Source organism: Agelaius tricolor, unplaced genomic scaffold (assembly GCF_023055355.1).
Source record: "Agelaius tricolor isolate 1412-34295 unplaced genomic scaffold, bAgeTri1.0.p SCAF_41, whole genome shotgun sequence".
Classification (NCBI taxonomy): Eukaryota; Metazoa; Chordata; class Aves; order Passeriformes; family Icteridae; genus Agelaius; species Agelaius tricolor.
In genome coordinates this window covers 2,913,757-2,983,737 of record NW_027269301.1, presented here as the reverse complement: position 1 = coordinate 2,983,737, position 69,981 = coordinate 2,913,757, and the positions used below count along the sequence as shown (strand labels likewise).

Sequence of the window (69,981 nt, the reverse complement as noted above, 5' to 3'; positions counted from 1 at the left end):
CTGCAAAGACTCAGAGTTGTCTGCTAACATTGGTTTAATTTTCATATATTAGAATTATAAATTATAAATTTATTTTATAATTATAAATCATTCCAGTCTTATGAACAGCACTGCTGTAGTAGCACACCATCCTTAGCCAGTATAAAATATTCCACCTTTTGTTCTAAAGAAATCAAGGGCTGAAACAAGACCCAGCTGCTGGAGATGGTGCAGCTCAGCACAGCTCTGCTGATGGGAAAAGAGCAGCAGGAGTTTCTGTTTCTCTGATAGCTGAGCTCTGAAGCCCAGGCATTGTTCCCTTCCCAGAAGGAATGCAGGACAAGCCTGAATCACCTTGAGTGGCTGAGAACAAAAGCCAGGCAGCACAGGGAGTGCTGGCAGAGCCAGTCCACTTGAGACTCAGGAGTGAGGACCTAAAAATGTCCCAGCTCCCAGTTTACGTCAGTGCTGGCACTCTTACATCTGCCATTACATAAGATCAGTGCATCCCCAGGATGTGCCTTTGTCTCACCATCAGAGCTTTAAAGCTGCCTCAGTTTAAGGCTGTACCTTCCCTCCTCTTCTGTTTCGATTTGGATTTCAGAGGCCAAAAAAATAATCTTTTTCCAGCTCTTTCCCTGGAAAATAAATGATCTTTTTCAAAATAAATGATCTTTTTCAATTTATTTTCCAGCTCTTTCCCTGGAAAATAAATAATCTTTTTCAGAATAAATATTATTTTTCAAAATAATCTTTTCCCAGCCCTTTCCCTGGATGCAAAACCCAGCCCAGCACCACCAGGTTGGCTTTCAGGCCACCCCTGCACATTTTGCTGAGTAACCCAGGCAAGCTCTAGCTGGGGAGGAGAAGGACATGCTCAGGAATGAAGCATCTGGTGCTTCTTTGGGTCTAAACTGTGCTGCAGGACCAACATCTGCTGGGTCAGCTCCTGGGCTGTTGTTTCTGACATTTCAGTCACCACATTTAAGCTGAGAACGGGGCTAAATCACTTATTAACAGCCAGTTTGCAATCAGGTTGAAGGCCCATGGTGGAAATGTCCACTTCAAGCCTTTCTTGTGCTGTTTCAGGATTATTTGAGCTCTGGTCCTATCAGAACCCAGGACATTGCTCTGGCTGCCCTGGGTGATTCCAGACCCTGGCAGGGGCTCAGAGACCTTGGCACGGAGTCACAAACACCTGTGTCTTTGATTTCAGCCCATGGAAACAATTCCCAACTTTGTGTGAAGAGTTACAAGCCACAAGAGTTTGAGTAGAATGATAGTGACTTTGTCACAGGGTGAAAATGCAGAATTTTGGGGATTTAGAATGGGGGTTCAGGAGGCAAGATGGAGGAATCTGGGCATGTCCTGTCCTTCTTCTTCTTGTTCTTGTCCTCCATCTTCTGCTGTGATGGTGCCACTTTTGGATTGGTTTAGAGCAGAGACAGACTGTCTAACACAGGTGATGGGTACTGGAAAATTATTGTAAATAAAGCACAGGTAGTTCTTAGTATAAAAAGCCAACACCACCCCAAGGGCAGGGACTGTGCCACAACCTGACCTGCTGGACAGACCTCAGCAGGTCAGAGAAGGAATGGAATAGATGAGAGACAATAAACAACTTTGGGAACGAGAGCCAAGGAATTCTGTCTCCTTCTTTGGTCTCGGGGCTGGGAAAAAGAGAATTTCTGACACCTCGGGGTCACCCCAGAGACACCGTCATGGTCCCGCTGCATTCCCTGGGAAGGATGGAAGGGAGCTGGGGCAGGCAGGGCTGGCACTGGGAGCTGGCACCGGGCGGCACTGGGAGCTGGCACTGGGTGGCACTGGGAGCTGGCACTTGGTGGTTCTGGGAGCTGGCACTTGATGGCACTGGGAGCTGGCACCTGATGGCACTGGGAGCTGGCACTGGGTGGCACTGGGAGCTGGCACTTGGTGGCACTGGGAGCTGGCACTTGGTGGTTCTGGGAGCTGGCACTTGATGGCACTGGGAGCTGGCACCTGATGGCACTGGGAGCTGGCACTGGGTGGCACTGGGAGCTGGCACTTGGTGGTTCTGGGAGCTGGCACTTGATGGCACTGGGAGCTGGCACTTGGTGGCACCGGGAGCTGGCACTTGGTGGCACTGGGAGCTGGCACTTGGTGGTTCTGGGAGCTGGCACTTGATGGCACCAGGAGCTGGCACTTGTTGGCACTGGCAGCTGGCACCAGACGGCACTGGGAGCTGGCACTTGGTGGCACTGGGAGCTGGCACCAGACGGCACTGGGAGCTGGCACTTGGTGGCACTGGGAGCTGGTACTTGGTGGCACCGGGAGCTGGCACTTGGTGGCACCGGGAGCTGGCACCAGGTGGCACTGGGAGCTGGCACCTGGTGGCACCGGGAGCTGATACCTGGTGGCACCGGGAGCTGGCACCGGGTGGCACCGGGAGCTGGCACCGGGTGGCACCGGGAGCTGGCACTTGGTGGCACCGGGAGCTGGCACTTGGTGGCACCAGAGCCCGTCCGGACGGAGGGCGGGCAGCGGGGAGCGCTCGCTCGGGTGAGTCAGCAGCGCTGCTGTGCTGATGCTGCTCCTGGCTCCGGAGCGGTTCCCTCTGTTCCAGCCCGCCCCGAGCTGCCCAGCCTGGCTCTGCCATTCCTCGGGAAATGTCAGCGCTGTCTATTCCCGAGGGAAACGTCTCTGCTTCCTGCAGCCCCTGAAATCTCCGCGGGGTTTCAGAATGGGGAATTTTCACAGCATCAGTGGGAGCAGAACAACTTCTGCCTTTTGCAGTGCCAAAAGCACAGCGAGCCCTCCTCGGGAGGGCAGGGATGGTGTCTGCCCTCCCCTGACTGCAGGCATTGATCCCTCAATCAGCCCTCGGCAGGAGCAGGCAGGTTTATCTGAATCCCACACATCCTGCAGGAGCTCATCCATACCCATGAGCCCAGTCGTGACTGTGTGAGCAAGCTGCTATTAAAGCAGCAATGAAATTATAGTTTTATTGTGGTAAAGTATCACTCTCGGATTTAGGTTAAAAAAATACATCTCCAGCTTCTCAGAAGGAAGATGAAGTCTCAGATGCATTTTGTGATCAAAACCTCAATTAAAAAAGGATGAGGTTTGGAGCAGTGAGTGCAGCTGTGACACTGGGATTGTTCTGAGAGCAGCACTTTGTGTCTGCACAGAGAGGAGCTGCAAGGTGTGCTGAGAAATGTCTCTAAAATAGCTGCAAACACTGTCTACCAAGTTTAGAACAAACAAATTCCCCAGGATTTTAATGATACTTCTGTCACAAATGGCTGTTTTTATATAAAGAGAACAAGCCCTCAAGGAGGCTGGGAAAGCTTTGGATCCCCAGAGCATCCCATGGAAAGCTTTGGATCACCAACCCTCACAGCACCAGTGGACACAGCCCAGCTGCCACTGCAGTTGTGAAGGCATAACACACACTTTCAAAATAATTTCTGTCCTAATCCTCTAAAAGCTGCTTCTCAGGAGTTTTAGGAGCCAGCATCTTTCACACATAGATGAGTTTAAGGGACTTAAAACCGCAAAGGAAGCTCAGCAGCCCCATGATCTCTGTGTAAGTGCCACATCCAGCAGGTTCTGCAGAAGTGTTTGGTGAGTGTGAGGCTCTAACAGGGAGATGCTGCAGGTGCTGAAATCCCTGACTGGCTCCTTTTTGTGCCCAGCAGCTCCTTGCAACTCCCCAAAGCACAGGATCAGGGGCAGTTCCTTGTAACTCCCCAAAGCACAGGATCAGGGACAGTTCCCTGTAACTCCCCAAAGCACAGGATCAGGGACAGTTCCCTTTGACTCCCCAAAGCACAGGATCAGGGGCAGTTCCCTTTAACTCCCCAAAGCACAGGATCAGGGGCAGTTCCCTTTGACTCCCCAAAGCACAGAATGAGGGACAGTTCCCTTTGACTCCCCAAAGCACAGGATCAGGGGCAGTTCCCTTTAACTCCCCAAAGCACAGGATGAGGGGCAGTTCCCTTTGACTCCCCAAAGCACAGAATGAGGGACAGTTCCCTTTGACTCCCCAAAGCACAGGATCAGGGGCAGTTCCCTTTGACTCCCCAAAGCACAGGATGAGGGGCAGTTCCCTTTAGCTCCCCAAAGCACAGGATGAGGGGCAGTTCCCTTTAGCTCCCCAAAGCACAGGATGAGGGGCAGTTCCCTTTGACTCCCCAAAGCACAGGATCAGGGGCAGTTCCCTTTACCTCCCCAAAGCACAGGATCAGGGGCAGTTCCCTGTAACTCCCCAAAGCACAGGATCAGGGGCAGTTCCCTTTGACTCCCCAAAGCACAGGATCAGGGGCAGTTCCCTTTGACTCCCCAAAGCACAGGATCAGGGACAGTTCCCTGTAACTCCCCAAAGCACAGGGTGAGGGACAGTTCCCTTTACCTCCCCAAAGCACAGGATCAGGGGCAGTTCCCTGTAACTCCCCAAAGCACAGGATCAGGGGCAGTTCCCTTTAACTCCCCAAAGCACAGGATCAGGGGCAGTTCCCTTTGACTCCCCAAAGCACAGGATCAGGGGCAGTTCCCTTTGACTCCCCAAAGCACAGGATCAGGGACAGTTCCCTTTACCTCCCCAAAGCACAGGATCAGGGGCAGTTCCCTTTAGCTCCCCAAAGCACAGGATCAAGGACAGACCCCTGGGCTGGGTGCTGGCAGAGCTGGGGATGTGCTGGGGGAGGTTTCCCACCCTTCTTGGGCTAATTTTTGTTTCCCATCAAGGTGCAGACCGATTGTCTGTCTGAGTGTGCCAGCAGCTGCGATTGTCATTAACTGCAGAGCGTTAACGAGGCAGCAGAGCCCTCACTGCAGCAGAGACTGCAGCAAGTGCTGGGCACACCCAGTTAAAGATGCAGCACATCCATCCTGCTGCCCTTCAGCTTTGCTCCATCCCCTTGCTGCAATGCTGGCACCAAACCCAGAGCTTAACTCTTTGCAGAACAAACTGCCTCAAAAAAACCAAAAAAAAAGAGCAGGAAAATGTGGGGTCAGAGCCAGAAAGTCCAGGTAGGAGTGATCTGTGTTTGCTGCAATTGCCCCTTTCCTCCTAACAAAGTTCCAGTGGATATTTCTGTGCATGTGGGCATGGAAAGGATATTTTTGTTTGTTCCTTTTCTCTCCTTGCTGCAGGAGCAGGGTTTGAAGTGCCTGCCTGGGAATCCAAGCTCCTGGATCCTCCCTGCAAAGCTCCACTACAAGGCAGGGATGACACTGCAGTTTTGCAGTTTTCCCAAGCCCAGCTGGTTTATCTGGTAAACTGAGGCACAGGCTCCACACTAACTCTCTCACAGGCTCTGATTTTGGTGAAAAATTCACTATTTGTAAATCCAACTCTGCTTCAGAAAAGATTTTTGGCCAGGAGGATGAAGCAAAAGTGGAACTTTGCTGAAGTTAATCAGAGAAACATCTCCTAAGGGAATGTCTTTGACTTTTCCTTTCACAACTGACCTGAATTTCTTTCCAGGATAAGAATCTGTGTCAGATAACCAAATAAATCCATCTGTTCCACACAAATATTTCACTTGGATTGCTGCTTTTCCCTGGATACACCTCAGTGCCAGGATCTGAGTACCTGGACAGGATATTCTGCAGTTCCCTACATTTGATGTGTCACTGGTGTGCAGGAGAGCTGCCCCAGAGCACAAATGAGAGCAGTTCCCGAGGTCAGAACTGGCTGGAATCTGGGAAGAGCCAGAGCAGCATTCTCCTGAGTCCCCTGTGAAGGGCAGCCCAGATCTGGGTGTGCTGAGGAAGCTCTGGGGTTTTATTGATGCCTCTGCAGCAGGGCCAGGAGGATGCACTGCAGAGACAGCCCAGGGCCCTGCCAGCCCTGCTGCTCCCAGCTGAGGCTGCACCAGGGGGAGAGCAGGGGGAAAGCAGGGCAGGGTGAGGGCAGGGTGAGGGCAGGGTGAGGGCAGGGTGAGACACCCCCAGCCAGAGGGGAAGGAGCCCAACAAATGCCCTGGGACGGGGCAGGAGTGACCCTGAGCCCCCTGGGATGGGGCAGGAGTGACCCTGAGCCCCCTGGGATGAGGCAGGAGTGACCCTGAGCCCCCTGGAATGAGGCAGGAGTGACCCTGAGCCCCCTGGGACCCTGAGCCCCCTGGAATGAGGCAGGAGTGACCCTGAGCCCCCTGGAATGAGGCAGGAGTGACCCTGAGCCCCCTGGGACCCTGAACCCCCCAGCCCGAGGCAGGAGTGACCCTGAGCCCCCTGGGATGGGGCAGGAGTGACCCTGAGCCCCCTGGCACGAGGCTCAGGAGCCTGGTGCAGCAAACTGGGGGAGTGTGAGCTCTGCTGTGCCCACAGCAGCTCCTGGGTTTGGGTTGGGGTTTTGGCTCCCTGGGTGAGCCTGGAGTCACTGCTGAGTCAGGGGGCGCTGGGGCTGCTGCAGGAATGTCCCAGCCAGGCCAGAGGAGCCATGGAAATGTTCCCAGGTTCTTCCATCCTGTCCCACCCAGCTGAGAAGCACCTGCAGAGCTGGCCAAGCCCTGCACGCAGGAGCTGCTGGAGAGAAGGAGCTGGAGCTGCTGAAGAGAGTCCAGAGGAGGCTCCAGGATGATCAGAGGGATGGGACAGCTCTGCTGGAAGGAAAGGCTGTGAGAGTTTGGAATGTTCACCTGGAGAGAAGCTTTGGGGTGAGCTCATTGTGGCCTTCCAGTACCCGAAGGAGCAAACAAAAAACATTCCCAAAGAAATGTCGTGGCATGATGTAATTTGATTTAAAATGGGAACTGGATAAGGGCAGGATCCTGAGGTGGCTGGAACAGGAATGTGGAGCACACAGGACAAGGACAAACAGAGTGTGGTAGGGAAAGAGTGAATCTGCACTGCATTCAATAAATAATCTTTGCTGGGAGTCTTTTGGAGAGGAATAAAAGATTTAAAGAATAGTGGGGAGGAAAAAAGCAGGAAGAGGAGGAAAAGCAGGGAAAGGCCAGCAGAACAGAGTGGTTTGGGGCAGTGCCACACAGGATCCATGGGGGCAGTTTGGCTGCTGATCTGTGTCATGTTCTGCTGTCACTGCTGATCTCCAGACAGCTCAGGCACTGGCACTGTGCAGCTGTGCCAAGCCAGGCTGGGCAGAAATGGTCTCAGGAAAGATAAAAGGCAAAATCCATCCTGAATCTCCCCTTACACAACATCCTGGGGCTAAAATAGAAGGAAAAATAGCAGGATTTGGTGCTTGGTAACAAAACTTTAAATTGTAGAGGAGGATTCTTATATTGCAAGAAATTCCTCCCTGTGAGGGTGGGGAGGGGCTGGGATGGAATTCCCAAGGAGCTGTGGCTGCCCCTGGATCCCTGAAGTGCCCAAGGCCAGGCTGGAGCCCCCTGGGGACCCAGCAAATACCACACCATATTTTTGCCTGAAGCCCCCTTTAATTTCAAATTTATAACAATTTGGAGGAAGGGGTTAACATTTTCACAGGAGGCTCCTCCCTTCCTTAGCTTTCCAAACTGGGACAATTGACCAATTATGTCAAAGCTGTGTTGTGGCTGTCTGTAAGGGATCTCGGGTTTTTTCACATACTGTAGTAGTATAGAATAGAATTAGGATGGTTTAGTATAACATAGTACAGCTTAATAAAGCAATTGTTCAGCCTCCTGAAGTCATGGAGTTGAACCTTTCATTCCCTGGCTGGGGGTCGCCTTGCTGTGATAATTTCCGTGCCAAATCCCAGCCTGCAGCCACATCTGCTGAGCCTGCAGGAGCAGGTGCCCTTGTAATGTGATCTGCAGGCTTTTAAAGCTGCATTGATCAGCTGCAGGGCCTGCTCCTATTGATTGATTGATTGATTGGGGCCTGCAGCTGCACACTCCATCAATGGACCAAAAATGGGCAGGGAGCAGCAGCAGTGATCTGATCCCCAAAGCCCTGCTGGTGGATTGGCTTCCTTAAATGGAACTTTAAATGGGGCTCCAAATGACTGGACTGCAGGCAATTATCTTCTAGCCAACTTCCAGCTTCATTCTATACATTATTTATCCTCTGGAGGCACGCTGGGCTTTAGTTCTAATCCAGGAAAACATAATGGGAGCTACACAACAGCTCTGAAAAGCAAAGCAAGGTCAGGGCTCTGGGCAAGCCTGAAACGCTCCAATGAAAGCATTTGGAAGAAAATGTATCATCAAATAGCTGGAATATGGGTGTGCGTGTAAAAAAACAAAATCTGAATTATCTAAAAAAAAATCTCAGTAATTCTGGATTTGACTCCCAGCTTTTGGGAGGCAAGGATTAACTAGAGCAGCCTCAGTTGATGTTTTGCTCTCTGGGCAGGAAGGGACTGTGTGAGGGAAGAGAAGTGGAGCCAGCACAGCTGATGGGTTTTGTCCAGTGTGGAGCTGCCACTGCACAGCACCAAACGTGCCGCCCTCCCCAGAGAGTGACAGGAGCCTGGGCAGGGCTGGGGGCTCTGCCCCTTTGAGGACAGCACCAAAACTGTTCCCTAACAGCACCCCCCAAAATCCAACCCAGCCTTATCCTGCTCCTTCCAGTCCTGCCACCATTCCTGCTGGTGCAAAGGGGGCAGATCAGCCTCAGGAAATCCAGGGTGAGCCCAGCAGGATCCTCTGCTCACCCTGCCTGGGGCTGAAATCAGGAACATCCATCACATCTCACATCTGCCCATCCCTGGCCTCTGGCAATAATGGATTGCTGACCCTTTGAGCCTCTTCCTTCTGGGTAACCACAAAAGGGGGATGTGCCTTTGTTCATAATTCATTCCCCCCGTGGCCAAGGCTGAGGTCAGCAAATGGCATTTGCTAATGGTCCCTCCATCCCCCCATTCCTCATGGGCAGGTAATTTAATAGAGCTGATGTCTATATCCTTTAATAAATTGAATTAAAAAGGTTGCAGCAGCTGCACGTGGAATAGAATCTCCAGCTGTTCAGCAGTAATTTATTTCTTTATTCCTGGCTGTTCCAGGCAGGTGCAGATCTGGGGCAGTGGATGGGAGTGTGGATGTGCCAGCCTGGTCAGAGAGAGAAGCCAGATAAACTTTCCCAGGAGCTGTTCTGGGGAGTTTTGAGAAGGCTGAGAGAAAGAATTGAAACCATCTTGCAGCTGGTGTTGTGAACAGTTGTTTTCTCATAAGATGTTTACCCAAGGGTGTTTGCTTCATTAGCCAGTGGTGTTGGGGTGTTGATTAAATGACCAATCAGGTGCACCTGGATCAGAAGGGTGGATAAAGGAATGGGTTTCTGATAAACTCAGATAAATCTGCTGGAGCCAGAGTCTGTGTGTGCCTCACTGCTGTTCCTGACTCAGAGCCCACCTGCCTTGCACCACAACCAGGAATAAATCCAGGGAAATCACAGACCTGGGCTCTGTGTGGGTGCAGCTGGGCGGATTTTTGTCCTCTCTCATTTTTATTGCAGTCATTGTTTATGTTCCATGAGAACTGGGGATTTCTGGGGTAACAGTGGGGCTGAATTCAGGTCCCTACCCTGCTGTGGAAGTGCTCAGGAAATCACCTTCAGACATCTCTGGTGCTGCTCCTAAAGCTGTTCCTGCCTGGGTTTTCTGGAGCAGGTGAAGATTTGCTCCTGTGTCAAAGCTGTAACGTTGTCCAGGGAGGGCCAGGTCCACAGAAATAAACCCCAGTGACACCAACCTTGGGACCAACCTTGCTCTGACACCTCAAAACTGCCAGAGATTTTATTTCAAAATAAAATAGCCCTGAGCAAGGCACAGGTAGTGACAGACAATGTCATGTCCATAACAGACATGCCCTTAAATGTTAATAAATTTCACATTTTCTTTAACATTCTGATAGCCAGCCCTGACTCTGTATTTCAGCCCATGCTCCCTCCTTCACAGTGCAGTAATTCATCAATTAACTCATTAATAAACTCACCATTGATAACCTGTACCACAAAACACCCCAAGAGAATATAAAGAATATAATATTAAAATATAAAGAGTATATTATAAAAATATATATTTATATAAATATAAAATATAAATTCCAGCCTTTTCCTAAAAGGCTGGGACAAACACAGCCTGTTCCACCTCCTGCTCCCCATGCAGGGCACTGGGAGTGCTCAGGGCTTTAACTGGGCCCCACCTGCAGCTGCCAGCCCAAAGCCCAGCTTGGTCAGTCCATGGGGGGGTTTTAGTGCCCAGCCCAGTCCCACGTGCAGCCCTGGCTGCAGCAGGGCTCAGGAGGCAAATCTGCATCCCAATGATCCTGAGCATGCACAGGCAATTTTGTGCCTGGATGTGTAAATTCCTCCTGTAGCAGGTGGTGCAGGTCTGGGGTAAGAGGAGCTGTCCCTGCACAGGCTGGCCCAGGACAGGGCACACACAGCAATTCCCTTTTGGAGAGACACAGCTCCATTCTGCAGAGGATCAACATCACAGCATCCACACAAGGCACTGAGGGAAGTGTCCCCATTTGGGGTTCATTTTGCAGGCTCTAATTTTGGAGCAGCTCAGGAGGAGCCAGTGGGTGTCTGGGGTGTTTTAATGAGCAAATGCAACAGGAACATCCTTGGGAACCATTGCCAGGGCCACTGAAATAATCTGAACTCCATATTTAGCTGGGACAATCCAAATCTCCTTTGAAGCTGATTCATGGTTCTGATGCTTCTTGAGATCTGCAGATGAAAAGCTCCAGAACAAGACATTATTATTGCTATTATCATATATAGAAATATATTATTATTATTATTATACATTCATGTTATATATATCCATAATGTATAATATGCCATATAGAATGTATAATATATATAACATAGAACATATATATACTATATACTATATACTATATAATATACAATATACAATATACTATATATTATATGATATATTATATATAATATACAATATATGATATATGATATATGATATATTATATATGATATATTATATATTATATATTATATTGTGTATTGTATCTAGTATATATTATATATTTTTATTATATTCTATATAATGTTACTATTATAGATGAATATATGAATATATATTCATATATAATTATATATATGAATATTATCATATATTATTGTTATTATCATCTATAGAAACACCCACTGAAATGAAATCACTGGGAAAACCTCAATGCTTCCTCTCCTCTCCTCTTCATTTTCCTCCATCCTTTAGTTCTGTTTCCTTGATGAACTCTTACATTTCAGGAGCCTGGGTTTTACTGCTCCTTAGTGTGGTAGGAGTGAGCTGCTCACAGAGGAAGCTCTGAGGGATCAGTTCCAAATGTTCCTGAGGAGCTTGTCAGCCCTGGAGACTTTGCTGAGCAGCGTGGGAGGAGGGAGAGAAGGGAGGACCTGCACTTTCCCACTCCTTGGGAGTTGGATCCATCCCCCTCAGGCTGCTCAGATGAAATTCTGCTGTACCTGGTGTCACACAGACAGTTCTGTCTGCAGAAACAGCTCGATGGAAATTACAGGGCTGGAGAAAAGGGATTTCCTAATTCCAAGCCCCCAGTGAGGCTCTGAACTCCACTGCTCACCCTCCACCCCCACATCCCCCAGCTGAGCATGCCTGCATGGGTGTGAAATAGGGAGCAATGACTATGCCAGCAGATTCCAAGGAAAAAGGAAAAGGTTTTTCCTGCACCTCATCAGCAGCTCACAAAAATCCAGGATTTCAGGGCTCAGGAACAAATGTTCAAGTTCAGTCCTTGTAGAAAATTCTGGAAGTTGTGTTCCCAGAGGAATCAGGAGTTGGGCTGAGAGAGATTTGGAGCCAAGGACAATGGGTGACATTTGGATTTGTGGCCACCAAAGTGAAATAAAAGCCAAAATAAAGAGTAACAGATGCCAGGAGCAGGGATGGGGATTTTTCATGTGCAGTCCTGGTGCCCTGCTGCTCCCATGGATTTTTTCATTCTGTAGGGAGATTTCAGGCCAGGATTTGTTAACGAGGCAGATTCATTGTGGGACTACCCACAAGTGGCCTTGGCTGGTCCTGAAATTGAAGATGAACTGGATTTTAATGGTTTGCCAAATGGTAAAATGTTTCTTTTTGCATCTATTTCACCATTTTAAGCATTTAACAATTATTTACCGTGTGATCATAATGGAAAAAAACCCATAAAAGCTAAAGGTGTTACATACAGAATTTTCTTAACACTACAGAGTTTAACTGGGGTTACAGAAAGAGGATAAAAACATCAATATCTAAACTTCAGTTCATTGTATAAATCTACAAGTGCTCTGGAAAAAAATATGTATTATCACTTAATTAAAAACTGTCATAGGGAAACAGGGCAACTGAGCAATAATGCTCACCATTATGGCATTTTAAAATAAAATATGGGAAGGCAAAAGAGATTCTAAAGCAAAATTTAGGATTTTTCTTCTTTTTAATATTATATATAAACATTCTGAAGAAATGAAAGTAGGATTAGAGGATAGAGCTGGAGGCAATGGATGATGCACAGAATCCCAGGCTGGTTTGGGTTTGAAGGGACCTTAAATCCCACCTCGTTTCAGCCCCTGCCAAGGGCAGGAACCTTCCCCTGGGCCAGGCTGCTCCACCCAGCCTGGCCCTGCTGCATCTTCCCCTTCCCATTTCCCCAAAGCTGCACATTGGACAATTTCTGAGAGTTTTACTGAGCTCTTCTGTGGGAATCCCGGAGGAAAAAGAGGTTAAAGGAGTAGCTTGTACAGCAGGCAGTGCAAAGCAGCAGCAAAGAGCTTTTATTGCTGCCAATTCCTGCAAGAAATGGAAAAAAAAAAATCACATTTTCCCCAATCCAGCCCTTCTTCCAAGAAGTGCCAGAGATGGAAAATCGTTGCTGACTCACTCAGCCCCGGGAGGGCTCCTTCAAAGAAGAAAATTGCTGCAGCATTCTCTGTGTGCATCAAAGATTATTGCTGCTCTTGGAGGAAGATCCATGAGCACATGAGAAAGGATTCAGCAGCATCTCATGGCAGCTGCAGCCGTGGATCTTTATTTTAAAGCAATTTAAAATAAAGATTCCCTTTGACTGGGGCTGGGAGAGGGGAGGGAAGCGAGAGAGGAAGAGAGAAAAGAGAAACAAAAGTCAGGTTGTGGGAGCAGCGTGAGCTGTCTCCATCACTGCCACTGCGGGAAAGGCTCGGGCGGAGGAGCTGGGCAGTGACTCAGCATCTTCCTCCTCAGCATCCTCCTCATCCTCAGCATCCTCCTCCTCCTCAGCATCTTCCTCCTCAGCATCCTCCTCCTCCTCAGCATCCTCCTCCTGCAGCAATCCCTGTGGGACAGACCCCGGCCATGCCAGACCCCTCCCTGCAGCTGCTCCCCCCTGCCCCAAACCCTCCCTGACCAAACCAGCACCCTCCAAAGCCCCCCTGGCCTTGGCTGGTCCTGAAATTGAGGATTCTGGATTTTAAAATCCACAAACTGGATTTTAATGGTTTGTCAAATGGTAAAATGTTTCTTTTTGCATCTATTTCACCATTTTAAGCATTTTACAATTATTTACCGTATGATCATAATGGAAGAAAACCCATAAAAACAACCCCTACCCCCCTAAACTCCCTTCCCAGGGCCTGGCTCTAGGAGGAGCATCAGCAGAGCTGGGATGGTCCCCCCTTCCTGCAGGGACAGAGCTGGGATGGTCCCATCTTCCTGCAGGGACAGAGCTGGGATGTTCCCCCCTTCCTGCAGGGACAGAGCTGGGATGGTCCCATCTTCCTGCAGTGGCACAGCTGGGATGTTCCCCCCTTCCTGCAGGGACAGAGCTGGGATGGTCCCATCTTCCTGCAGGGATAGAACTGGGATGTTCCCCCCTTCCTGCAGTGACAGAGCTGGGATGGTCCCATCTTCCTGCAGGGACAGACCTGGGATGGTCCCCCCTTCCTGCAGGGACAGAGCTGGGATGTTCCCCCCTTCCTGCAGGGCCAGCATCAGCAGAGCTGGGACGTTCCCAGCTCCCCCTGCAATCCAGGCAGACCACCACCCTCCCTGGGATCTGCAGGAATTGCTGTTCACTCCTACTCTGCCATTTCACCTCCCACTCACCAAGAGCAGCTGATCCCTCTTGCCCTACACCCCTCCAAACTCTCACAGAACTGTAATTGATTTAATAATTGTGATGGGACCAAAAAAAGGGGGGAAGGGGGACAAACTGCCAGACCCACAGAGCTGAGGCTGCTCTCCTGCAGCAGCTGCACGGGAAGGTGCACAAGGGACAAACACCTGGGTTTGTTTTGTCAGGGGGCTGAGGGCAGGTGGGGAACCCCATCCCACAGTGGGGAACCCAATCCCACAATGGGGGACCCAATCCCACAGTGGGGAGCCCCATCCCACAGTGGGGAGCCCCATCCCACAATGGGGAACCCCATCCCACAGTGGGGAACCCAATCCCACAGTGGGGAGCCCAATCCCACAGCGGGGAACTGGGCTCTTCCCACCCCTGCAGGACTGGGCCTGGTTCCTGCAGCCTGGACGTGGTGCCCACAGGCTCTGCCATGTGCCAGGGCTTGGGAATGGTGGCAGGAGTGAGGGAGAAGAGCCCCAAGGCTGGTACAAACCTTGGGGTTTCCATCTGTTCCCATCCTACCTCTCTATTCCTTATTGAACACCTTCCTCCTGACTGTGGTTGATTTGGGGTGTAAATGGACATTTTCCCCCTTCTCATCCAATTTTACCTGGCCTCATTAAAAACCAAACCACCTTCCCTGGGACAAATCTGTTCTGCTCCCATGGACATCCCAATTCTCTGCTGCAGCATTTTTGGCTCGTTGGGGTGAGTTTTATGTGGTGTAAAACACAAACTGCAGCTCTCAGGGTGACGCCTGGAGGTGCTAAAAGCCCGTTTAACCCTCTGGAAGTTGGGGCACAGCAGGAATTGCTGATGGAAAAGTGAAACGGGCTCTTTGCAGCCCTTGCCTGGCTTGCAGCAGTTCTGCTGCTGGCCAAAGGTGGCCTGGAGCTCCTCCTTTCTGCGGGACTCTCCTCCTCTCTCCTCCTCTCTCCTCCCAGGCTGGTGCAGCGTTGAACCTTTGCCAGGAGCTGGACCTGCTGCAGAAGCAGCAGCAGCTTTGCAGAGGGAGGAGGGAGCAGGCAGGTGGAGTAAACGCTCGCGCTGGGCTCCTCTTGACAGCAGGGCTCACACAGCCCCTTCTCCTCCTCCTCAGAGCATTCACCAATCCCTGGGTCCCACCCCTGCGTTTGGACAAAGCACAGGGCACTGCCAAGGGCTCCTGCAAGGGAGCTTCCCCTCCTCTGCCCCTGGAAAAGGCCAAACCCCTCTCTGCCACATCCCATTCCTCCCCAAGGACTCAGAGACATTGCTCGGCTCCAGGTTTGCCCTGGGGCTGTCTCTGATGCTCTCCTGACACTCCGCACCTCCTGCAGGAGCTTTTCCCCTCCAGAAGTCCAGCACAAGGAGTTTCTGCTCTCTCTGCCCTCCCTTATCCCCCAAACCGCAACTGCCAGGGGGTGAATTCCCAGAAGGAGGCGCTGGAGGAGCCCCAGATTCCCCAAGTTTTTCCCCAGGACCTGCAAATCCAGGATTAACCCTTGCTGCATCCTTTTCCTTCCCTCCCCCAGCACCTCCCAGTTCGGTGCAGGCTGCTCCAGGGGCAAGGAGCTCCCGAGGGCTGATTTGGGTCAGGAGAGAGGGATTGGCAGCTCCAGATTTGGACACTCTTGTCCAGCCCCAATGAAATCTGCAGGAGGTTTTTGGTTGGGCTTTTTTCTCCTCCTCTGAGCTCAGTGGCTGCCTCCTGCTTTATTCAGCAGCTGCATTTCTGTCAGGAATAACTCCTCCCTTCCCCTTGGCTCAGCCCCAGCTCTTCCACACACACCTGGAGGAAACAGCCCCAAAAGACACCTGCACCTGCCTCTGGCTGGGCCTTTGCTCCCTCCTGGCTGTGCAGGAGCTGCCCAAACACCTCCGCCTTCTGCAGCCAAATCTGCAGACTCAGAGCCTCCACCCAGCTTTGTGGCCTTCAAACAAACATTCAGGTGTTCCCTAAATGAAAGGTGATTTTAGTGACAGGAGCAGCCCAGGTTGTGCCACCTGTGTGCTCAGATCCCTGGGAAGAAGCTCTGCCACACTCCCAAACCAATAAATCCAACAGAAAGAGCAACACAGCCTCACAGAGATGTGTCAGGAGAATGGAAACATTTCCTCTTTTCTCTCTTCACCTGCACACTGAAAAGTGAAGGGGAGATGGAAAACAAGTTGCTTGTAACCAAATTAAAATCAAACAAATCAACCCCCAGAAAGTATTCAAGAAATTGCTTTCCATGTTGTGCTACTGTCATAAAAAGCAAAGCCTCTTTTCCTGAAATCTAAAAATTTAGCTTGAAATCATAAGAAGCAATTTTGAAATCTTTTTCCCAGTACTTCAAAATTGCAGCCTGTACAAAATCTTCCCTGACACCCCCTAAAGGGCATTTCCCCTCAGGATGCCAAACCTCTGTCCCAACTGGCCATGGATGCCATCTCCATGCTCATTGTTACTGCCACACACTGCAGGGCCTTGTCAGTCATGTGGAGACTGGGGGGGCACAAATTCTGATAGAGAGCCTGCAGTGGAGTTAGGGAAGGAGAAGCTGGGAAGGGGAAATGTTCACCAGAAAACAGAGACACCAGAGCTGCTGCCTCGGGTTTCTGTGGTTGGGATGACCCTGAGGTGTCAGAAAGTCTCTTTTTCTCAGCCCCACAACTGAAGAAGAAGTCAAGATTGGTCAGTTCTGCTTTTCAAGGTTGTTTATTTTCTCTCATCTATTCCATTCCTTCTCTGACCTGCTGAGATCTGTCCAGCAGGTCGGGTTGGGGCACAGTCCCTGCCCTGGGGGTGCTGTTGGCTTTTTATACTAAGAACTACCTGTGCTTTATTTACAATAACTTCCCAATACCCATCACCTGTGTTAGACAGTCTGTCTCTGCTCTAAACCAGTCCAAAAGTGGCACCAACACAGCAGAGGATGGAGGAGAAGGAGAAGAAGGAGAAGAAGGAGAAGAAGGAGAAGAAGGAGAAGAAGGACAGGACACACCCAGATTCCTCCATCTTGCCTCCTGAACCCCCATTCTAAATCCCCAAAATTCTACTTTTTCACCCTGTGACAAAGTCACTATCATTCTACTCAAACTCTTGTGGCTTGTAACTCTTCACACAAAGTTGGGAATTGTTTCCATGGGCTAAAATCCAAGGCACAGGTGTTTGTGACTCCGTGCCAAGGTCTCTGAGGCCCTGCCAGGGTCTGGAATCACCCAGGGCAGCCAGAGCAATGTCCTGGGTTCTGCCACTGCTGCTTTGCAGAGCAGCTGTGAACGTGTGTGAGGAGCGACTGACTCGCCCAAAGTTCTCCTTCAATCTGCTCACAGCCATTTCTGGGGCGTCTGTGAACTCATATCTGCTTTTTTCAGGGTATGAGAGGCCTCCTGAGCCTCTGAACACCAAGGAAACATTTCCCAAACCACACAGGATTTTCCTCTAACACACAGCCAGCTCATGACCCTCCCCAGCCCTTCTGTAGTGTCACAGAGAGATGCAAACCTCTCCTTCTCAACAACTCAAAAATCTTCAGGTGTTTTATCCTTTATCAACTGAAGATTTCCAGGAATTCCAGTCCATGGCACAGAACTGGGAGAGAGGACCTTGGCTGGATATATAATGCACATGTAGCAACTCAGACCGTGGCACAAACCCTCCTGGTTTGAAGGTTCAGTGAATTCCTCGCTTGAAAACCCTTTGCTGTCATCTCTTCTCTCCTGGTTCTTTCTTGCTCCCGTTGCTTTATCACTTTGGTACCTTTATCCCCCCAAAAGAGCTTTGTTCCAGGGCCACTGGAACACTGCAGTGCAGTGCTGTGGGTCAGGGAACTCTCTCAGCTTTCCCAAAGGTCATTGCAGCTGCACCAGGCACAAACCAAGGAGAATCCACCCCAAAACCTCCCCTGCAAACCAACAATGCTGCCCAGCTGCTTTATTGTGTAGTGGAAGGTGAAACAGGACCTTCCCTGCTTCCCTCAGCCTTTGAAATGTCCTTTTACAAACAGCCTCTCGTGGATCCCAGGGGAGAAGTAGGAAAATGGGAAATAAAGGAGAAATCTGCCTCATCCTTCCCAATCCCCTGCCTGTTCTCTGCAGCCCCAGCTCAGGTGCCTTGTCCTGGACAAATGGCCAGGTTGTTCTCCTGGAAAAGCAGAATTCAAGGTTCTGGAGAAGCAGAGTTAAAGGTTGTTCTGGAAAAGCAGAGTTAAAGGCTGTTCTCCTGGAAAAGCAGCAGCAAAGGTTGCTCTGGAAGGTCAAAGGTTCTTCTGGAAAGGCAGCATCAAAGGCTGTTCTCCTGGAAAAGCAGAGTTAAAGGTTGCTCTGGAAAAGCAGAGTCAAAGGCTGTTCTTCTGGAAAAGCAGAGTTAAAGGTTGTTCTGGAAAAGCAGAATTAAAGATTTTCTGGAAAAGCAGAGTTAGAGGCTGCTCTCCTGGGAAAGCAGAGTTAAAGGTTGTTCTGGAAAAGCAGAGTCAAAGGTTGTTCTCCCAGAAAAGAAGAGTTAAAGGTTGTTCTGGAAAAGCAGAGTCAAAGGCTATTCTCCTGGAAAAGCAGAATTAAAGGTTGTTCTGGAAAAGCAGAGTCAAAGGCTGTTCTGAAAAAGCAGAATTAAAGATTTTCTGGAAAAGCAGAATTAAAGATTTTCTGGAATAGCAGAGTTAGAGGCTTTTTCTCCTGGAAAAACAGAGTTAAATGTTGTTCTCCTGGAAGAGCAGAATTAAAGGCTGTTCTGGAAAAGCAGAGTCAAAGGCTGTTCTGGAAAAGCAGAGTTAAAGGTTGTTCTTCTGGAAAAGGAGAGTTAAAGGTTGCTCTGGAAAAGCAGAGTCAAAGGCTGTTCTTCTGGAAAAGCAGAATTAAAGATTTTCTGGAAAAGCAGAGTTAGAGGCTGTTCTCCTGGAAAAGCAGAGTCAAAGGTTGTTCTCCCAGAAAAGCAGAGTTAAAGCCATTTCCAAGCAGTTCTGATAGCCCTGTTCAGGAATCAGCAGAGCCTTGAAGATTTAGCTCTGATTTTTTTGCTGTGGAGGCCTCAAAACTGCAACCCTTGCACTGCTGGGGGAATTTCACCCCAGTGCCATGGGCCAGCCTGGGAAATGTCCCACAATTAATGTCCCACTTCCCTGTTAGTTAATTACTGGCACCAATTTTAATAATACATTTATTTTCTATAAAAGCCAAATTGATGCTGTACTTTCTACCAAGCTGAAGATTTTTAAAGGGTCTGAAATTGTCACAATGCAAATGCTGGAATACTAAAATATACTGAATATCCTTAAATTCTTGTCCAGAAAAACAGGCTCTGAACTCCTTTTGGCATCAATTAAGTCCAGAGAAAACACCTTGGGAATGAGATTGGACAGAAGAAAAGATTGTGGGAAGAATAATAAATGTATATTTAACAAACCAGAAAAAATATTATTATGATGATGAAACCAACTGAAAGGATTGGTAAAGATTTATTCATGTGAGCATGATTTAAGGATCCAAATGAAATGTCTGAAACAGAAGGTTTAATACTCAAGATTTTACCATTTATGGTTTTATCGAGGGCTATAGAAAGGACTAAGAGATAGAGATGTTAAAGGGGGAAAAAAAGGAAAACCCAGCTGCAGTTTAAATGGAAATGAAGTATTTGTCAAAAAAATTGCAAAGAGAAAAATATACAAAAATATTTCCCTCAAAAAAAAAAAAAATTGCAAAATTTAAAACCAGCAACTCCTTATCTTCACTTATCAGTAGTGCCAATAAAAACCCTGATTCTCCCAGTAACCTCTCATCCAGGCTGGGTAATTTATAATTTAATCTCTGCCTCAGAGTGGTGCAAAGCCCTTTTCTTTCCAGGAGGAGAAGTGCCAGGGATGAAATAGCTGGAATGGAGATGAGTATTTGCAGACCTCTGCAAACCTTCCAATTAAGTGATGCTATTAAAATAAACAGAGTGATGGGGGTGGTTCCTCTTCCATCCCACAGAAATCCTGGGCTCCCATCCCTGAGCACAGCACAGGAGGGTGCAGCCTGCAGGGAGGGCTGGGGTGGCAGGTGAGCTGCTTTGGCTGCAGAATTCAGGGATTTTTATTCACAGACTGCAGAGCTGAGCACATTCAGCTGCCTTGGGCACTGCAGCACAGCTCTCCCACCTTTATTTCTCCCTGGAATCTGTGTTTTATGGGCAGCAGCTCGTGCCAGACTGGGAAATAAAGGGATTTTTACATCTTCCCAAGAAATGCTTTTGACTTGTGCCTGTGGGGATATGATTCACTCACTCCAGGGTGCCTTTGTGAACACCCTACATGGATTTTATTGCTGCCTCTGCAGCAAGAGGAAAAAATATCCAAAGACTGAAATAACTGAATTATAGGGAAAGAATTCCTGAGCTGTTCATCCCCTTTCTGTGACCAAAGGAAGAACATCCTAGAATTCTCTGCTTCAGCTCCATGCAGATAAAACCACAACTCTGAAATCTCTCTGCTTTTTAATTGTCCATGCAGCCCACAAATAAATGCTCTTTTGGACCTGTGTTTTATCTTCATTTTCATTCATCCTGGACATTTTTGGGAAGGAAATGGAGTCATTATGAGCCTTCATGTGCTCTCAGCTGTGTTGTAAATGCAGTTTTCTCTCTTCACCCTGTCACCAACAGGACTTACTTTAGCTGGCACAGCAAAAATGGGAAAATAGGGAAATATTTCACTGTTTCAGTCTGGATATTGCTGCTGCTATGAGGATCCAACTCCCAAAACATGAAGGAGATGAAATTTCTCCTGTTGAACCAGTTGTAGTTGTTCAAGCACATGTTCCTTCAGCAGCCAGCCCTCAACCAACACCACAAAAACAGAATTATTGTTAAAGACCACTTATATCTTTGCAGGGTTCCCAGAGCAGCTTTTTAGGGCCCAACAAAGCTCAGCTCAGCTGAGATCATCGGGCAGCCTTAAGTGGGGACTGCAGTGAGGCCTAAAGTCGGGACCAGCTTAAACCCAGCTCCTGGTGCTGCCCTGGGGCTGTTTCCTCACATGGGCAGAAATGCAATTAAAGCAATGAGACTGCAAATTTATAAACTGTCTCCTTCCAAATGGGATGGGAGGTTTTTGTCAGGAGTTTGATTTGTCTGGAGAAGCTGCCCCATCCCTGGCAGTGCCCAAGGCCGGGCTTGGCCTGCAGGAAGGGCCCATGGCAGGGGGTGGAATAAAGATCTTTTTTAAGGTCCCTTCCACCCAAAGCACTCCAGGATTTGGCCAAAAACCCTCTCAGTTGGTGCTTAATTGCTGGAAGCAAAAGCAGAACATCAATTTAATTGATTCTGGGAGATAAGAACCAGCCCTGGGAGCTGCCATCAGATGTTGAGGCCTAATTTGGAGGCCTGATCCAACAAGTAAACAAAGCTAATTAATGAATCTTCTAATTAAGTGTTCCCTGATAGAGCTCAGATGAAAGGATTGGCTGCCTGCTTCCTCCAGCTCCTGTAATCAAGAGACAGAACAAACTCAAAGTGAGCAAATTGCTGCTACTGTGTGCAGAAATTGCTGTAAATAATAATAAAATAATGAAAGCTGCCCAGGCATTTGCTATATCTGGCACCAACAAAGCAAATAGTGGTTCAAAGGAGATAAATTAAACACTTATTTGCATTTCTTCTGAGTCTCCCAGAGACTGTAGTTCAGTCCTTGCAGACAAAATTCTGCTTTGGTTTGGAAATTCCTGTGAGTGTTGCCTTGTATTAAAAGGACTGCTTGGAATACAGGAAGAGGAGTTCCTAAAATGTGAGATTTTGTTCCAATTCATCAAGATAGATCAGAGCAATTTCTTTTGCCTGTTTTGATTCAACTCATCCAGGCACTTTGATATAATTTTAGATAAATACATGAGACCTGACATCAAAGCTATTGATCATATTTAGCTGTGGGAGTGCCTGATTCCCCACTCCCTCAGAGCTGGGCTTTTATGAGGTAGAAATAATATTTAAAAAAAGAAAACCAATGTTTTTGCTTTTTTTTTTTTTTTACTCAGGACTGCTTGATCTCTGTGTAAATCCCAGCTAAGCAGGCTCAGCTCCTTCTGTGATTCTGCAATAAAAGGAGCAGCAATGAAGACTCTACCTGAAATGCCCCTGTTGCAGTTTCTGATGGGAAATTCTTTGTTTAAAAAAGGATAAAAAGGCAAACCCCCCCAGAGTTCACTGGGGGCATTCAGGTAATTTCCTGGTGCTCAGTGAGGCCCAGCCCAGGGCTCAGGTCTGAGCTGTTCCTTGAGGAAATGCCAGCTGCAGGTGGGGATGTGTTATTTATGGATGCAGCAGAGGAAAAGGAATGAACAGGGATGCTCTGCTGGAGAGTTGCTGCTTTTCCTTGGGCAGCAGTGGGATTTAGAATCATGGAATGGGTTGGGTTGGGAGGGACCTCAAAATTCATGCAGTGCCATCCCCTACCATGAGCAGGGACACCTCCTCTTGGGTTTTGTGTTGCTGAAATGGCTCCTGTGATATTAAAGAGTCTTTTATCCCAGCCCCACGACCAAAGAAGTTGAGATTCTTGGGTTCTGTTTTTCAAGGTTGTTTATTTTCTCTCATCTATTCTATTCTTTCTCTGACCTGCTGAGGTCTGTCCAGCAGGTCGGGTTGGGGCACAGTCCCTGCCCTGGGGGTGCTGTTGGCTTTTTATACTAAGAACTACCTGTGCTTTATTTACAATAACTTCCCAATACCCATCACCTGTGTTAGACAGTCTGTCTCTGCTCTAAACCAATCCAAAAGTGTCAAGAAGAAGAAGAAGAAGAAGAAGGAAAAGGACAGGACACACCCAGATTCCTCCATCTTGCCTCTTGAACCCCCATTCTAAATCCCCAAAATTCTACTTTTTCACCCTGTGACAAATTCACTGTCATTCTACTCAAACTCTTGTGGCTTGTAAACCTTCACACAAAGTTGGGAATTGTTTCCATGGGCTAAAATCAAAGGCACAGGTGTTTGTGTCTCTGTGCCAAGGTCTCTGAGGCCCTGCCAGGGTGTGGAATCACCCAGGGCACCCAGAGCAATGTCCTGGGTCCCAACATCCTCCCACTGTCCCAGGCTGCTCCAACCTGACCTTGGACACTTGCAGGGATGGGGCACAGCTGCCTTTCTATTTCTGCATCATCCCTCAGTATAATTTGCATTATTATTTCAGGGAATGTTTTCAAGAGGTGAAGCTGGGTTTGGGATTCTCTGCCTGAAGTGTTGGTGACCTGGGGACACTCACAAGCAGTAAGGGAACATCTTCAGCTGCTGAGCTGCTGCAGGTGAGACAAGTGGCACAGGCCACTCCATCCTGGCTGGAACCAGCCCTGCTTGATCCCCTTCCTATGCTCACAATATTGATTTTTCTAACACACATCCAGGGCCTTCATTATCCTCTGCATTAAGGCAGAAAGCAGCAAAAGGGACACAAAGGGAATGGTGGAATCTGGCAGCACTGCCCTGTGCCTGGAAATTGGGGTTTGGGGAGCAGAATGCCTTCGGGAGTGCCTTCTTTTCCTTGGAGTACCAAAGCTCCATCCTCACCCTGAGTCCTATGGAGGTTCCACACTGCAGGGCTGGCTGCAGACACCCATCCTCCTCCCCATGCTCCTGGCACACAGCAAAGGATTTTCCACTCAAAAAGATGTGAGAAGGAATATTAACTGCCCCCATTTACAAGGCTTGTTTTGCTGGGATCTGAGGCACAGTGGTTTTTACAAGCTGAGGTACATTCCTTTATTAATACATGGCATAAGAAATGATAGCATTAATAATTAAATCTTGTGCTCAGGTTGCTGTAGGGCAGATTAGCATAAATCCATTGGCATGAAACAAGGTATTTCAGTTTGCAGGAGCTGAGAAAATATCCCAGAAAATATCAGCTCCCTGAATCCCTGACCAACATGCTGGGAATCCTCCTCTCTACAGTGTCTCTATTCCTCATTTCTCACCCTTTCAAGCCCAATCTCTGCTAAAGATTAAATAGATTAGCACAGAAGACTCTACCTCTGCATGTTCTGAATAATGAATGGCTGCTCTGACATGCATGAAAGCAGCCAGGTCTCAATTTAAAAACAAATGGTGAATAAAAATCCAGGCAGAAGCAGAGTGTGCAGTGCTGGCTGCTGAGAGCAGCTGCACTGATCTTCAGGAGGACTCTGCAGATTTGCAGAATAAAGTCTCCCAGCAGCTCTGCTGGGATATAAGAGACACTTCAGCCTTGATGAGCTCTTGGTGCAGTTCATTCCACCCAGAATGAGCAGGGACTGCAGCTCTGTACCTCTGAGAGGCCGTTGCCCTTCACAGCTCAATGATTCTCGTGTTTAAATTCCCTGAAACTTATGGAGAAGCTGTCACACAACAGGTGATGTTCTGTGTGAGGTCACTGGAAAATAGCAGGAAATACATTAAATCCACCCTGCTCTACCTTTCCTAAAAGGCTGCTATTAAATAAACATTTATTTGTGCCAGAAATACCCAATTAGCACTGCAATTACTGACAGCCACATTAATTCATACACGTTCATAAGTCCTTCCCCTTTCTTTGGGAAGCACCTCAGCCTTTTGTGGTATCTGTCTAATAGATGTCCCCCAGTCTTTACTGACTTTTATTCCTTCCTTGAGAAAACTTTTTTTGTGATATATTTTCCCTTCTGACTCCAAGAGATGGATTCTCATTGTCTTTTTGAGCCTCCCATGCAATCTGTGCTCAATACATCTCTAATTTACCTCTGATAAATCTCTACTACATAAATGCTGCTTTGTTTTAATCAACCAGTGGTAATAGCCTGGCCCAGAGGTAGCTGCAATGCAGCTGCCCAATCTAATCTCTGTATTAGCCAGATTAGACAAGGATAAATATCCTGTCCCTGTGATCCATGTCTCAGACAGACTCGGCTCCAGGGAATCTCAAGGAAGAAGGTCTCAGCGTGTTCTGCCAGGACTGAGAACCACCTGTGTCTGCTGCTGCTGCTTTCATGTAATGAAAGGACAAATAACACTGCCAGGCTTCCCCTGAAGTGCCCAAGGCCAGGTTGGAGAGGGCTTGGAGCAACCTGGGACAGTGGGAGGTGCCCATGCCCATGGCAGAGTGGGACTGGATGGGCTTTAAGGTCCCTTCCAACCCAAACAATTCCATGATGCTGTTATTAGGGACCTGATTATTATGGACCACTTATAACAAAGGATGTAGGGAGGATGCAGGGGCTCAGAAAGCACTCATGCCTTGTGCTAACTAAAAACTGAAGGGAAAAAAATATCTACTAATATACTGTTTACATGTCTGGAGGTTCTGAGCTGCAGCCAGGGCTGGGTGTCCCCCAGCCTCACCGAGGCAACCTCAGCCACAGCCTGGGGCTTTCAGTACATTCCTGAAGCTTCTGCCAGGGCAGCTGTGGAGAGGCAGAGCAGGGTGTTAAACACAGCCTGGGGGGTGCAGATAGACCTGAGGGCAGCTGGATCTGAAAGGGCAGAGGTGGGCCCGAAGGGGGGGCGGGAGATGCCCCAGGAGGGCCCGAGGCTGTGCCCAAGGAGGGCTGAGACAGGGCTGAGCTGGGGCTGAGCCGATGAGGCGGGGCCGAGCCAGAGCAGGCCGGTCACAGCCCCCGCACCCGCGGGGATGCCCGGAGCTGTCCAGACATCCGTTCCCTGCGGTGACGCCCGGAGCTGTCCAGACATCCCTTCCCTGCCTTGATGCCCGGAGCTGTCCAGACATCCCTTCCCTGCGTTCATGCCCGGAGCTGTCCAGACATCCCTTCCCTGCCGTCACGCCCGGAGCTGTCCAGACATCCCTTCCCTGCGTTCATGCCCGGAGCTGTCCAGGCATCCCTTTGATGCGTTCATGCCCGGAGCTGTCCAGACATCCCTTCACTGTGGTCATGCCCGGATCTGTCCAGACAACCCTTCCCTGCGGTGATGCCCGGAGCTGTCCAGACATCCCTTCACTGCGTTCATGCCCGCAGCTGTCCAGGCATCACCGGGGCGAGGTCCGGCCCGTGCCGCTCAGGCATCGCAGCAGTGAGGGAGGGAATGAATGGCTGGATCACTCCGGGCATCCCCTCCCCGCGGCGGAGCCTGGACCAGTCCGGGCGTCGCCACCCCTGGCGATGTCGCCGCGCCCCGCCCCGTCCCCGCTCCGCCCGCCCTCCCCGCGCATAAATACCGGGCTGCGGGCGGTGCCCGCCGCAGAGCCGTCGCCGGAGCCCCCGCAGCCATGAGCTCGTACGGCTACGACCCGTTCTTCCCGTCCTACAAGCGGCGCTACGCGGACAGCCCGCGCATCCATGTGTCGGTGCGCAGCGGCGGCGGCTTCGGCTCGGCGCGCTCCGCGTACTCCAGCCTGTCCGCGCCCGTGTCCTCCGTGTCCGTGCGCCGCAGCTACGCCACCTCCAGCGCCTCCAGCTCGCTGCTGCACTCCGTGGACAGCCTGGACCTGAGCCAGGTGGCCGCCATCAGCAACGACCTCAAGTCCATCCGCAGCCAGGAGCGAGCGCAGCTGCAGGACCTCAACGACCGCTTCGCCTGCTTCATCGAGCGCGTCCACGAGCTGGAGCAGCAGAACAAGGTGCTGGAGGCCGAGCTGCTGGTGCTGCGGCAGAAGCACGCCGAGCCCTCCCGCTTCCGAGCGCTGTACGAGCAGGAGATCCGCGAGCTGCGCCTGGCCGCGGAGGAGGCGACGAGCGAGAAGCAGGCGCTGCAGGGCGAGCGGGAGAGCCTGGAGGAGACGCTGCGCGGGCTGCAGGCGCGCTACGAGGAGGAGGTGCTGAGCCGCGAGGACGCCGAGGCGCGGCTGCTCGAGGTGCGCAAGGGCGCGGACGAGGCGGCGCTGGCGCGGGCGGAGCTGGAGAAGCGCGTGGACAGCCTGCTGGACGAGCTGGCCTTCCTCAAGAAGGTGCACGAGGAGGAGCTGGCCGAGCTGCAGGCGCAGATCCAGTACGCGCACCTGTCCGTGGAGATGGACGTGTCGGCCAAGCCCGACCTGTCGGCCGCGCTGCGCGACATCCGCGCGCAGTACGAGAAGCTGGCGGCGCGCAACATGCAGAACGCCGAGGAGTGGTTCCGCAGCCGCTTCACCGTGCTCAGCGAGAGCGCCGCCAAGAACACGGACGCCGTGCGAGCCGCCAAGGACGAGGTGTCCGAGAGCCGCCGCCTGCTCAAAGCCAAGACCCTGGAGATCGAGGCCACCCGCGGCATGAACGAGGCCCTGGAGAAGCAGCTGCAGGAGCTGGAAGAGAAGCAGAGCGCGGATATCTCCGCCCTGCAGGTGAGGGGTGGGGGCTGGAAGGGTCCCGCAGGGGAGGGGATGATGGGGTGTGCAGAGTTCTGCAGGTCGGGAGAAGTTGGGGTTTAAAGGGTCCTGAGGATGCGGGGATGATGGGGTTTGAGGGGTTCTGCAGGTGAGGGGATGATGGGGTTTGAGGGGCTCTGCAGGTGAAGGGATAATGGGGTTTGAAGGACTCTGCAGGTGACAGGATGGTGGGGTTTGAGGGGATCTGCAGGTCAGGAGAAGCTGGGGTTTGAAGGGCTCTGCAGGTGAGGGATGGTGGGGTTTGAAGGGTTCTGAAGATGTGGGGATGATGGGGTTTGTAGGGTTCTGAAGATGTGGGGATGCTGGGGTTTGAAGGGTTCTGCAGGTGAGGGATGGTGGGGTTAGCAGGGCTCTGCAGGCAACAGGGGTCAGTTTTTACAGGGTTCTGCTGGTGAGGGGTTTCAGGGTTTTCTGGGCTCTGCAGGTGAAGGGATGGACATTGGGGTGTGAAGGGATGGATGTCGGGGTTTGAAGGGTTCTGCAGGTGAGGGGGTTCAGGGTTTGCTGGGCTCTGCAGGTGAGGGGAGTTGGGGTCTGCAGAGTCTCCCAGATGAGGGGATCAGGCTGGGGGGGTTGTCTGGGGCATCACTCCTGGTTCATGCTGTGCCTGTGCTGCAGATAAGGCATCCTGCAATCACAGTGCAGAATGGCACAGAGCTCTAAAGCAGCATGCAGTGTGGAAATACAGACCCAAATCAGGATCTGAATGACCAAAATCATACCAGGGACACTGCTTATCTAAAATGTGAGGTGTTACAAAATCAGAATGCAAAATTCCCCTGATAAAGCCCAGTATCCATGTGTCCATGTTCTGATTCAGCCTAAAATATCATGGAATATCCCAACTTGGAAAGGACCCACAAGGATCATCAATGGATATCCCTAAGCTAAAATTAGAAAAAGCTCATAGAGGCCAAAATCAAAATGAAACAATACACAGATTTCACGGATGCTTTAGCACTTGGGTACCAGAAAATTTGGCTCTGTGTTAAATAGGACTGGAATAATGTGGAGTAGAAAACCTGCCAGGAAGGTGTTAAATGATGCTTTTTGGCTGAGGCTGGAGTGGGAGCTGTGCAGTTTCTGTCTGCTAGAGCAAGATTAAATTAAAAGGATTGGAGAAATTCCTTGTGATTATTGCTAGACTTGAGAGACCAGAATTTTATGCTGTCAATATTGTTCCATCCAACAGGATACAATCAACAAATTGGAGAATGAGCTGAGAACCACAAAGAGTGAGATGGCTCGGTACTTGAAGGAATATCAGGACCTGCTCAATGTGAAAATGGCCCTGGACATCGAAATTGCAGCTTATAGGTATGGTGGGGGATGTTCTAATGAGCCAGAGCTCAGAGCTGTTCCCATTCTCTTCAGGAGAATTCAGGGTATTTGTCATTCCCCCAGCAGAAATTTTCAGAGATCTGTGGCAGAGTTTAATCAGTTCCTCTCTATGTACACACAGAATTTTTAGTTTGGCAATAATTTATCTCAGTTGTCCATCCTGACAGATAAAATTACCTGTTCTGTACTCGGGGAAGAGATTTTATATCAATGGAACTCCTCAATACCATTGGCTCATTCTCAAAATGGCAAATCCCTCAAATACCCTCAAGAATAGGGATTTTTTCTAACTTGTAAATCTACAAATTAAATATTTTCCAGTAGAATTGCTGCTAAATAACTGTGATATTTTGTCTCCGATACCGAGCGATTTTGATGCTGGAACAGAATTTCTGTGGAAGCCACAAGGGGGAATACTGAGAGAGCAGCTCCAAGCCTTGTCTGACAGCTCAGCAGCAAATGGCTACAGCTGCAGGGTGGCAAAACACACCTCTAGTTTCACTTGCCAGAGGGCACCTGGTTCTAGAGAGGTTTTAAGGAAAGGTATTTTAAAGAAAGGCATTAATTCCCCCACAATGTGCACGTCTGGAGAAATTATTCCAAGAGAATAGGGAGGCATTGGCACAATGTGCACAACCAGCCCTGCATTAATAAGCACATGTGCAGTCTGCAGGGCTCCTGCTGCAGCACAACCAACTCATTTGCCCTCGCTTTTATTTCTCCCTGCCAGGAAACTGCTGGAGGGGGAGGAGACCCGGCTGAGCTTCACCAGCGTGGGCAGCATCACCAGTGGCTACAGCCAGAGTGCCCCCACCTTTGGCAGGTCTGCCTACAGCGGCCTCCAGGCCAGCTCCTACCTGATGAGCGCCCGCTCCTTCCCCACCTACTACTCCAGCCACGTGCAGGAGGAGCAGATTGAAATCGAGGAAACCATCGAGGCTGCTAAAGCAGGAGAGGCCAAGGCAGCTCCTGCAGAAGAGGGTGAGGAGGAGGAGAAAGAAGAAGGAGAGGAAGAAGCAGGAGAAGAGGCTGAAGAAGAGGAGGAAGGTACTTAGAGTTACTTTTAAATCCCTTTTATTCATGCTGCACCCTGTTCCTATGGGATAAACCCCAGAAATCCCAATGATTAAATCTAATGATTAAAGCTCTTTCCCTTCCTCCTCCTGTGAGCCAAAGGATGGTGGGGTTAAGCACATGGAATTTAAAAGTGAATATTGAATGGGAGATAAGGTCAAATGTTCAAATCAGGCAGATTATAGGTTTCCAAAACCTCCTATGATAATGCTCAGGTGTTACAGACATCCTCAGAAAGAAGGACCAAGGACATCCTGAGCTAAATATGAATTCCCAGAGAGCAGCCCGAGATAATGGGAACATCAGCTGATGTGTGGGGCTGGAATCACTGGGTTCAGTGCATGGCACCATCACTGCTCTGCCAGGCATTGGTGGCCATTGAACTGTGAGGGGTTCATTACTGTAAAGTTTGATTATAGTGAAATTACAGCTAATTAAAGAACCAATTGGAGAGCAGTGAAAGATAATTCAGGTCTTTGGATAAGGCTCTAAGCACTGAGTCCAGAACTGATATTTTTCAAGGCCATGATTTGTTTTTATGAAGTGTTTCAGTCCCCCTGAAATCCAGGAGAAGCTGCTTGTGCAGTTCTGCTGTAGCTGCCAAAATGGGTGGGGTTGAAGGGGATTCCCACTGAACTGGCATCAGGAATTGTACCTGGATGTGAAATATCTTTGTGTCCTTCACAGGTGCTAAGGAGGAATCAGAAGAAGCCAAAGAGGGCGAGGAAGAGGAAGGAGAAGGGGAAGAAACAGCAGCAGAAGAAGGGGAGGAGTCCCAGGAAGCTGCTGAGGAAGCTGCTGAGGAGGAGAAGGAAGAGAAGGAAGAGAAGGAAGCAGCAGGAAAGGAAGAGAGCGAAGGCAAGAAGAAGGCTTGATCTGAGGGCAGCTTTCCATCAGAACAACGACTGACTGAGCTCCAGCTGCAGTCTCACCTATTTAATTCAGTGACCACTGAGTTCCAGTTCATGATTATGATGTTTCTCCCTGTGCAGAGTCTGAGTTTGCTTGCAGAGCACCCAAGGCTTGCTCCCCGAGTGCCGCATGGTTCCACGTATGAGTTCAGGGCTTCTGTCCTTCCTGGGTGACCCAGAACCTTAACATTTCAAATGGGAGGGAAAGAAGTGCTGGGAATGAAAGGTTACCTTTAACTTGCATTTAAATTAATTCTGGAAACGGTGGGTGGGGGAAATGATGGAGGCTTCATTAAGTATGTGCAATAAAGCTGTCAATAAAGTTCAGAAATGCTTACACGGATTCCTCGTGCATCTCCTGTGTCACTGATGCCCTTAAAAGGTTGATAAGGGCTTTATCCCACTCTTCTTGTGAATGAGAAGTGGGAAAAATCTCTTGGGGGTGTAAAATTTCACACATTTTATAGCAATACCCTGGGGTGTGGTGGTGGCTGGGATGGGTCTCACTGGCTGAGGGTGCAACAAGCGCGAGCTCCCTTCTGAAAAAGGGGAATTTTACCAAACCAACACAGAGGGGAAAAGCAAATGTGGCTGTTAAATTGTGGCAGGAGGTTGTTCAGTGTCTGCAGGTCAGTGAGGAGGGAGAAGAACAATTTCAGGGTGTAGGTGAGGCCTGGAGCAAAGCCTATCTTCAAAAATCACATTAAAATCAGAACAAGATGAGCAGTGAGAAGGGTGGATGGTGCAGGAGGAGGAGCTGCCTCTCCCCCAGGTGCTGTCTGAACTCAGCCCTGGCTGAAGGCCCTGTCTCATCTTCTTCTGAGAACTTCCCAGGGCCTTTTAAAGTTTTGACTGAGCTAAAAAAAGGCACAAAAAAGGAGCATCTCAAGAGCAGCACAGCCTGGCAGTTCCACAAGCCATGTCCTGTGCTCTGAGCCTGTCAATGTTCAATTGCCTAGAGCTGATAGAGAAAATTAAACCTTGTAAAGGACAAGCACTGGGCCGATGCTGCAAATGAAACCAGTTTAAATAAACTAAACCCATGGAAATTTGAGTTAAAATAGGCATTAATGGCTGCACTAAACTTTGCAGATAAATTTGTCTGGATGAGGTTTTGCACAGGATTTTGGGGTAACTTGATTTTATGCACTGGTATTGTGGTATCAGTTGGTTTGCATTGGTTCTCCTCAATGGCTTTGTTCAGAGAGAAAGGAAATCTCTTTTTTATACAAGTCGTAGGGGAGTACCAAAAGCATCTCCCTTTTCCATGTTTAAAGGGTGATGAAAAAGATTATGATGGATGAAGCAAGCTCTTAAGATTCTTATTTTCTTCCACATTCCCAAGACAAACAGCAAGAGAAAGAAAAAGAAGGTTGGTCAAACCATTCAGAAAAGCAGTAATTCCAGTAACTCATCCAGTATCTCTGGTTCCAGTATCATTTCCAGGTTTTTTTCCCTACTTTCCTAGGAGTTTGATGCTTTTGAGAACCAGAAGTAAAATAATTTTCACTTTCTTCAGCAGCACCACTTAAATATTTCTTTTTACATTTCCCTCCTCTTTTCATGGAGATTTTTCTCCCTGTGTTTATGCAGAGCATTTGTTACAAAGCAGATTTTATTTTCCCTCTGCAGGACAGGGGTGAGGAGGAGTGGGGGAACCTGCAGAGCTCTTCAGAGAGAGCTTTCAGAGCTGTGAGGGTACGGAGGGAGCTGTTCCTGGGGGTGTGACTGCCCCAGCTCCCCCAGCAGACTGTTGGGGCTGCTGCTCAGAGATAAGAAATGGGAGCAGCTTCTCAGAAATGGCAGCTGCTTCTGGGAACTGCCCGAGTGCAGGAAGGGACACCTGGCCCTCAGCTGGGGGAGAGGGGCTGCTCCTGAGGAGGAAAATCCCGTTCCAGCCCTGGTCAGAGCCCACCAGGAGCACCAAAGGCAGAGCAGAGCTGGACAGCTCGGCTGGAGAGAGCACAGACCAGGGCTGGAGGGACAGAGCAGGGGGGAATGGCTTCAAACTGACAGGGAGGAGGTTTAGATGGGACATTGGGAAGGAATTCCTTATTCAGAGGGTCCTGAGGGGCTGGGATGGAATTCCCAGAGAAGCTGGGGCTGCCCCTGGATCCCTGGCAGTGCCCAAGGCCAGGTTGGACAGGGCTTGGAGCAGCCTGGGACAGTGGGAGGTGCCCCTGCCCATGGGCAGGTGGGACTGGATGGGCTTTAGGGCCCCTTCCACCCCAAACCATTCCATATTTATCAAATCCTGCCTTTCTCCAAGCACTCTGAGCTCCTTTAACTCTTCCAACCCCAAATTTTCATCCCCTTTCACGATGTTTTTTTTTGCTGACAAACTCCTCCTTCCCTCAGCCCTTTGCATCCCTCTTGGTTTTGGGAAGTGAAGCTCCCTGTGCAGCCAGGGCTGTTTCAGAGCAGCACCCACAGAAGCCAGCAGCTCTCCCCTCTCTCCTGCAGCGTTCCCAGGCTGGTCCCTGCTCCCTGGGTTATTTTTAATGCGTTGCAGCTCCGCAGGGCTGAGTCAGCCCCAGCAGGAGCTGCAGCAGGGCTGACTCTGCAGGGGCCACCAGGCTGGGCCCCCACTCCTGCCCTGCAGCCCAGCCTGGAGGGGGGAGCCTGGGCTGGGCTCCCGTGCCCCAGCAGCTCCCAGGGCTGGGGATGGATCCTGCTGCCAGCACTTTCCTTACCTTGGAGAACCCAGGCGCTGCCTTTGACGCAATGCAGTAAAAGCTGGCACTGGGAGGCTCAGGAGAAACTTTCACCCCAGTTGCAGCTGCAAGTGAAGCCAGAAGCATCCTGAGGGTCTTTCCTGCTCTTTGGGTGTGGATCAGGCTGAGATCTCATGGCAGGGAATGCCCAGGGAGGTGCTGGATGCTTTCCCTGAGATGCACACACACCCCCTCACACACATCCCCCTCTCCCCTCACACCTGTACAGAACATCCACAGCCCAGAAATTCACCTTCAATAACTCAACAATTAACAGTCCAGCATTTCCTGCCACCCCAGATTAGTTAAGGATACTTTAATCCTGAAAAAGCAGCAATAAAGCCCAAGTGTGTATCAGGAGAGCACAAACCCTGAGGGCTGGAGAAAATTCTGGTGTCTGACTCAGCTCCCTGGCAAATGCATCCTGTTTGTGTTTTGTAATGCTTCTCAGTTTGTTCCCACCTGGAATTTTGTTCTGGGATGCTGAAAAATAACTCTGGCATCTCCACAACCCAGCACAGGAAAAAGATCCTGATTTAGAGCCCTCCAGCTCTTGAGGCCACGGTGGTCTAAATATCCCACCTTAAAAAAGATGCAGAAATCTTCACTGTAAATTCCTTTAATTATTATTTTTCCCTGCATGGATTTTTCCCTATTGTTTAATGAACTTCTCTGTCTGAAAATAATTATTCCCATCACTGGTTCTGTGCAGTCTGGAGGAGTAATTGGTGCAGAACAGGCAAATAACATCCTATTTATGCCTCTCTGCCTGGGAATGGTGCTCTCCTTTGAAACTGTTTGATTGCAGATGTCAGTAGACAAAACCTCTTGGCACTATTAAATATTAATCAGTTCTTACAGTTTTATAAACATTTAGAAATGTGTTAACCACTTGCTTGTTCCTCTTAGGACTTGCTGGGAACATCTGCAGTGGGGAATGGGCTAAACACACAAATCCAGTGTGTTGGATCAGGGGGAAAAATACACTTGTGGGTAATAACTGAAAGCTGTGAGATGTTTTGGGTGGGAAAGAGGTGAATTGAGGATGTTGTGAAAGACATCATGCCAAGGGTCTGCCTCCCCAAACCACCCAGGGGATGGATGTACCCTGGCTTAGCCCAGCCCTCATCCCAGGAGCAATCCTGGACTGCCCGAGTGCAAACGGGACCAAACCCACACAAATCATTATTTTGGGGTCCCTGGAGCTGTGTCCTGCCAGGACTGGGGAGGAAGAAGCTGGAAAGGAATCCCAGCATGGGAAGCAGCCTGGCTGGGATCCCACCTGCACGGGTTCAATGCTCCCCAGTCTCCTGCTGACACCAACACTGAATCCCCGTGCAGGGTGACCCCACTGTGAGGGATGGGCTTTGCAGTTCTGGGCATTGTAGTGGCTTCCAGAACTTATTTGGAAGCACATACACATAATTCCATGTTAAATATTGGTCCCTGGTTTAATTCTGGTGTTCTCTTGAAAATTGTGTTTAAATCTAAGGGGAAAACACCTTCAATTTGCACAAACCTTTGGGCACTTTGTGTTTTGACACAATTTGATGTAGATACCAAAAAACAGGGCAGTGCTGAACTCCTTATCCCTAAAGGTAAAGTTATTTTTCTGTCACACCCACACAGGACTACAGAGAAGCTGCTGTTTAATTTGTTAATTCTGCTTTAATTAAACATCACTCAGCAGCCAAGCTGCTGAGCACAGATTCCCATTATTGATAGCAGCAGGAGAAACATCCATTGGTTTGCTCCACAAAGACACACAGATTTATTTGGAAGCCTTATCTGCTGTGGGCTCTCCACCACTTCTCCAGTGAAGAATGTGCTGAACACTTTCAATTAAAAACTCCTTGATCTTCAATTATTGATGGGGTGAAGGCACATGGAAATTCTAGATTTTGATCAGACCCTCAGTCAGGCAACAGATTTCAGGGTAGTCCACGGCCTGAATCCAGGCATGAAAATTATTTGCATTTCTTTGGGAGTTATGGGAGGTGGGGCAGCAGCTGCAATCTTCATTTTCCTTTTAAAATGGGAAATAAACACAAAATGAATCCTATAATGACCAATTAATTCCCACATTGGAGTTGGGGCTTTATCTTCTTCCCTTTTTTTCCTTTGTCTCCATTTATTTTTCCAGGTAGAGCAATTTTTGATTGGCTTTGTTCTTAACCAAAGAACAAATTAACCCCCTTGGGTTAATTTTTTATTTTAGAATTTTGTGTTTAGAGGCAAATTGAACTTTTAATCATTGGACCCAGACAGTTAATAAGGAGCTTTCCATAAAATTAAAGCAAGAGGGGGTAAAATAAACAGAACCAAGCCTGTTCTGAGGACCTCATGGTGGCTTGGTTGAGTTCCCTTAATGGGTTTTTGCTCAGTTGAGTGACAAACTGGTGCCACAGAGGATGCCACACCCAGTCTCTCTCCCCAGGAAAGTCATGGAATTATTTGGAAATTGGCTCTCTATGTGTGGATGTTGGGGTGTAAGGAAGATAACAACGCTTGCAGCAGATTTTAACATTTTTTGGCTCAGCGCAAGCAGGATTGAGGGCTTAGAGTCTTCCCCTTCCTAAAAAAACCCAACTGCAACCCCTCTAAGCACCTCAAGGCCAGGCAGAGGTGTTCAATGGATTCCTCTTTCCTCTAGAAAATTGGGGATATAGCTCTTATTTTCTTAATCCAGCCTTGTTGTTGTTAGAGGAAGTTTGTCCATCATATCTAATTCCCAAGCCACAGAACATCCTGAGCTGGGTGGGACCCCCAAGGACCACCAAAGTCCAACTCCTGGACAAATGAGAACACTAAGGAAAAGAACCTCAACCAATCATCAACCCATGCAGCTGCATTCCCATTCAGGAGAGAGCATCCAGCTAAGAAAGGGGTTTAAATTGGGAAAAACTCATCAGAACAAGTCATGTTTTCATATTGACCTTTATTGAGCAAGAACTGCTGTGACTGTTTTACATCAAACAACAAAAGGTTGCGTACTGTGCATGTCAACAAGGTTCTCCCAGGAGCAAAAGTCCACCCTAATTGCACCAGTGAGGTAAACATAATTAGTTATAAGTAGCTTTTATTTTTTTTTAAGGCTAGGAGAGTTCTGGTTCTCATGAATACTCTATTACTGTTTTCAGTTTGGTTTTGGCTCAGTTGGTTCTTTGCATAATACATCTGAACTCGCCCCTCAGATATGTCCCTCCAACAGCTCAGGAAATTCAGAAAAGCTTCCTCTGCACATTTCATCTCATGCACTAGTAGTAGTAGTATTTTTTTGTAGATCCCCAAGCTCTGTGGAGGGAGTACATCTTGAGCCTGCATGCATTCCCCCCCCCTTCCCTATATTGCACGAAAAAGTAAAATACTGTGTGTCTGGAGCCTCCGTGAGAGAACCCGATCTGCTTTGAAGCCGTCACCCACATGCATTTTGCAGCTGTCTATGGCTTAACCTTTTGCACCGACCCAAGCTCTTGAATTGGTTTGAATTTTAGCTATGGTTGCTTTTATTCGCTCTCTTTAATCTCCTTTACTACAGCATGTGAAGTGACTTTTTCCACTTTCTTGGTGGACACCAACTTCTCCTCAAAGCTTTCTTCGTGCTCCTCCACCTTCTGAGTGACGGTCACCGACTTCGTGATGAACGTGGTGCTGCCGTCCCCGCCCTCCCCTGTGATTTTCTCTGCTTTTTTGGTTACTACGATTTTCTCAGCCTTGTCATCCACAGGGCTCACGTCGAGGCCGTTAGTGACCACTCCCTTGTCTTCCTCCTCCTTCTCTTTGGATTCCTCCTCCTTTTTCTCCTCCACCTCCCCGTTGACCGCGATGTCCTCTTTCCTGGATTCCTTCTCGGCCTCGGCGCTCACTTTCGTTACCTTGGTGACGGTGATGGTCTCTTCCACCACAGCCTTGGCATCCTTGCCTGGGGAGGGAGGCTTCTCCGGGGACCGGGGCTTCTCAGGACTCACGGCCTTCTCGGGGGTGCGCGGCTTCTCGGGGCTGGCCGGCTTCTCGGGGGAGCGCGGCTTCTCCGGCGGCGCCAGCTTCTCCAGGGCCACGGCCTTCTCTGGGGTGGCAGCTTTCTCTGGGGTCACGGCCTTTTCTGGGGTGGCAGCCTTCTCGGGGGTCACAGCCTTTTCTGGGGTCACAGCCTTCTCGGGGGTGGCCGGCTTCTCCGGGGTCACGGCCTTCTCGGGGGTGGCAGGTTTCTCTGGGGAGGTCACCTTTGGGGTGGCAGGTTTCTCTGGAGATGCTGCTTTCTCCTCTTCCTTGGCCACCTTCTCTGCTTTCTCCACCTTCTGTTCCTTTGCTGCTTCTGTGGCTTTTTCTTTGGGGGCAGCCTTGGCCGGCTCTGTTACAGGGGATTTGGGGGGGGACTTTACGGGAGGTGTTTTGACCTTCTCTGCCTTTGCTGGTACCTCTTCAGCTTTGCCCTTGGCCTCAGGTTTTTCCTCCTCTTCCTCAGCTTCCTCCCCTTCTTCCTTTTCCTCAATTTCTTCTTTTTCAGAGCCACCTTCTTCTGCAGCATCAGATTTTGCAGCTTCTTCTTCCTCCTCTGCTTCCTCTTCCTCCTTCTCTTCCTCCTCAGCTTCTTGTTCTGCAGAAGCCTTCTCAGAAACTTCTTCCTCTGCAGCTTCTTCTGCTTTTTCTTCCTCCTGTTCCTCTTGCTGTGCCTTGGCTGCCATTTCCTCTGCGATGGCTGCCAGGGCATCTTCCATTTCAGACTTTTCATCCTCCACCTTCGTCTCCTCAATGATTTCTTCTACAAACTTGTGCTGGACCTTCAGCTTTGGTGGTTCGATTTTTGTTTTCTGGATTTTGGTGGATGCTATTGTGACAGATGGTTGTCTGTGTGTGAATATGGGACCAGTAATGCTTCCAGAGAAGGCACTGAATCTTGTCTCCTCACCCTCCAGCAGCTTCCTAAGGGAATCAGGAGGAGAGTAAAAAAGAAAATGAGCATAAAAAACCCAAAATAAGGGACAGCTATGGGAATAATTGTGTCTGTCCCATCCTTGGAAGTGTCCAAGGCCAGGCTGGACAGGGTTTGGAGCAGCCTGGGATAGTGGAAGGTGTCCCTGCTTTGGGATGGGCTTTAAGGCCCCTTCCATCCCATCCCATCCCAGGATTCTATAACACTTCCCTGCTGTACTATTCCCCTGCCAGCAGGATGGGACCGGTTTTCTGTGGAATGTGCTGGAACTGTCCAGGGCCATCCACTGCTCACAGCCCCAGCCCAGCTTTCCTTGAATCCGCTCTTTTTGCAAACTCACATTCAGCAGTTTTTAGCTTGGTTTTGCTTATGGCTAGTGTGACACCTTCAGTGATCAGTTAAAATTCATCTTTACTGTCAGAAAGCTTCATTATGGTGTAAATCAGCAGGGATTAGGACAAACTAGGTAATTGAATAGGATTCATTATGACTTAGGCAAACAGAGCTTGACACAGCCAACAGACCCAAATCAAATATTGTGTCTGAGACAGTCATAGCTGATTAGAGCACGTGTTCTAATTTAATAATTTGGGCATCCACCTTTTCTTTGTGGGAATATGAGAACTGGAGGCTTCAGCTGACTTTGGCAGCAGCCAGCTACAGCCCCTGGCGTGTCCGTGTGTCTGAGCAACCTCAGAAATTTCAACAGATCTGGAGATGGGGGTGGGTTTTTGTTGTTTTTACTTTTCTTCTATTCAAATGCTTTTCATCTAAGCCTGTGACCCAGAAAAATCAGGAGCTCTCCAGTGAGAGTTCTGAAGTGATACAGAGGAGACTAAAAAAACCTGCCAGGTGATGGCAACAGCAAGCAATGTTCAGCTCGAGATTAAAGCAGATGCCTCTGAAGGAAAGTTGAGCAAGAAAAGTAAAAGTGTTTGTGACAGACAGATCAGCACTCACTGCCTCAAACCATGATCAAGCAAATTCGCTGTCTCTCCCAGGCAATAAAAGGGAGCTCTGGTGACAAGCCCTGCATGCCTGGCATCTGCAAAGCAGACGGGAATTAAAAATAACCTCGTCTTTCGCTGCATCTGCTGCTCGTGCAGCCAAGGACAGAATGCGGCACGGGAGCCGCCACTGAGTCACGCTGTGCCGTGCCCGGGGGCTCGCTGGCAGCTCTGCCGCTGATGAGCCGCTCCCTAATGACCTTCCGGGCTCTCACCGGGCTGCCTAATGGCTGCAGGGATGCAGCCAAGCTCGCCTTTCACCCGTGTTCACTGCATGCAGATATTGCTGAGCTGGGGTAAAGCTTCCTGAGCCAGCAGCATCCGCAGTGCTATTAATATTCCAGACATGTCTGCAAAGATCCCACTGTACCTGTATGCAGCAATTTCGATGTCCAGGGCCATCTTGACATTGAGGAGGTCCTGGTACTCCCGCAAGTGACGAGCCATTTCCCACTTCGTTCCTCTGAGCTCGTTCTCCAGCTGGTGAATCGTGTCCTGCAAGGGAGACGCACAAAACCCCTGTGACACAGACAGAGCCGCACGCGGGGACAGAGCGGGCAGAACTTCTCTGAGGGGACTTTTAGAAACTCTTCCCGCCGCTCGGGGAGGCAGGGCTGGCATCAGGGCTGGACCCACCCGCTCCCACCGCCCTCCGCATCCCTGCATCCCGCGCTGCGGAGCCGGCACAGGGCGCGTCCCGCATCCCTCCCGCCACAGAGGGCACCTCCCGCATTTCCCCTTCCCAGATCGGGCACCTCCCGCATTTCCCCTTCCCAGATCGGGCACCTCCCGCATTTCCTCCTCCCGGATCACCGGGGGCACCTCCCGCACCCTTCGCCCCCCTCCGCCCCCGGCGGGCTCGGGACAGCCCCGCGCCGCCGCCCCGGTACCTGGTAGGTGGTGAGGTCGTTATTGTGGCGCTCCTCGATGTCGCTGAGCTGCCTCTCCAGCGACTCCTTGGTGCCGCGCACCGACTCGAGCTCGATGCTCTTGGACTGGAGCTGCCGGCGGTACTCGGCGATCTCCTCCTTGGCGGAGCGGATCGCCTCCTTGTTCTGCTCGGCCGCCTCGGTGAGCTTGGCGTAGCGGCACTTGAACCACTCCTCGGCCTGGTGCATGTTGTGGTCGGACTGGCACTCGAGCTGGGCGCGGATCTCCTTCAGCGCCGTCGTCAGGTCCGTCTTCAGGTAGTCCTTCCTCTCCACGGTGGCGTGGGACGCCTGCAGTTGCGCCAGCAGCTCGGCCACCTCCTCCTCGTGGTTGCCCCTGAGGAAGGCCACCTCGTCCTGCAGCGACTGCACCTTCTTGTCCAGCTCGGCGCGCATCAGCGAGGCCTCCTCCATCTCCTTGCGCAGGGCGCGGATCGTCGCCTCCGTCTCGTCGCGCAGCCGCGCCTCATCCTCGAAGCGCTCCCGCAGGCGCTGGATGTCCTCCTCGATGTGCTCCGAGTCCAGCTGGATCTGAGCCTTCTCGTGGCTCACCTGCTCCAGCGCCCCGCGCAGCTCCCGCAGCTCCTGCTCGTAGGCGTCGCTGAGCTGCGCCCGCCCGGCGTGCTTCTGCCGCAGCGCCGCCAGCTCCGCCTCGATCTCCTTGTTCTGCTGCTCCAGGTAATGCACCTTCTCGATGTAGCCGGCGAAGCGGTCGTTGAGCCCCTGCAGCTGCTCCTTCTCGTTGGAGCGGCTCAGCTTGAGCTCGGCCGCGCCGTTGAGCAGCGAGGACTGGCTCACGTCCAGGCTCTCGGCCGAGCTCAGCACCGTGGAGCCGTAGGCGGCCCGCGGGCCGCCCAGGTTGGGGCGCTTGTAGGAGGAGGACACGGTGCTGCCCGAGCCCCGCGACCACGACTGCGAGCGGAAGCCGCTGGACGGGGAGGCGCTGGCGCGGCTGTAGGTGGCCCGGGTCTCGGTCACCCGGCGGTACGAGGGGTTGCCCAGGGGCTCCATGGTGTAGCTCATGGTGGGGCGCTGGGGGCGGCGGTGCGGGGCTGCTCCGGCCGCCGCCGCCCCTTTTATAGCCCGGCCGGGCGGCTGCGGGGCGGCCCCGCACACGTGTGCGGGGGGCGGCTCCCCCCGGCCCGCCCCGCGCCCCGCCCCGGCTCCCCCTTCCTTCCCTCCTTCCTTCCTTCCCTTGCGTCCCTCGCCTCGTCCCGGCCGCCCGTGCCCGGCCCCTGCCCCTCCCCGCTGCCCCTGCTGCCCCCCTCCCCATTGCCCACCCACTCCCCCCTTGTCTCTGCTGCCCCACTCCCTCCTTTCTTCCTCCCGCTACCCCCTTCCCTTCCCCGTGTTCCTTCCCTCCTGCCCGGCTTCCTTCTCCCCCCTTCCCTAGGCCAGCACCCTCTTTCTTTCCTTCCTTCCATTCTTTCCTTCCTTTCTTTTTTCCTCCCTTACTTTCCATTCTTCCCTTTCTTTGTCCCTTCCCTTCCTTTTGTTTTTTGGTTGGTTGGTTTATTTTCCCCCTACTCTTGCTTTCCTGCCTTTCATTTCTTTCCCCTATTTCTTCCATTCCCTGTCACTCTTCTCCTTCTTTTCCTCTTTTTTCTCTCCGGCAGCCGCTGTTCCCGCAGCGCCCACGGCAGAGCGGAGCGCGGTGCCGGCCCCGGGCCGCTGCCGGGGGCTGCAGAGCGGGGTAGGGCCGGGGGCTGGGAACGGGAACGGGAACGGGGAACGGGAGGGGATGCGGGATCAGCGCCTCCATCACCACGGACAGCTCCCGCCCCGCGGGCTGGGGGTCGGGGCCGGCCCGCAGCGGGGCTGGGGGGCGTCAGGGGGCACCGGGAGCCGCAGAGGGTGGGGAGGGTCCTTCCCCCCGTCCCCCTGTCCCCAGGCGGGGCTGGCGTGTGAAGGTCGCAGCGGGCGGGGGAGGCGCTCGCCGGGGCTCTGCGGCACCGAGCGCTCCCCGCACCGGCTCCGGGGGCTCTGCGGGAGGGGCGGGGGAAGCCTGGAGCACTCAGCAAGAGTTTGGGAGACCCCCGGCATCCCAAATCCTTGCTCTTGGTTCTTCTCGTCCTCCCTTCCTTCCTTCCTCTCTTCCCTTCTCTTTTCCTCCCACCCATCTAACTCTGATCTAACGCTTGGTGCAGTGCTCAGAATGAATAATAAATTGTTTGAAACCTTGTTAGAAATTACGTTTCTGGGGGAAAACAGACTTTGTATGGGCTGCATGACAGTGCCTGGCTGCCATCCAGGCTCCAAACCCTCCTGGAGGGATTACAGCTGCGGAGGAAACATTAGGAAACTGCAAAGAGAAAAAAACATAAAACAACCAAAACCCCCCCGCAAAAACCCCAAAAGTGCTGGTGCTAGAAAAACCCTGCCACAGGTCGTGTGGAAGAGCAGAGGGGGGAGAGTTAACTCCTCACTCAGAAGGTGCAGAAAAGGCTCTGTCTGTGTTCACAGCCGGAATTTTGGAGCAGACGATCTCGTGAAAGGCAAAACCCTCCCGACAAAGCGGTTCCTGGTGGGATGGTGTGGCTGGGCAGAGCCGGGCAGCGCTCAGGGACAGGGTTAAACTTTGCCGAGCACACGGAGCCTCGCAGCCCGGGCAGCTCATTAACATGACGCTGTCATAGGACTGCAGCACTGCAGTCAGGCACAGCCCGGGCTTAGCCCGGGACTGCTCCCAACACGGGCAGCTCCAGCCCTGCCTCACCCCCGGGCTCTGCTCATCCCCACGGCACAAGGGCTTTGTGCTAATGAAGCAATCACGGATTCAAAACCTGCTTCATTAATTTGGCTGAAAGTTTCTGCCATAGGCACAAACCCCTTTGGATTTCTTTGGGAGCCAAAATAAAATTACTGCCTGTCAGGGCATTGCATTTTGTTTCTTTTTAGGGTGAAAGATAAGTGATGATCTGGTTTATTAATGGGTTTTTTCCCCCTGATAATAGAGACTGGGAGGGGGGAAAAGATCATGGTTTAACCCATAAGGAAAACTCACTGCATAAGGAAACACAGAGTTAACAGAGGTGCTGGGGAGCTTTTATTATCCTTTTAATCTCCTGAAAACAAGGACTGGCAGATGGAACTTTGTAATAAAACTCCCTCTCATTAAATACCTCGGTGTTTGAAATCCATTTACCCTGTATGCAAAATAAATTGTTGCTTTATAATCAGGCAGGGCTAGGTTTGATTTATTTATTTAATAGTGATACCAAGCAATGCAAACTTTTATGGAACACAATACATCTCATGTATATATGGATTGCTTTAAAAATCAGGATATTTAGAAGGGGAAAAGTTGGCATTCACGGAGGTGTTTAGTGCAGAAATTCTGAAATAAAATTCATTGTTTTAATTGAAAACAGAGCCTTGCAATGTGAATTTCTGCTCTCTAATCAGATGCAGGGGGACAGGGCTCCTGCTACATTATCCTGAAGGTGGTTTGAAGGTTAAAGTGAGTCAGGGAAATCAGTCTGAGATGTTCCCTCTTTTCTGATGAGTAATTAATCCCTTTTCCCTTTCTGTCTGGAGATATTGAAATGCAGGCTGATATTTCTGCTGAAGGAGAATTGTTTTTGCCTCAAAGTTGACCAAAGAAGAGCTTCTACTTTGGAGCAAAGCTGATGTCTCAGGATTGAGGCAGGAGGAGGGAAGGAAGGGGCACTCCCATGCAAAGGGAAAGCAGCAGCATCGATTTTAATCTTGATTGTCCACTTCTGACAAACCTGCAGTGAGGGGAGGGGGAGACTGAGTCCTGCAGCTTCCTTAAAAATAAGAGAAAAGGAAAGAAAATACAGAAAGTGGAGTAGCACAACAGCCTGGCTGCTGCCAGGGAAAGATCAAAATACATCCAATGATAATGAATTAATTTGAATATATTAAGAAAGTATTGAATCAGATGGGTAGAATAAAAGGGGGGGTTGGGTGGGGTTTTTTATCTTGGAGAGAGGCAGCAGAATGAAGGCACTGCACAGGTAATGCAACGTGGTTGGAACTATTACAGATTATTTGTCAGCTTAAAGGGGGTTTGTCTTGATAAGTTTTTAATATAAAGCCTGGTTTAAGTTTAAGCAATTCGAGCCTAAATAAATCTTAATGATAATCATGCAAGGAGGGCAAACAGCGACATCAGATGGAATTTTGTTGGAGAGGAAAAGGAGTCAGGAAATCAGGATTTGGTCCATTTTGATGTTCCCCACCATGCAGGGATGTAACTCGGTGGGACTGGCCAAGCTGCAGGATTTACACCCATTTGGGGTGTAAAATTACACCCATTTACACCCCTGGAGCCCCTGCTGTGCTGTGGGGTCACCCCAAACTCACCATAAATAACATCAGGACATCAGCAGGAAATTGGTCTCATTCCAGCTGAGCCAGGAGAGCAAGGACAGACATTTGAGCCCAGCTGAGGATGTGTCCTGGGATATTTAAACAGCCACAGCCAGGGAGGAAAAAATGGGATTTATGGCCTAAGGGCCTCGTCCTGGACTGCTGGATGCTCCTTGAGAAGGGATCTCACCCCTAAGGGAGCCCAGGAGTGCCCAGCACGGGGCAGGACAGCCCAGGGCTGGGCAGGGCTGCTGTCCTGCTCCCTGGGAAGCTGATTTTTAACAGGATTCATTTTTTCCTTGTCATTTGTTCAGGATTTGGAGATTTGAAGGATCAGGTTGGGGTGAGCTGGTTGATCATGGATTATCCTGTTCACAGAAGATCTTCAGCATCCTCAGGGACTTGAAGCAAAGAGGGAAGGGGGTGGAGGGGAGAGAATAAGCTGTGAGCATTTTGGGGTGGGAATGGATGACATTTAAAGTTCCTTTTGGGGTGGGAATGGATGATCTTTCAGGTTCTTTTTGGGGTGGGAATGGATGATCTTTAAGGTTCTTTTTAGGGTGGGAATGGATGATCTTTAAGGTTCTTTTTGGGGTGGGAATGGATGACCTTTAAGGTTCTTTTTGGGGTGGGAATGGATGATCTTTAAGGTTCTTTTTGGGGTGGGAATGGGTGATCTTTAAGGTTCCTTTTGGGGTGGGAATGGATGATCTTTAAGGTTCTTTTTGGGGTGGGAATGGATGATCTTTCAGGTTCTTTTTGGGGTGGGAATGGGTGATCTTTCAGGTTCTTTCCAACTCAAACCATCCCAGGATTCCGTTTCCCCTCTGGGGCTGAGGTGGGATGTCACTTTTTGGTATCACAGCACAAACACAAAGGTCCTGCTGGGCAGTGCCTGTGCTCTGAAAAATTGATGTGTTTGTTTTGTTTCTGCTGGAAACTGGACTCTCAGCAGAGCTGTAACGCAGCAGCGTTCTCCTAATGCACTTTTCATCATTCCCTCTGAGCCACCTGAGGCACCTCAGGACCTCAAATCAAGCCCTGCCAGACACTTGGTTATTTTCTTCATGCAGAAACGTTCTGTGTTGCATTTGAAGGTGAAATATTCCTGAGAGCCCAGCCCTGAGGCAGAATTTTCATTCCACTGACCAGTGAAGGAAAATTTCATGGATATTCCTACAAATCATTGCTGAGCTCATTGCTGCTTTCACCTTCCTTGATTTATCTGCTGCAAGAGCCCTTCATGGAATGATGGAATGGTTTGGCTTGGAAGAGACCTTAAATCCCACCCCATCCCCTTCAGGGCAGGGACACCTTCCACTGGCCCAGGTGGCTCCAAGCCCCATCCAGCCTGGCCTTGTGGAACATTCACCCCAAAATTTCCTGCAGTGTCAGCACCAAGAATCATTCACAGCTCCAGACACCCTTCAGTCATTTACTCACTTCAAAAAATGAAACTTTTACCAGACCACCCACACTTTTCTGGGGTGTTTTCCCTGCATTTTGAAAGCCCTGCATTGCACATTGATTTTATAACTCCTGGAGTGGCATAGTTCTCTTTCCTTACCACCTCCTGTTCTGCTTCCATGGGCCACTTCTTTAATCTGCAGGAATTCACAGAGGAGCAGGATGCTGAATTATTCCATGAAGGGCTTAGCCTGGAGTCTGCTGATTAATAATAGAAAGAAGAGAAAGATATCCAAGCAGATTCCTGCAGCTTTGTGTGGTGTTCTTTGGGATAACAGGGAGGGGGTGACAGGGACAGGGAGATCTTGTGCTTCCAGCTCCCTGATATTCATGGCTTTGATTTTCCACCAATAAATTCCAGCAACTTTTGGAATCCTTGGCCAGTAAAAGCTCTGCCTGTGCTCCTTAACTGGGTGTTGAACTCCTTTCCACTGCTTCTTTTAACTGTCCTTTAACCAATTAATTATAGAACTGTGATGAACTTATGTGAATCATGGGATCACTGAGTCCTGGAAGGGTTTGGGTGGGAAGGGACATTAAAGGTCCTCTAATCCCACCCCTGCCAGGGCAGGGAACCTTCCCCTACCCCAGCCTGGGGCTCCAGCCTGGCCTTGGGCACTGCAGGGACCCTGGGGCAGCCACAGCTGCTCTGGGGATTCCATCCCAGGGAAGGATTTCTTCCCAACATCCCATCTAAAACTGCCCTCCTGCAGTTTAAAGAGCAAATTCAGCACACAAATGACCTGTGCCCCTTCTTAGTGACATTTCTGGAGCGATGGCCACGTTCCCTGGACAGATATTGGAAAACTTGGCTCTTACCAGAGGATTCCTTTGTAGATCCTGGTGTCAGAGGAGCCAAAACCTGACAGGGAGAAGTGAGGGTGCCTGCACAGCCTTTTCCAGGCAGGAGGAGTTTGGGGGTGAAGGGTGAGGCTGCAGAGGCAGAACAAGCTCCCATTTATTTCAGGAAAAGGATGAACTCCAAAGAATCCTCTGAGCCTCAGTTTCCTTTCTTCTGCACCACCCCCTGCAGGATCCAGGCACAAACCCCTGGCAAGGATCAGCTCTGAACCCCACAAAACTGGGGTTTGGCTGGGGTTTGGCTGGGATTGGGCTGGGAATTGGCTGGGATTAGGGTAGGGTTTGGCTGGGATTAGGGTGGGGTTTGGCTGGGATTTGGGTGGGATTAGGATGGGATTTGGCTGGGATTTGGCTGGGGTTTGGGTGGGATTTGTCTGGGGTTTGGGTGGAATAAGGCTGGGATTTGGCTGGGGTTTGGGTGGAATTAGGCTGGGGTTAGGCTGGGGTTTGGCTGGGATTAGGGTGGAATTAGGATGGGAGTAGGATGGGATTTGGGTGGATTAGGTTGGGATTAGGCTGGGATTTGGGTGGGATTTGGGTGGGATTAGGCTGGGATTAGGCTGGGATTAGGCTGGGGTTTGGCTGGGGTTTGGGTGGGGTTAGGCTGGGGTTTGGCTGGGGTTTGGCTGGGGTTTGGGTGGGATTAGTCTGGGATTTGTGTGGGATTAGGCTGGGGTTAGGCTGGGATTAGGCTGGGGTTTGGCTGGGGTTTGGGTGGGATTTGGCTGGGATTAGGCTGGGATTTGGGTGGGATTAGGCTGGGGTTAGGCTGGGGTTTGTCTGGGGTTAGGCTGGGATTAGGCTGGGGTTAGGCTGGGATTAGGCTGGGATTTGGCTGGGGTTAGGCTGGGATTAGGCTGGGATTAGGCTGGGGTTAGGCTGGCCTGGATGAGAGGCAGAGGAAGCCCCGTGGGTTTGGGTTTTAACCCTTGCTGCCCCAGGCTCTGCCAGGGTTGTGCCTCTCTGCTCCCTTTCCCACATGTGGTGTTTGATGTCTGCCACCCAGAAAAGCACAAATCCAGGTCAGGGCAGCGATCTTCTGGTGAGAAAATGACCCAAAATAGCTCTTCCTACCTCGTTGGGAAAGGGCTTTTTTTGTAGCCTTCCCTTTCTAAAAATATCACTCTGAGAAGTGCCACAATTGTGCTTTTTCTGACCATTTTTCCTGGAGCTCTGTGTCCCCCATGACAGCTCTGCCATAGGGCAAAGCTATTTTGAGGGTGTTGCTTCCCAAGAAATAAAGGAGATAAATTACAGCAGGTTGGAAATCAGAGGCAGCCACAACAGCAGCTACCTGTGACATTTATTGTCACACACTTGAGTCATGCCAGCAATAATTATGGGAATTACTGGGGGGAAAGTCTGATTTTTCAGCCCAGTGGCAGCACCTGGATGAGGAAATCCCACCAGCCTGGGCTGGGATCACTTTGTCCAAATTACCTCCTCTACAGAGTGCTTTGCTCACAATATTCTCAATATCCTGAAACCTCTGGACCTGGTGGATTTTAATTTACACCAAACAGCAAAACTGTTGGTGGGGTAAATGGAGCTCAGAGCTTTGGGTCATGTCCAGTCTTGGAGGCCAGGGAGCTCTTGGGCAAATTGAATTTAAAACCAGAATGAAAATCAAATTTAAACACAAAATTTAAATCAAATATATACCTAAAATTTAAATCAAATTTAAACCTAAAATTTAAATCAAATTTAAACCCAAAATTTACATCAAATTTAAAAATCAAATTTGAAACAAAATTTAAAATAAGTGATGCTCCCCTAATTTCAGGAAGATGCCTCCAAATGCTTTGTCTGGGACTGGACCCTGGAGCTGTAGATGTGGATGGGATTTGGGATGAAATCTTTGCCTGGGAGGGGCTGGGCTGGAATTCCCAGAGGAGCTGGAATTCCTGGCAGTGGCCCAGGCCAGGCTGGAGCACCTGGGACAGGGGAGGTGTCCCTGCCATGGGTTAAATGCCCTTTAATAAAATAAAATGTCCCTCCCACCCAACCACTGCAGCATTTCCCATCTCCAGCATTTCTGGGGTGCCCAGCCCAGCCCTGCAGCAGCTCCTGGAGCTGGAGGAATGAGAGGTGCCCTGGGAGCTCCTGGAGCTGGGTGGGAGCTGCCCTGGGCTCTGGGGGCTCAGCCCCTCCAGGGGGAACTGTCAAATCTGATTTGATTCCCTGGGATAATTTTAAAATTCGTTTCTCAAAGACTTTTCTGGATGCAATTCATTGCCATGCAGCCCCTTCATGAGAGGCAAGGTCAGTGTGAGGCTTGGCATGAAAGAGGGAGGGAGGCAGGAAGCTGCACCCAGCTGGCACCTCCTGGCCCTGTGGCACTGCTGGCACCACTGCAGCTCCCCTGGAATTCGCAATATTGGGATCTTTCCTGCCCCCAGAGCTCCTTCCCACATCCCTTTCCATGGGGGTGTAAGGAATTCTGTGTGGTGAACGTGCTGCTGGAGGATCCATCAGGCCAAGAGAAGGCTCCAGTGAATATCAGGGAATTTCATTCCAGCGAATGCAGAATTGCATTTGCTGCTGCTGGTGGATTCAGAAAAGCACATTTTGATGGCCTTTCCTACGTCCCAAAGGGCAAACAAGCTCCTGGTTTATGACAAACGTGGAGTCTCTGAGGTAATCCAGGGGGATCTGTCCCTGTCCCTGTCCCCGTCCCCGTCCCTGTCCCTGTCCCTGTCCCCGTCCCGGTCCCTGTCCCTGTCCCTGTCCCCTTCCCTGTCCCTGTCCCCATCCCTGTCCCTGTCCCTGTCCCTGTCCCCGTCCCTGTCCCCTTCCCTGTCCCTTCCCTGTCCCCGTCCCTGTCCCTGTCCCTGTCCCCTTCCCTGTCCCCATCCCTGTCCCTGTCCCTGTCCCTGTCCCTGTCCCTGTCCCCTTCCCTGTCCCTGTCCCCATCCCTGTCCCTGTCTCTGTCCCTGTCCCTGTCCCCATCCCCGTCCCTGTCCCCGTCCCTGTCCCTGTCCCTGTCCCCATCCCCGTCCCTGTCCCCGTCCCTGTCCCTGTCCCTGTCCCTGTCCCTGTCCCCCCTCCAGCAGCAGCAGCTCGGTGACATTTCCCTTCCCTTTTCTTCCTTTTATTGCCTTGTTTCGACCAGAGGCAGAAGAAAAGCACTTCAGTATGGATGGTGCCAGTCTGAGAGAAAGGAAACATTTCTCCTGCCAGTCTCATTAGGATCTGGGTTAATTGCTCTCCTGCTGGAGCTTTAATTGATCTGTGAGGAGGCTGCAGCTCGGTGACAGCCCCACACAACCACAGTGGCTCCTGATTTTTCTTTTTAATTAGCACTAAGGAAGAGTCCACCTTGCTGCTGAGCCCTCTGAGGATCAGCTCTCATGGAGATGCTGCAGACATAAATATCATTTATTTTCCTGATGCTCCTCTTGAGCAGAGCCAGGGAGGTTTTTCCAGGTGAGAAAGTTTCACAACAAAATTAAGAAAGAAGGGCCCATTCAAGCAGTGCTGCTCGGAGGGTTCACCTTGTGCTTTATTGTGGAAAAAAAAGGGAGAATTTAATAATATTAATTATCACTTTGGCCCAAGAGCTCAGAGGAGCCTGGGCAATCTTTGTACAAAAATCTGAGCTGGTTTTGGCTGGAATTTCACTTTAATTTCTCCAGTCTGGTTCTCTTAACATCTGAAGAATATTCTTAGCAGAAGTAACTGTAAGCTGATTAGGCGGGAAGCAATAAATCCAAATCAAATCGAATCATGCAGAGACTCCCAGCAAGAAAATCAATAAAATCAGTGATGTATTTTTAAACTCATGTTATTAGAAAAAAACACATGCAGCTTCTTCAAGTCTTGATTAAGCCAGAGCTGGGAGTTTTCCTTTTTGTCTCAGGGTCCTCAACTGGGGTAAAAATCAGAATTTTAAATTTAAATTTAAAAGAAATGGTGTGAATTTGCACCAAGGTGAAGCTGGAACAGACAGAAGAAACCCAGGACAGCTTGGGAAAGCCTCCCTCCTAAGGGAGAGGGATGATTCCAGGGAGCTGCCTGTGGCAATCCTGAAAATATTCCATAATCTGATTTAAAAATGGCAAAACAAAAGGTAATTTTAGTGCTCATTCTTTTATTTTTTAAATCAATGCCTGTTCTGGGCAGCTGCACATTGAATTAGCTCAGAGACTCCACGTTTGTCATAAACCAGGAGCTTGTTTGCCCTTTGGGACGTAGGAAAGGCCATCAAAATGTGCTTTTCTGAATCCACCAGCAGCAGCAAATGCAATTCTGCATTCGCTGGAATGAAATTCCCTGATATTCACTGGAGCCTTCTCTTGGCCTGATGGATCCTCCAGCAGCACGTTCACCACACAGAATTCCTTACACCCCCATGGAAAGGGATGTGGGAAGGAGCTCTGGGGGCAGGAAAGATCCCAATATTGCGAATTCCAGGGGAGCTGCAGTGGTGCCAGCAGTGCCACAGGGCCAGGAGGTGCCAGCTGGGTGCAGCTTCCTGCCTCCCTCCCTCTTTCATGCCAAGCCTCACACTGACCTTGCCTCTCATGAAGGGGCTGCATGGCAATGAATTGCATCCAGAAAAGTCTTTGAGAAATGAATTTTAAAATTATCCCAGGGAATTTCAAGGTCAGCACATCCTGCACTGTCACTGGAGATGCTCCTGGCCTTGGCAGGGCTGGCTGGGCCTGGAATTCTCTCAGGTGTGGGATTTAGATCTACACAGTGAAGCACACAAAACTCTCCCAGCTGATCCCTTCCCTTTCTTAAATGTCCAGTGGAATTTTTGGTGTTTGTGGAGAATGAGGGAAAGCTTCAGCCAATAATCTCATTTCTCCTGAGATCTCCTCACTGCATCCCCTTCTCCCAGGGCTCTGCCTGGCAGAGATTCCACCCTTACCCCAGGGCCAAGATGGAAACAGACCCTTCCTGTGCTCTCACTGGTTTTCCTGCTGGTTTTCCCTGTTTCAGGGTGATCCCAGTGGCAGAAGGGATCAATGGCCCCATACAGAATTTGCAGGCAACTCTGACAAGGGGAGAGAGTGAAGCACCTGACTCCATCTTATCAGAAGGCAAATTAATTACTTTATTATACTATATTAGTCTATACTATATTACACTATTTACATTACATCTAAAGTGAATCTGCCAAGCACTCGACTCTGCACACACTGCACAGAATCTCGTGACTGTCCCGACAGTCCCGACACACACACACACACCTGGCCCTGACAGGCCAAGGGAACAAAACCCCATCACTGTGGGTAAACAATCTCCATATTGCATTCTACTTTGGCATAACACAGGCACAGCAAATGATAAGAATTGTTTTTCCTTTCTCTGAGGTTCAGAGAATGTGAAACCCAGAAATATTCTTGGGAAGAATCGTGCCTTGCTTTTCTCTGTGAGGAGAAATGTGGAGACACCCCCATTCCCCAGATGCTGCTTTTCCCTCTCAGTGCCCCATGGATGGAACCATTTCTCCAGTTTTAGCTGAACCCCGTGGTTGGAACTCCAGGAAGGACACGGAGCTGGCCCCATGGACAGCAGCCCCACCCAGGCTGGCCCCTCACACCCCTGCCCTCCCCTGTGTGACAGCGTTCACAGGGGTTTGAGGATGAGGGAAGAGATGAGGATCTGACTCTGTGTTTCACAAGGCTGATTTATTATTTTATGATATATATTACATTAAAACTATACTAAAAGAATAGAAGAAAGGATTTCATCAGAAGGCTGGCTAAGAATAGAAAAAGAAAGAATGATAACAAAGGTTTGTGGCTCGGACAGAGTCTGAACCAGCTGACTGTGATTGGCCATTAATTAGAAACAACCACATGAGGCCAATCTCAGATGCACCTGTTGCATTCCACAGCAGCAGATAACCATTGGTTACATTTTGTTCCTGAGGCCTCTCAGCTTCTCAGGAGGAAAAATCCTAAGGAAAGGATTTTCCATAAAATTTCATGGCTGCACCCCTGGATCCTGCCTTTCCTTGGATGCCCAGCTCCCCTTGCAGGGTGGGGATTGCCCAGCCCAGCAGAGAGAGGCACAGCCTTGCCCAGCTCCTCTTTGGATGGAATTCCATGGATCAGCCCCTGGAACTGGGGCAGCTGCCGAGATTTCCCTTGGATTTTCCTGCTCCTTTCCACAGAGCTCCCTGCTGGTGGGACAGGTCTGGCACTAAACCAGATCTGCCTGGAAAGCACTGGGGTGTGAAATGCTCAGCTGTGGGCTGCCTTGGTCTCACCTTCATCTATTGGAATATTTACCAATATTGCCAGATGGGACGTGCCTTGGCTTGTCTGGCCCTTGGTGCTGAACCAAACAGCAGCACTGTGGTGTTTCACCCCACAGACACTTTGGGCTGCTGGGTGTGTGGTGTTTCACCCCACAGACACTTTGGGCTGCCTGGGTGTGTGGTGTTTCACCCCACAGACACTTTTGGCTGCTGGGTGTGTGGTGTTTCACCCACAGACACTTTGGGCTGCCTGGGTGTGTGGTGTTTCACCCCCAGACACTTTGGGCTGCCTGGGTTGTGGTGTTTCACCCCACAGACACTTTGGGCTGCCTGGGTGTGTGGTGTTTCACCCCACAGACACTTTGGGCTGCCTGGGTGTGTGGTGTTTCACCCCACAGACACTTTGGGCTGCCTGGGTGCTGCAGCTGGGCCCTGCAGACAAGTCCAGGCCTGCAGGAGCTCTGGTGCTGCTGGGATGGAGCTTCCCCCCATAACAGGGGCTGCCCCTCAGGTTTCCCTCTGTGGAGAAGCTTTCAGGCCATGGTGAAGGAAAGGAGTCGGTTCTGAGGGAGGGTTTGGATCCAGAGCTTTATTCTGGCCCTCAGGCCTCTGAATGCAGCACCAGCTCCCACAGAACTCCCTGAGCCCGTGGCTGCTGCTCCTTTAACCCCGGGGAGAGGGGCAGGGAAGGGGCAGGGAGGCACCAAGCAGGGACAGGAGGGGAGGGACAAAGGGACAAAGGACACCTGGATGGCCCAGGGCCCCCCAGGGGTAGAGGGCATCCTTTGGATCTGCCCAATCACTCGAGGCCCTTCTGGAATGCCAGGACTGACAGACAGTGCTGGGAGGGGAAGGAGAGGTGACTGACACACCTGGGGAAGGAATCTTCAGGGAGGGATCCGAGGTTCTGGGGTAAACCCTGAAATCACAAGACAACATTCATCCCCAGAGCAAAGTCACAGAATCCTGCCATGGGTTGGGCTTAAAGGGACCTTAAAAAGGGACCTTAAAACTCACCCAGTGCCAAGCCCAGCACCTCCCACTGTCCCAGGCTGCTCCAAGCCCATCCAGCCTGGCCCTGGACACTTCTAGCCAATTATTTTTGGGTGATCAGGTGTGTCAGAACCCAGGAAATTCCTCTGGCTGCCCTGGAGGACTTGAGACCCTGCCCAGGGGGCTCAGAGACCCTGGCACAGAGCCCAGGACCCCTGTGCCTTTGATTTAGCCCTTGGAAAAAACAATTACCAACCTTGTATGAAGAATTACAAACCACAAAAGTTTAAGTAGAATGACAGTGAATTTATCACGGGGTGAAAAATAGATTGTTGGGGTTTTTAGAATGGGGATTCAGGGGAGCAAGGTGGAGGGATCTGGGTGTGTGCAGCCTTTCTCCTTCTGCTTCTTGGCCTCCATCTTCTGCTGTGATGGTGGCACTTTTACACTGGTTTAGAGTAGAAGCTCACTGTCTAACATAGGTGATGGGTATTGGGAAGGAATTGTAAACATTGTACAGGTAGTTTTTAGTATAAAGACATAACCCTGCCCTGGGGGCAGGCAGAGTGCCTGGAACTGTCCTGCTGGATGGACCTCGGCAGGGCAGGAGAAAGAATTTTATAGATAAGAACAATAAACAACCTTGAGACCGAGAACTGAAGAGCTCTGACTCATTCTTCGAGCACCAGGCTGGGAAAAGAGACTTTAACCCATCTCAGGGTCACTGTGAGCAGCAGAGACCCCGAGACAGGTGAATCCACAATCCTGGGGATTTCTCTGTGGAAGAAATTCCCCTTCTGTCTCCCCCCTGCAGCACCACCCTGTGCCCCAGCCTGGCTTGCAGAGCAGGGGTGCTGCCCTTGGCAGTATCTGCTTGTGGAGCCCCCTGAGCACAGCCACAGCTCAGGACAGACAGGATTCCTGAGGGTCCACTGGCTCCTTAAAGTAAATCTGTGTTAAAAAAAATCATCAAAACTCCCTTCTCCTGAATAGTTGGTAACTTTATCACACCTTCCCCACTGCTCCCATCAGAAGCAGGGATGAACATCTTGGTATCTCACAGCAGAAAATACATTTATACTTAAAATTTATACTTAATTTATGCTTATAATACAGTATAAAAGTGTTTAAGTACAAAATTTATATTTAAAATATAAAATTGATATTTAAAATCCTGCTTCAGGAAAGCAAGTTGGTCCCAAGGAATTCTTGCTCCATTTTCCTGCATTCCCAGTCCAGCAGCTGCCCCTGGGGCTGCTCAGGAAATAAATCCTCTGCTCAACACCTATCAAAAAAATTTGTTCATTGTGTGATGCATTTATTAGATTTTAATGTTCTCCACCTCTTTGTTGCCTTAATTACAGGAATATTAAAAGAAACTTCTCACCACTGTTCATTTATTGTCTGGGGGAATCCCCATCCTCTTTCCTTGGTGCTTCCCTTAATCCCAACCCTTTTTCCCTTCAGAAAGAGGAGGTGGGTGGGATCATTTTAACATTTCCTTTGTCCCTGGTGCCACTGGGGTTGTCCCCAGGTACCTCCACTGCTGCTTCCAACCTGGAATTGTGCTGACACAGCCCAAATTTACTGCCACAGACACCAAGCCCAAGAAAATCCAGTTTTAGCATTAAAATCCAATGCCAAGAACAGCTTTTCTTTAACTCCCATGTGCAGGAGGAGCTGGAATCCTTTCAGATTGTTTTTTTCCCCTCACAGGAACTGAGTTACCTCCTTTGAGCAGGGAAAAGAAACATTCTAGGTGCCAGAGCTGATCTGCACTGGCAGATTTGAACAAGCCTGAGAGTGAAAAATCTCTTTTAATTGGGATGGAGCTGTTGGGAGTGGAAGGTGCAGGGGGTTGAGGCAGGACTGGAGCAGCCCCATGGGAGAGCTCTGGAGGTTTAACCCCAGCTGGGATATTTGTGAGCACAAATGATTCTCATTTCCCTTTCAGAGCACCAATCAATAGGGCCCAGAGGTCAAGGAGAAAAACCCCAACCTGCCCCTGTGCTTTTGAAATGTTTCTGTGTAAATAAATCCAGGGTGAGCTGTGGCACCACCCTGGCCTGGGGAGGGCTGGGAGAGGCTTCCCTGCATCCCTCCTTCCTCTCCTTTCATGCTACAGAGCAGCAGCTTCTCCCTCTGTAAAGTGTTTGGGTGGTTTTGTTTGTTTGTTTTGTTGTTTGTTTTTTTTTTTTTTTCTCTATTCCAGGGTATTTTCAGGATATCTGTATTTTCAATATATCTGCATTTTCAGGATCCTGCATTCTCAGAATATCTGTATTTTTAGGAACCTGTATTTTCAGGATATCTGCATTCTCAGTATATCTGTATTTTCAGGATATCTGCCTTTTCAAGATATCTGTATTTTCAGGATATCTGCTTTCTCAGAATATCTTCCTTTTCAATATATCTCTATTTTTAGTATATCTGCATTTTCAGGATACTTGTATTTTCAGGATATGTTCCTTTTCAGGACATCTGTATTATCAGAACACCTGTATTTTCCAGATATCTGCTTGCTCAGGATATGTTCCTTTTCAGGACATCTGTATTTTCAGAACACCTGTATTTTCCAGATATCTGCTTGCTCAGGATATGTTCCTTTTCAGGACATCTGTATTTTCAGAACACCTGTATTTTCCAGATATCTGTATTTTCAAGGTATCTGCTTGCTCAGGATATCTTTCTTTTCAGGACACCTGTATTTTCAGGCTATCCGAATTTCAGTATATCCGAATTTCAGTATATCCGAATTTCAGTATATCCGAATTTCAGTATATCTGAATTTCAGTATATCTGTATTTCAGTATATCTGAATTTCAGTATATCTGAATTTCAGTATATCTGTATTTTCAGGATATCTGCATTCTCAGGATATCTTCCTTTTCAGTATATCTGCATTTTCAGGACACCTGTATTTGCAGTACATATGGATTTCAGTATATCTGTCTTTTCAGGATATCTGCATTTTTAGGATAATTGTGTCCTGTGTTGTTAAAGCCCCTCCCAACCCAGGTTGCTCAGAGATGCATTTCTTAGGTGAAATATTTCCCTTTGCACACCCAAAAGTTCCTGCAATCCTGAAAATCTCAAGGGATGAAAGTCTTGACCAAATCCAAGTTTAAAATCCAGGACAGGGACCCCCTTGTTCTTCCCTGGGCTTTGTTTGGGGCCCATTCCCATTTTCCACCCTTCCTGAGCCCTTCCCAAGAATGTTTCCTTTCCCTTTCCAGGGCAATTTTCCCTCTCAGAGCCCAATTCCCATTTGCCACAAGGAATTCTGGAGCAGCTCTGGGAGGGTTCATTGCCTTTGCTTCAGTCTGGGGGATTTTGGAGCAAAATGGATGTTTAAGGTTGAAAATGTGGATTAAATGGGGTGGCAAAAGGGTTCTTCTGCAGAAATCCAAGAATCAGAGAGGCCCATGAAGGAAAAATGTGTCCTGGGATGGGTCCAACCCTCAGCCCTGAGGCTTTGCCCAGCAGCTTTTGCTGGATAGAGAACTTTTCTTTCCCCACCTGTGAGGCATTAGAGGAGCTCCCTTTGATTGAGGGTTTGATTTCCTGATCTCCCACCTCCTTCTGTCGGGAGATTTTAAAGCAATTTGTGTTTAACATCAAAAATAACCTGGTGTTTATCAAAGATAACCTGTTATATCAAAAATAATCTGGTTTGTGTTTATCAAAAATAACCTGTTATATCAAAAACAACCTGGTTTGTGTTTATAAAAAAATAACTTGTTATATCAAAAACAACCTGGTTTGTGTTTATCAAATATAACCTGTTATATCAAAAACAACCTGGTTTGTGTTTATCAAAAATAACCTGTTATATCAAAAATAACCTGGTTTTCTCTGTGGAGGGGGAGTAGGTGAGGAAACAAAAAGGGTTTCCCCCAGTTTAAGGGAGAACCCAAACAGCAATAAATTCACTTGATTCCTTTCCATATTGTTGGGTCACTGTGGGGGATATGGGGTCATTCCTTTCCCTCTCACTTTTGGGGTCACTCCTCTTGTTATGGATGGATATGGGACCATCCCTTTTCCTCCCTCTCTGGACGGATAAAAGGATCCTTTTCCTCTCCCTCTGGATGGATAAAAGGATCCTTTTCCTTTCCCTCTGGATGGATAAAAGGATCCCTTTCCTTTTCCACCTCTCTGGATGGATAAAAGGATCCTTTTCCTCCCTCCCCTTCTGGATGGATAAAAAGATCCTTTTCCTCTCCCTCTGGATGGATAAAAAGATCTTTTTCCTCTCCCCTTCTGGATGGATAAAAGGATCCTTTCCTCCCCCTCTGGATGGATAAAAGGATCCTTTCCTCTCCCTCTGGATGGATAAAAGGATCCTTTCCTCCCCCTCTGGATGGATAACAGGATCCTTTCTTCCCCCTCTGGATGGATAAAAGAATCCTTTCCTCTCTCTGGATGGATAAAAGGATCCTTTTCCTCCCTCCCCTTCTGGATGGATAAAAGGATCCTTTTCCTCTCTCTGGATGGATAAAAGGATCCTTTTCCTCCCTCCCCTTCTGGATGGATAAAAGGATCCTTTTCCTTCCTCTCCCTGCAGCCTCTGCCTGAGATGCTCTCATGAGTCAGCAGCACTGGCTGTGAGGCTGCTCCTTCCAAAACTCTGAATTAAACATGCCCAGCCCTGCTGAATTAAACATGCCCAGCCCTGCCTCCCCCTGCTGCTTTCCAGGCTTTTCCCGAGTTCCACCTTCAGAAATCCAGGGAAATCCTCCATGGAGTTCCAGGGAAACACTGATTTCAGAGGAGAGGCAGAGCCCTGCTGGGGGCGAGGGGATATTCTGAAATTCTGCTGTTCCGAAATTGGGTTTATGAAATTCTGCTGTTCCAAAATTGGGTTTTCTTCATTTTATCCTGGGGAAATGCAGAGCATCCTAGGCTGAGAGAGAGGTGGGGGCTGCTCTGGGTGCTAATGGGTGTCTGAGTGATGATGGGCTGGAATTCTAATTAACGCTAATGACAGCACTTCCATGGGATTCAAGGAACACGTTCTGAGAGGCTGATACAAAAATAGATCTTTTTTTTTTTTTCTCAAGACATGCAGTTAAAACTCCAAGGGCCAGACACTGCAGTTATTTTATCCATTTTAGCTGGAGAAAAACCTGGTTCTGGAGGAGCTTGTGGGGACTGGGGAAAGCATGGCCTCATTTTTTCACATCCTGACAAACAAGGGATGCTCCCTCCACGTGGCTGATGTGGAGAAAAAATTGCTTCTCTTTTTTTTTTTGTGCATTCAAATGCAGCACCAGAAATAATCTGAGCCAAAACAATAAAATTACAAATGAAGGTCTGAGGGTACAAACTGAGAAGCACCCACCCTCCTTTCCCCAAGACACAAAGATCCTTATGCCTGGATTCTGAAATAATCCCAGCCCCACTGCAAAAATCCTGATTTCCTGCCCTGGTTTGCATTCCTTGGGCATCAAATTATTAATGTTGATCCTTCACCAAATGTGCCATGGCCTGCAGCTTGCCAGGAATATTTCCCACCCATATCCAGGTGTCTTGGTTTCAAAAGCCAGGTGTCTGCTCAGGAAGGCAGGAGCCTCCCCTGAAATGGAAAATGTGAACCCCCTCCCTCTGAATTGCTATAAATTTGAAATTAAGGGGCTTGGGCAAAAAATATGGGAGCAGGAATAACAGTTCTTTATTAGGGAAGAAAATAAAAGGATAAAATAAACAATGCAGTGAACTAAACCAACACTGCCAGAGTCAGAACCCAGCCTGACACCCTGTGGGTCAGGGTGTGGGCAGCAGAACCATTGGAATTGTGGCTCAGCCCTCCTGCAGTGCCAGGGCTGGTTCTGCTGGAGCAGGGATCCTGGAGAAGGGTGGAGTCTCTGCCTCTGAAGATCCAGGGGAAGGAGAGGCAGCTGCTGCTCCTCTGGGGAATCCAGTGCAGAAGCCGTGCTGGTGTTCCAGAATCTCCAGATTATATCCAGGTAGGAATGCTTGGCTGGTGTTCCAGAATCTCCAGATTCTATCCAGGTAGGAATGCTTGGCTGGTGTTCCAGAATCTCCAGATTCTATCCAGGTAGGAATGCTTGGCTGGTGTTCCAGAATCTCCAGATTCTATCCAGGTAGGAATGCTTGGCTCCTCCCTCTGGGCTCACATCTCCCAATGGGATGCTGCAGTTCTTATCAGCCATGCAGGGACATTCAATGGCCTCTTATCAGCAGATGTCTCCCTGGCTGTGGAAGAGATAAGGAGAACTGCCCCCTGAACAGAAGCCAGCTGCCATGCAGATGGGGAATAGAACACATCTTGCCTTGCAATCTGGAACACCAGGCTGTTTCCCTCCTGTGGCAAACATTCCATCACCCTGAATTTTGCAGCACAATGTGCAGGGTTAGGGATTTCTCCAAAGGAAAAATGGGTATAGAGTTTTGTGAGGATATTATGAGGAATGGGTTTTTTTTGTTTTATTGAACCCTTCAGAATTTTAATTTCATATTATTTTAGAGAAGCACAAACTCAGGTGTTAATGATTTGTCCCCTTTCTCAGGGACTGTGTGCTTGAGCAAGAGTTCCTGTTTATTTCTGGAAGGGCTTTGGCCAAAGGGCAGAAGAGATTTTTTGGGTTTAAATTGAAACCCACTGGTCCCTCATGGACACAGTGATCCCAAAGGAGCTTTTACTGCTGTGCTGGGACACTGGAGACCACAAAATTCCATTTCTTCCTCCTTTTCCCAGTCAGCCCCGCTGGGGAAAAGATATTCCAGGGTGCAAATCCTCCAAACACAGAGGAGGATCCTGCTGGACTGGGGAGCTACTATTAACACAGAGAGAAATTAATGAGATAGTAATTAAAGGTAAATAATGGAAGGATTAAATGGCCCAGAAAAAGCAGGTGATGCAAATAACAATAAAGATTTTTTTGCAGTGGTGGCTGAATCCCATTCCTTGGACCTTTCCCCTTTCTATGGGTGGTTTCTGACCATTAACATTTACAGATCCCCCCTGCACTGACCCAAATGAGAAAAGCTTGAGCTGGGATTAACAACAGCTCAGATTTAGCATTAGCTGAGCTCAGTTTTGCAGAGCAAATGTTAATTAAAGCCTTGGGCCTGGCAGCATTAATGGCACAACGTCCTTGGGGTAAACAGGAATTGAGGTACCTTAAACCTTCCAGTGGGATTGATCCTAAAGGCTGGGTCACAGAAAGGTGTCAAGGAAAATGCTCAAACCCACAATGTTTGCAGCAGTCCCACATCTTGGAGTCCATGAAGGTGAGGAAATCTCTCAAGGCCTCTAAGAGCGACAAAAATCTTCTTTCAGTGCCTCCAAGAGCTGCTGAGTCAGGGCTGTGACATCCAACTCGGAGCTACCCCTCCCTTCCAGAGGGGGTTAACCCAAATTGCTCCCTTTTCCTCTCTTTCCCCTTCTCCCTTTTCCTCTCTTTCCCCTTCTCCCTTTTCCTCTCTTTTCCCTTCTCCCTTTTCCTCTCTTTTCCCTTCTCCTTCCTTCCTCCAGGCACATCTCTGGATTTCTGCACTGGAGAGACTGGCAGCAGACAATCCCAAAATTCAGGGGTGGAGCTCTGAGTGAGCTCTGCCCTTCTCTGCAGTGTCTCTGGAGGGGCAGTTTGTGCTCCAGTTCCCATCTCTGGGGTTATTTCCTGTGTTTATTATTTAACTGCAGTGTTTATTACTTATTTTGTGTGTGTTTTCCTGCAGAATTCCTCCTTTACCTCTCTGAACACTTAGAGTTGCTCTGGCTGGAGCCAGTTTTGCTCATGCAGTGGCCTTTTCCTTCTCCTTCCACACTCTGGTGCAGGAGCACAGAAACCTCTCCCTGGAGGAAGCTCTGCCCAGTTTATCACCATTGTTTTCCACCATTTTCACTTATCCTCTCACTCACCTTTTCCTTTTTTCACACTTTTCCTCAGGGGGCTCTGTGCTATTGCCAGGTGTGAAACCAAATCACACTGAGAAGAGTGGGGAACAAGCACATATTTATTTATTTGTTCATTTGTTTGTTTTTTCCAGACTGTGCCAATTAAAAAAAGCTCCAAGCCCAGGCTGCCAGCCCCAGGACCAGCTCATTTGCAGATGGGCCATGAAACACCTGGAGGAGCTCAGACACCTCTGTGCATCACCTGCCCCAGGTCCCTGGGGGATGCTGCTCCTCTGCAGTGGGGTGGGTTTAACTTAAATACCAAATTACACAGAATTCCTGGATTTTCCTTAGTGCCCACTGACCCTGCTGGTGGTGCTGACCTCCCTCTATTCATTTTTCATCACTCAGCCTCAAAGAGATTTAAATGAGGGATCAGTATCTTTAAACCCTATTGTGTTTGGGTTGCCCCCAGATGAAGGGAGGAATGATGCATCCATGTGCTCAGAAGGCTCATTTATTATTTTATGCTACTATATTATATTAAAGAATACTATACCAAACTATACTAAAGAATACAGAAAGGAGACAGACAGAAGGCTAAAAAGATAATAATGAAAACTCCTGACTCTGGAAAGAGCCCTGAGAGAGCTTGGCCTTGATTGGCCAAAGAGTGAAAACAACTCCCAGCAGAATCCAATGAAACAATCTCCAAACACATTCCACATGTGCACAACACAGGAGAAGCAAATCAGATAATTGTTGTTTTCCTTTTCTCTGAGGCTTCTCAGCTTCCCAGGAGAAAAATCCTGGGCAAAGGGATTTTTTTCAGAGAATGTGAATGCCACAAAACCCCTTCCCCAAACACACACACAAAAAGAGAATTAGGAAAGAGCCTCGTGCCCTGCCCAGGGCAGCCGCTCGGGTTTCTCCTGTCAGCGCTGGCACAGTCGTGGTGCTCGCCTGGGGCTGGCTCGGGAACCTTGGGGGATCCACCCGGGCAGAGCGGGAGTGGCTCCGGCTGCTGCTCCTCCCACCTGCAGTGCTGGCAGCTCAGGTTTAGCCTGGTTCTGGGGTTTAGTATTGTATATATCAATATATCAATATACATTTATAAAAATATATATAACATATAAAATATTATAATATTAAATATTTATAAAATTATATAATATTATATATTATGTATTATAATGTATAAACAGCAAATTACATTAAACAATAAATAATTAAATAATTAAATAATAATAACAGTAGTAATAATAATAGCAATAGTAGCAATAGTAATAATTATATATATATATATATATATATATATAATAAAAAGAACAAATAAATGTTGTTCTAGAGTGGACAGAGGGCAGCCTGTCCCCATCACCTCTGCGTGAACCTCTGTTATCTTTTGCACTTCTAGAACCAAACTATCCACAAAAGTGTGGTTGGGTTGGTTTTTTTTTGTTTGTTTGTTTTGGGGTTTTTTCTTTTGTTCTTTGGGTTTTGTTGTTGTTGTTGTCTTTTTTTTTTTTTTTCTTGTTTCTGTTGGCTCCTTTGGGGTTTTGGGGGGTTTTATTTGTTTTGTTTGTTTGTTTTGGGTTCCAGTTGGTTGTTTTTTGAAGGGTTTTTTGGTGTGTGTGTTTTGTTATCGTTGTTGTTGTTTGTTTCTCTCTTTCTTTCCTAAAATCGAGCTCTCTCCCCTCCTTTCTCCCTTCAAACTGCGGGCGCCTCCTTTGTTTCCCGGGGAGCGCTGCCCGTGTGCCCCGGGGCTCGCTCCGGGCAGAACGGGCCCTGCGGGGCTCGGAGCGCAGCCGGTGCCCCTTCCCCTCCCGGGGCCGTGCGGGGCAGCGGCGGCAGCGGGAGAGCTTCTGTCGGCTCTGGGTGGAGCCCTGCGGGACGGGCGCGGCTCCTGGAGCATCCCCGCACCCATCCCAACCCCCGCACCCATCCCGCAGAGGCTCTGACAACCCCGAATCCATCCCGCAGAGGCTCCCACAGCCCCGCACCCATCCCACAGCCCCGCACCCATCCCAACCCCCGCACCCATCCCGCAGAGGCTCTGACAACCCCGCATCCATCCCGCAGGGGCTCCTGGAGCATCCCCGCACCCATCCCGCAGGGCTCCAGCGCGGAGCTCTCCCCGGCCCCCCGGGCTCGATGCCGGAGGATCCCGAGCAGGATCCATCGGCGGAGCCGCCTCTCGCTCGTGGCCGGGCCGGAGCCTCCGGGGCTGCGGGGAAATGTTCCTTGCAGGGGAACAGCCCAGTTCCGAGGGGAAATGTTCCCTGCAGGGGAACAGCCCAGTTCCGAGGGGAAATGTTCCCTGCAGGATGAGATACAGGAGCTGTGGGATTGGATCGGTCCCGTTTGTGGCAGGATCCTTCCCCTGGTCAGACACAGGAGAGGCTGTAAAACAACATTAATGTGTAAAATGCCAATAATCTGTGAAATGCCATTAATTAATGGAGTGGGGAGGAGCAGAGCAGGAGCAATGCACTCGCCACTGCTGCCCTGCCTGGAGGCAGCTCCAGGGTTACACCAGTCAGGACATGGGAACTGGGGATGTTGTGTGGCATCCTGAGGGCCTCTGGCTTCTGTCAGTCCCTGCTCATCCTACGGGATCTGGTGACACTGCTCAGATCTCAGGATCTGGTGGTTCTGCTCATCCTGCAGGATCTGGTGGCTCTGCTTTTCCTCCAGGTTTTGGTGGCTCTGCTCCCCCCAGGATGCTGCTGATGTCCCAGACCTCTGGGACACCCCTGGGAGAGCATCTCCCATCAGCCCCATGCTTTGGGCTCATGATCTGGGTGAGAAGGGTCCCAGGAGGAGCAGGGTAGGATGTGAAGGTTGCTCAGAGCTCCCTCCCTTTCCTGAGCAGCTTTTCCCTGCCCTAAATCAGAGATGTTTGTGTCACCCTTGGCTGCTGCCCACAAGAAGCTGCAAGGACACCCCAGACCTGGGGCAGAGCTGGCAGTGCCCAGGGACAGAGCAATGCCCAGTTTGAGGTGAGGCCAGATGGAATCCAAGCCAGCAGAGCACTCCTGGCTGGCTCCATTTTCCATCTTGGACCAGCTGCACCTCCTTTTCCCCCAGGTGCTGAGGAGTTTTTTCCATTTTCCAAAACTTATGGTGGTTTTTCATCAGACAAAATTCCTCCTGGCTGTGCTGCTGGGGGCTCATCCTTCCCTCAGGAATTGGTGACCAGAGGGGCTCTGATGGAGCCCTGGCTCCTGGGTCCCGTTCCTGATGCTCCCAGGCTGGAACAGGCTCTGTGTCCCCCGGGAGGGGACTGAGGCTGTGCCATTGTCACAGCAGCTGTGCAGGAGGGACAGGCTGCGGGAATCCTTAAAATCAGAGGGTTTTGGGAAAGCTGCAAAAGGCCTCAGAGACAGCAGAACTGTGATTGGAGCTGAGCAGTAGCCATGAGATTGGGCAGCAGAAAAGATACACAAGAAGTAGAAAAGTAAGGGCAAATAGAACAATGGTCTGTGTATTAGTGCTTGTCTAGAATAACGCCCTAACGTACAGAAAAGTTTATCTAGCAATATATTAGGGAGTTCTAAGCTTAATAATGGAGCTCTGTGCATTGTGTTTGAAGGCTTACAAGCAGGTATTGTATTTGAAATAAGCAAGCATTGTTTTAACCACAGGTACATGTGCTTATAGTGGTTGGATAGAACTACTGTCAATGTGCTTTTGCTTTGTGGGATTGGTCAAAACTCTTATAAAGTGCGTTGTAACATTGAGTTCTGTGTCTGCTGCCTGGGATGTGAACTGCTGGCATCTTCCCATTGTCATCACCATGGAATGAGACTGATGCTGGAAAATCAAACAGCTGGAGAGGGCTCCCACAGCAGCCCCATCCCGTTGGTGATTTGTACACAGCCAGCAATAAATGGTGCTCCTCATGTGTGAGGATTTATAGAGTAGAGAAATATAAAAAATAGAAATGGACAGAGGGGCTCTGAGAGCTGCTCCTGGGTCCCCTTCCCGCAGGTTCTGTGTCCCCCCGAGGGACCGAGGCTGCTGCATTGTCACAGCTGCTGTGCAGGAGGGACAGCCCAGCGCCCCCGGCTTCCCCTGGGCTCTGCACAGCCCGGGGCTGGGGAAAAGCCAATTCCAGGAACTTTCTGATTGACTGCAGAGCTTTGTGTGCAGCTCTCAGAGCAATTCCCTGCCCGGGGAGCAGGGCTGGGAGCAGATGGGCTCAGCAGGTAAAGCTCCCGGTGGCTGCAGGGCACAGAGCAGCCCAGGGAAGGAGGGGCTGTCACCTCGGAACCCCCCGTGCTCAGGGTCAGATTCCCTGAAAGCAGAAATCTGCAGGTTTCTTTATTGCCTGGAGGGAGCAGGTGCTGGGCTGCTGCATGAAGTGAGAATTTAAAGCAGAAAAGTCATTTAGGAGCAACTTCAATGTCTTGTTTCAAATCTTTTTTTTTTTTTTTTTTTTTTAATAGTTAAAAAAGAAAACACGTTTTGATCAGGAAATGCAGAATATTTCACCTGGAATGTTTTACACTTATTATTATTTTGATCTTTGTGGGCTTTCAGAGAGGCTGCTGGGAGTGAGAATAACTGGGAAATACAGAGATGATGCCTGACAAGAAAACAGCCCATAAAACCCCCTGTGGATTATTTTAAGACATATTTTAAAGCAGGAAACACAACATTTACGTCAAAGTAGAGCATTTTAAAAGGCAGAGGGTGAAAGCCTCGGGAGCTGCTGCTCAGCTGTCCCTGCCAGGGCTGGGGGCAGGTCCCCAGAACTGCTGCTGGCTGTGGGCAGAGCTCATCCACCCCATCCCATCCCATCCCATCCCATCCCATCCCATCCCATCCCATCCCATCCATCCCATCCCATCCCATTCCCATCCCCATCCCATCCCATCCCATCCCCATCCCATCCCATCCCATCCCATCCCATTCCCATCCCCATCCCATCCCATCCCATCCCCATCCCATCCCCATCCCATCCCATCCCATCCCATCCCATCCCCATCCCCATCCCCATCCCCATCCCATCCCATCCCCATCCCATCCCATCCCATCCCATCCCCATTCCCATCCCATCCCATCACCATCCCATCCCATCCCATTCCCATCCCATCCCATCCCATCCCATCCCATCCCATCCCCATCCCATCCCATCCCCATCCCATCCCATCCCATCCCCACCCCATCCCATCCCATCCCATCCCATCCCATCCCATGGATCCCATCCCATCCCATGGATCCCATCCCATCCCATCCCCATCCCATCCCATCCCATCCCATCCCATCCCATCCCATCCCATCCCCATCCCCATCCCCATCCCATCCCCATCCCCATCCCATCCCCATCCCATCCCATCCCCATCCCCATCCCCATCCCATCCCATCCCATGGATCCCATCCCATCCCACCTCACCCCTCACTCCCCAGGTGCTGCCCAGCAGGAGATTCCCGCTGTTGAAGGTCTCTGTTCTGGTGGATCAGGACCATCCCTCCCTCCATCTCCTGCCTCCTCCTTGCCAGGTTTCTCCTTGCAGAGGGGACAGGGCTCAGCTCAGCCCCTCCTGTGACCGATTTCTGGTGATTTTTGGGGTGTGTTACCCCAGAGACCCCCGAGCTCAGGGCTGTGCCACTGTCCCCTGCCTCGGGAGTGCCACCAGGACACCAGGAGGAGCACAGGGAGAGCAGAGCTGCACAGACAGAGGGATTTTCCCTTTTATTCTGCTCTTGGTTGTGGAACACCTTTTTCCCCCTCTTTGAAGGGGCCAAACACCAGCAAATAAACAAACAAATCAATCAATTCCTGCTCCTGTCCCTCCGAGAAGATGAAATGCTCTCCTGCAGTCCTGCATTAACCCCTGGCCCTGCATTAGGCTCCAGCTCCTGCTCCTCACCCTGGATGCTTTTAAGGCAGGATTTCAATTATCCAAAGTGGCTCCTGCCAGAGTTCCAGGCACATTCCCAGGGGGATGGATCCCTGCAATCCCTGGGCTCAGGGAGCAGCCCCTGCCCCGCAGGGTGGGGCTGGGGGGCTTCCAGAACTTCCTGTGGGGATGGATTTGGTGGAGCTGGGGGTTGGGAGTGCAGGGTCCCTGCCCTGGGGCTCAGGGGTATTTATAGGAAAAGCTTTTTAATAGCCTGAGCTGGAAAAAAATCTGGTTAAACCCGAGCTCATCCCCACGTAATTAAATAACCCAGCTATGACTAAGAATATTGATCAGGCCCTGGCTCCCCTCCCTCCCAGAGGAAATTTCCTTGGGGAAGATTTTCCTGCTGTTCCCAGCCCTGTGGATGTGGCACCACAGCCAGAACCATTCCCTGGCTCTGCTTTCATCCTTTAAAATGCCCTACTTTGCCTTAAATCTCCTGTTTGCTGCTTTAAACATATTTTTAAAAAATCCACAGAGGTTTTTATGGGATGTTTTTTCCTCAGGTATCATGCCTATATTTCCCAGTTATTTTTACTCCCAGCAACCTCTGTGAAAGCCCACAAAGATCAAAATAAATTAATAAGTGTAAATCATTCCAGGTGAAACATTCTGCATTTCCTGTTCAAAATGTGTTTTCATTTTATTATCACAAAACCCATTTAAAACAAGGCATTGATGGTGCTTTTCTGGTTTAAATTTTTGCTGCTTGGACTCATGCCTGTTAAAAATGTAAAAAAATAATATAAATTGGAGGTAAAAGCATATTTGCAGTTCTCCTGCAGGTTAAATTAACTGTCAGCTTTGCCCATTAGATTCACATCCTTCAGTGATCTCAATTTTTATTTGGTACTAAATGTTAATCACCAGAATTGCTGCTTGTATTTTAATATTCCTTTTCATTATCCAGGCTCCTGCACACAGGAATTTATCTGAGGGGCTGCAAACACTTTAATACACTTTATATTATTTATGCCACATATTTGCAAAGGATAATACAGAATAAAACCTCTTTTGTCAAGAAATTCCGTGCTTGGTCCAGGTACTTCCGACATCAATAAGAGCTTTTTCATAAATATTAATTTAGGTTTCTATCCTCAGCATGAGGAACATGTAAAGCATGGGAAAATAAATGTGTTTGCAAAATATCCCAGCTAATTTGGGCTCAGGTGGTGGAAAGTGCAGGGGCTGCTGTGAGTTCACCCTGAAATGAAAAACAGGAGCTGAGCTTTGGATCCTGCATCTGTTTGGGGTCTTTTTCCATAAAATTAGAGAATGGAGGAAACTTGTTCATCTCCAGCTTTGTGTTTCAGGCTTCTGAAATCAAAGAGGAATAATAGAAATAACAGAAATGATGGAAATAATGGAAGTAATAGAAATAATGGCAATAATAGGAAGGAGCTTCTTGGCTGCCCGTTTTCCACAGGCAATGGATTCCAGCTGCTCTAAAATAAAGACACTGGAGAGTGTTTGAGGCAGGCTTTGTGCTCCTTGGGTTTCCTTTGTGTGCAGAATTATCCCTGAGCTCCTGAGGACGGGAAGGGCTGGGGCAGGGCAGCCCTGAGCCCCAGAGAAAGGAATTGCCTGGAAAGTCTGATGGGAAGGGCTGAGGTTCAGTCACAGGGGCTGCTCACCCCAGTCCTGACCCAGGGACAGCCCAAAGGGTGAAACACAGCTCATTCCGCTGGATTTGGGGGATTTGGGGTGAATAAAGCCAGAAAACCAGGAGCTGCTGGAGAACCAGGAGCTCCCAGTGGAGCTGCAGCTGGGCCATCAGGAAACCCAGTTTTCCCACAGTCCCCCATTGCTGCATTGGGGTTGAGGGTTCCTTTGGGTCCCTTCCAGCTCAGGATAATCCCTAATTCTGTGATTCTGGGCTGTTTTCTGGTCACAAAGCTTCCAAGCTCTTTTAGTGCCACTGGAGTTTGGGCTCTTCTGAAGCAAAGTCAAACCTGGGATCACATCAGATGTGATGGAGAAATGAGAAACCCAAGAAACATCTGGATTCTCATTTTAGTTTACAGATTTATTATTATTTTAATAGAATTCTGGGGTGGTTTAGGTGGGAAAGGACCTAAAAGCCCAGCCCATTCCACCCCCCATCAAGGGTTTCCATGCCTGTGCCAGGACCTCTCCACCCTCACAGGGAAGAATTTCTTCCTCATAACCCACCCAAACCTCCTGGCAG

At 49.6% G+C, this 69,981-nt stretch overlaps 2 protein-coding genes across 2 annotated transcripts; one reads left to right on the top strand and one right to left on the bottom strand.

The window, feature by feature from the left end:
* The first annotated feature begins 26,103 nt into the window (after nucleotides 1-26,103).
* Nucleotides 26,104-30,910, top strand: NEFL (neurofilament light chain). The gene is made up of 4 exons (XM_071454860.1): nucleotides 26,104-27,196; nucleotides 28,434-28,558; nucleotides 29,313-29,629; nucleotides 30,344-30,910. Exons 1-4 carry the CDS (start codon nucleotides 26,147-26,149, stop codon nucleotides 30,529-30,531), a joined length of 1,680 nt encoding a protein of 559 aa, XP_071310961.1. The 5' UTR covers nucleotides 26,104-26,146; the 3' UTR covers nucleotides 30,532-30,910.
* A 5,289-nt stretch (nucleotides 30,911-36,199) lies between these two features.
* Nucleotides 36,200-41,252, bottom strand: NEFM (neurofilament medium chain). The gene is made up of 3 exons (XM_071454705.1): nucleotides 40,112-41,252; nucleotides 39,592-39,716; nucleotides 36,200-38,204 (listed from the first exon to the last, which is right to left on the bottom strand). The coding sequence occupies exons 1-3, from the start codon at nucleotides 41,171-41,173 to the stop codon at nucleotides 36,788-36,790; spliced, it is 2,604 nt and encodes an 867-aa protein (XP_071310806.1). The 5' UTR covers nucleotides 41,174-41,252; the 3' UTR covers nucleotides 36,200-36,787.
* Between the last annotated feature and the right edge of the window lie 28,729 nt (nucleotides 41,253-69,981).

What these genes read in the sequence shown, in the direction of transcription:
- NEFM (XM_071454705.1), bottom strand. Translation starts at nt 41,173, where the DNA reads ATGAGCTACACCATGGAGCCCCTGGGCAACCCCTCGTACCGCCGGGTG. An exon ending in ACGACCTCACCACCTACCAG is followed by an intron (nt 39,717 to 40,111) that starts GTACCGGGGCGG and finishes TCTCCCTTGCAG; the next exon opens with GACACGATTCACCAGCTGGA. An exon ending in ATCGAAATTGCTGCATACAG is followed by an intron (nt 38,205 to 39,591) that starts GTACAGTGGGAT and finishes TGATTCCCTTAG; the next exon opens with GAAGCTGCTGGAGGGTGAGG.
- NEFL (XM_071454860.1), top strand. Translation starts at nt 26,147, where the DNA reads ATGAGCTCGTACGGCTACGACCCGTTCTTCCCGTCCTACAAGCGGCGC. An exon ending in ATCGAAATTGCAGCTTATAG is followed by an intron (nt 28,559 to 29,312) that starts GTATGGTGGGGG and finishes TCTCCCTGCCAG; the next exon opens with GAAACTGCTGGAGGGGGAGG. An exon ending in GGCTGAAGAAGAGGAGGAAG is followed by an intron (nt 29,630 to 30,343) that starts GTACTTAGAGTT and finishes TGTCCTTCACAG; the next exon opens with GTGCTAAGGAGGAATCAGAA.